General features: G+C 33.0%; 2 protein-coding genes and 1 long non-coding RNA gene across 5 annotated transcripts in view; 1 reads left to right on the plus strand and 2 right to left on the minus strand.

Annotated features, from left to right (window-relative positions):
* The window catches only part of LOC140010802 (filament-like plant protein 3), an 8,100-nt gene extending 2,453 nt beyond the window's left edge, over positions 1 to 5,647 (minus strand). The window contains exons 1-4 of the mRNA XM_072058354.1: positions 5,061 to 5,647; positions 4,431 to 4,571; positions 2,191 to 2,374; positions 1 to 1,297 (exon numbers count right to left, since the gene is read on the minus strand). The exon at positions 1 to 1,297 is cut by the window's left edge and continues 253 nt beyond it. Of these exons, the coding sequence (XP_071914455.1) occupies positions 1 to 1,297; positions 2,191 to 2,374; positions 4,431 to 4,544 (1,595 nt within the window). The 5' untranslated portion in view covers positions 4,545 to 4,571; positions 5,061 to 5,647. The remainder of the gene's footprint in view (positions 1,298 to 2,190; positions 2,375 to 4,430; positions 4,572 to 5,060) is intronic.
* A 12,797-nt stretch (positions 5,648 to 18,444) lies between these two features.
* On the plus strand, positions 18,445 to 24,439 carry LOC140010150 (uncharacterized). Its single transcript, XR_011817414.1, has 2 exons — positions 18,445 to 19,038; positions 19,185 to 24,439. It is a non-coding gene; the product is annotated as an uncharacterized lncRNA (long non-coding RNA).
* Positions 24,440 to 27,887: 3,448 nt separating this feature from the next.
* LOC113699273 (CBS domain-containing protein CBSCBSPB3) lies at positions 27,888 to 43,686 on the minus strand. 3 transcript variants are annotated; one of them, XM_027219517.2, is made up of 14 exons: positions 43,152 to 43,686; positions 42,104 to 42,272; positions 41,646 to 41,778; positions 40,782 to 40,952; positions 38,868 to 38,946; positions 38,654 to 38,767; positions 38,467 to 38,533; positions 35,246 to 35,351; positions 35,119 to 35,177; positions 34,171 to 34,277; positions 33,954 to 34,090; positions 33,022 to 33,104; positions 32,845 to 32,934; positions 27,888 to 28,372 (listed from the first exon to the last, which is right to left on the minus strand). In XM_027219517.2, the coding sequence occupies exons 1-14, from the start codon at positions 43,325 to 43,327 to the stop codon at positions 28,196 to 28,198; spliced, it is 1,668 nt and encodes a 555-aa protein (XP_027075318.1). In that variant the 5' UTR covers positions 43,328 to 43,686; the 3' UTR covers positions 27,888 to 28,195. The 3 variants fall into 3 exon arrangements, with proteins under 3 accessions (XP_027075318.1, XP_027075319.1, XP_027075320.1); XM_027219518.2 differs by having other exon boundaries at positions 28,333 to 28,727; XM_027219519.2 differs by lacking the exon at positions 27,888 to 28,372 and adding an exon at positions 28,768 to 30,681.
* Between the last annotated feature and the right edge of the window lie 28,403 nt (positions 43,687 to 72,089).

Consider the following 72,089-nt stretch of genomic DNA (forward strand, 5'->3'; position numbering starts at 1 on the left):
TTGTTTGATTTATTTGCATTAGCTAGCTGAGCAGAAACCTCAGACAAATTGATCTCTGTTTCCTCCAAAAGTTTAGTTGATTTCATAAGTTTTTCACTGGTAGCCTTGACGTCCATCTCAGCAGCACTTTTTGCTTCATTTGCCATGCTTAACTCAGATTTGAGGTCTAGTATAGTAACTTCTGCTTTTGCTATCTCCTCCATGAATTTCTCAAGCTGTTTGTTGGTAGACTCAACTTCAGCCTCAACTGTTCTCCTACCTTCATTTGCCATAACTAGTTGAATTCTTAACTCTGTCAACTTTGTCTCTGTTTCCTCTAATTGATATCTTGATGCCTCAAGTTGATGTTGACACTCAGTTAGAGACATTTTTAATTGAACTTTCTCCTCTTCCATCTTCTCCAACTTTTCCTCCAGCTCCGCAGTTCGATTAATCATGGCTTCAAGTTCAGTTTTTAAAATGTTCACCCTATTGTCACTTCCAGAGTCAGGGCAGCTTTCCTCCTCTGCTTCTGGTAGAGCAGCAAGCCTCTCCATTTCAAGAAAATCATTCATGAGATGCAGCTCGTCAGAAGGGACCATGAAGTTTCTTCCAAGAGGTTTCTCATTCTTAAACTGATCTAGTTCTGATATTGAAATAGATGCACTCAAATCAGACAGGCCTGGCTCATAATCATTCAGCTCCAAACCACTCATTTTGCAGCTCTCATTGTCAACTGCTGATAGCCTCTCCCCACAATCTGATAGACTATCAGTGAAGGATGCTAAAGATCTGTGATCATTAACAGTTGCACCTTTGCGGTTCAGCATCTTTAACCTACGGCATTCTGCTTCAAGCCTAACTACCTTCTTGATGCTCTCCAGATGTTGCTTACTAGCTGTTTCAGCAGCATGGACGATGAGATCCCTCTCAGATGTCCTCAGTTTCAATTCCTTGTCTTTGGAAAGAAGCTCAAGTTTGAGAACTGCATTTTTGTTTTCTGCAGCTTCAAGTTTAATGCAAAGATCAGGAAACGTAGAGGTAACAGCCTCTGTTTCGGCATTTTGAAGTTTAGTCTGAAGGTTGACAAGCTGATTCTCAAGTTCAGCTTTTGCTGATTCCCATTCAACAATTTTATGCGCAACAGCCTCATTAATCTTCTGTTCTTGTTCTTCTTTTGCTTGTCGAAGCTGTCTCAAACACTCTTTTAGTGCGCTGTCAAGATTTCCAACCCGTTCTTCAAGCGCCAAGTTTTCTTGGGTTAGTGCCTCAGCACGTCTTTTTAGTACTAGTACTTCAGCTTCAGCGTTCTCCCATCCTAAAGGATTACAGGAAATAGGTTCAATTGTTGTTCATCAGGCTACAATCTAGGAATGGCTCTGACAGCATGCTTCAAACTAGATGGCAAATACTACAAAGTTACATCACAAGATGTCATGACTGGTTGAAATTTCATTTAACAGTTGCTCAACCATTATGTATAAAAGGTCACACCAAGTCCCTGATGCAGCAAAAGCTTTATCCAGAAACCGATCTGAAAACAAAAGTTCCAGAAACATCCAAACAAAATGCCTAGTACCACATTACCACATAATCAGATGCAATGGACAAAAGAATCAAACATCACCAAGCCTGTTGATATTTCCCATCACAATATATACTCAAGAAGATTGATACAATTTATTCTTAAGAGACTGAGAATCAGCCTAACTCAAAATAAGATGGTGCAACTATTTTCAGCTTGGTAAAATATAAAGTTCCAAGCAATACAGCAAGAAGTCAATAAATGTCCGTTGACCCATGGATGCTAATGTGATCTAAAATGTGAAGAGTTATAGAATTCAGAAGAGTAATTTATTACTCAGTATCACCATCAGTCATCTTTTTTATATAATGTGAATATTTGTTCCCTGTCTCGCTATCTGTCATCTTTTTACTATACTGTTTTTCGCCCATGGATGCTAACAGGATATAAAAAGCCAAGAGTTATAGAATTCAGAAGAATAATTTATTACTCAGTATCACCATCAGACATATTTTTATATAATGAAAATATTTGTTCCCTGTCTCGCTATCCTACATCATTTTACTACATTGGAACCGTATTAAGTACCACCATTTTCAGACCATCAACTGAGCTTATAAATGACGTCCAGAACCCACTGAAAGATAAGTAACTAGTTCAGGTTTAACGTAGAGTAGTAGCCATACCTGAGACAGCTTCCTCAGCCACTTTAGCATGCTGCTTCACCAAGTCCTCCTTTGCACGGAGGTTAACAAGAGCCTCTGAGAGTTTATCTGATAGAGCCTTCATGTTATCATGGAGTTCTTCAATGCTAGGAGTAGTAGCTTTAGATGTGACTTCTGGTGACTGAATATTATTATTCAAAAGTGCCTTTGAGGACAAAACTACATCTATCAGAAATCATAAAGAAAGGCCTTAAAAAATAACAGTCAGTCTAATTCTTTAAAAAAATATTTGTGTTTTGCTTTGTCCATCTGGGGGAGGAGCAACTTGATCAAATAAGGAATGAATGTTAAGAATTTTAGACCGCCTTTATATTCAATGAATCAAAATACTCTTGTGCCAGAGAGAAAAAGAAGAATGCATATATATGCATAAATAAAAGTGGATAACTAGAGCTACAGGAAATAAACTGCAAGGCACTAAGATGTTCTAAAGATTTCAATATTTGCATTAGTTTCAAGCAATAGAAAGGTAGCAGAAATGTAGGAGCTTAGTGTTAGCTTTTGCTACACTGTAAATAAAGAAACAAACTAGCAAACTACATATGAAGACTAAACTACCAAAACTGCACCAGTGCCATCTACAATGGTAAGTTTCATATGAGTCCAGACATATAACCCATGACTTTTATCTCATACTTCACTGCCAAGGAATATAGAATTCATTCCATTGCTAAACCTCTAACAAGCTTTGTACACAAACGTAGATCGTAGACTGGCTTCAACTAACACGGTCTTTCCCTGACCCACAAAAATGAATTACTCTTCATTTCTTCTATGAGCCAAATGAGTTTCGTTTTGGCAAGAGACCAATCGGAAATTATACAAATTTTGTTTATATTTCCTTTATTTAAAAGGTATTTCCATAAAATTTTAAAATATGAGTGTGACATGAATATTTGAAGGGTATAACTATTATGACCGGAGATAAATTTATTTTATCTTAATTGACTACAAACCATAGACAAATTCAAGAATTATAATATGACATCTAACGGAGAAAAGAAACTTCTAATCAGGGTACACACAACTTGTTTTGCATCCAAGAACCTGAAACCTCTCAGGTTCAATGAAAAGCATAATGTGGGATTGGAAACAATAGAATTGCCTCTATTTTCTAGTCTAACAAACTATTCACGACAATGGATGATTTGAGATAACAAAAAGATAAACTAGGGAAATGTCCTTATGCTTTAATTGGGCTAATTGTTTGTACTCTACAGTTGATGGAACTTTAGAGACAAGTAGCATAGCGTTTTGGTGGCAAAATTTTGAACATCATGATAAAAGGTGAGGGCAACCAATGTGGTTCAGTTCTGACATATATCCACACAAGGTGGTCCATAGAGATACAAAAAGCTACCACACATGCAACGAGATAGCCAGATACAGTATATTGACTCTGTCAGAGGCTGAGTAGAAAGTATTTTGTAATATAGTCATCAAACATGAGTTTGTGCAAAAGATTGGTTTAGAAATTTTCTCTTTGAGGATTTCATCGGTCCAAAATCTTGGAATTCCGATATAGATAAGCTAAACATCATGTAATCTTGATTCCACCTTTGCTATTGTCAGTAAATCATTTCTAGCTTGACATGCTACACTTTGTAAACCCAACTGAAGCAAGACTAATTCTAATGTCTAGCAATCAAATGCTCACATGTATTCCTCTGTCATTTATGCTCTTAAGTAACAAAATAACTTTCTAAACTGAGCATCAAGAAATGTCCAACAAGGGTAAAACCCCTTCAATTCTACCAAAAAAGCAGGGGCATATCCTATAAAAGAAACAGACACTAGCTATCATTTACATTAAACATCTCTATATCCCAACCCCATTGTACAGCCAATTTCCCCTGTTCCTCCTAACTCATCTCCGGCTAGATTTGACACACTGTCCATCAGAGAAAATTTACAAGAAAAATCAGCAGCCACTAGTTCTAAACTGGTAATTTTCTGATTTATATACAATTTTTTTTTCACAAACAAACTCTGATAAAAGCAAGCTTGTTCATGAAATGAGTCTTTAATTAAACTGTGCAATAAGGCATGGAAATTCAATTAAGTTGAAGTTCCACATTTGTTACCAAAACAAACACCCAGAATATATATATATATATATATTCGCTTAAAATCTGCAAATTTGACTGCAATGAGATGATAGACAATGGGTTTAGTTTAGAATGCCAAGTGAAGCAACCAACCTGATCATCAGAGAATCTTTCGGAATACGATGATATGGATCCAGAGCTGTCTGTTTCCCCAGTGGGACTCTTCTCTGATGATTTCCTCCTCCAAAGCCAACTTCTCCGGTCCATCCTCAATCAGTTCATCCACAATAGAACCTTAAACAAACACCAAAAATCTCAATTTCCGTAGCCCCCCTACAACCATCCAACATTTCCAGCTAAATGCTGGCAATTGATTTCAATCCATGACAAAAAAAAAAAAATTCAATTTCAAATCAATCAAGTTCCAGAATCCCAGTTCACTAATCTTGTCAATGAATCATAATCATCATCACAATCAGCGGGAAAATGAAAATCTACACCACCCCATAACTAACTGAAAATCAGAGAAAAGCCATGCTCTTCTATCCCTGCAAGCTTAAAGGTTGGTAAGGAGGAAAGTGAAAGAAGTTGAAAGAGGTTAAAAATGTTCAGAAACTTAGCTTAGAATTCACTCTCCAACTAACATTTTCAACACCACCCACCTTCCTTCTCCCCCCAAAATATAAAACAAAAACAAGAATCCAAATTTCAAAAATTTCTAACTGGAACCCATTTCAAATTGGCAACAGAAAATGCTAAAAACACAACTAATTTGATTGGTACCTTTCATTTGCCCTCATAATCCTCGAAGACATAGAGTGAGATAAAGACATAGAGTGAGAAAACAAGTGCAAAATTTTGCCCCTATATAAAGATTGTTTCTTGACTTTTGGTGTCAAAAAGATTTTGTCACTGTCGATTTTGTCATTTTCATTCCGATATAATCAGCAATAATCACTATCTAACCATTAAAGCCGTGACACCTAAATGATTAAAGTAATTCATCACAATAACTAGTCATTAAAACACACATGTTATGATAATTAATTACAATTAGTGATTACGACATACTCGACGTGTGTAAACAATTAAATAAAAAATATTATTATAACTTTTTTTGCTAATATTTTTTTAGTCAAAATTAAAGTGCGAGTGGACAAAAAGATTTGTGACTAATATTTTGTTCACATCTCAATAATATCTTTACATTAAATTTGATTTAATGTGAAATTTAAAAGCGTGTCACAAATAGTGAATTCAAGAAGTAACAATTGATTTTTTTTTTCTTCTTAATAGAATTGGACCATTTTATCTTCTTACTTACTCACGCTGAAAATAACAAGATACAAAATGACGTAGCGTTGCAAAGAAAGGATCTCGCGCTTTATGCTTTATATATCGTATGTATGAAAAATATATATTCAACATAAAATTGACGATTTTATCTCTAAAATATTCTTTTGTCGAAAACAGATATGTAAATTTTAACTCTTTGAAATTTGTTTTAGAAATAAAACTTATTCTCATAAGTTTGCTTTAATGAATAATTTAATTTTCAATAAATTGCAAACACATGGGTGCAACGGATCCAAAGAGGTAAAGCTCAAAATTGAATATGTGAAAAGTTGATAGCTAAGGAAAAAAAAAAATCATATGTGCACATAAAAAAAAAATGAAATGCACACATTTTATGTTTAGGGTTTTGGTTTTGGCTAAAACAAATTAATATTGGGCTTGTGTCGTTTTTTGGAAAAGTGAATTTTTTTTTTTTTTTGTCTGGAAGTGTTTGGTAATTTACTAATTTCAGAATTTCTATAGTGGGCCAACACTCTTTTTTTTCTATGCTTTGCCTACGCCATTGAGACACTAAAAGTTGTAATGCAATTATATATCTCAAGAACATGTACTTAGAAAATTCCAAAACACATTTTCTAAGGAACTTTTGATATGACATGTACATTTTGTTTAATAAGCTGCTGCACTAAAATTGTTTTTAAAAATACAAGCAACCAAAGAATAGAGAATAAGTGTATGCACAAATTTTTAAGTGATTCTGCACTTTCCAAAAGTTAACATGCACATGACTACTAAAGAGAAAGGAGTTCCCATAAAAGATAGCATAAAGAAGTTCCCTTTTTGCAATTGTATCTTCTATCAAAAAAAAAAAAAAAAAGCCTTTAGTCCAAATAGATAAAGAAGTTGCTTTTTTTGCAATTAATTCCACAATCCAGTCAACTTCCATGCATGAAAATGTATAAATAGGAAGGAAAGAAAGAAATAGAAAGAATAGTTTCAAGAGAATTTTTGAGGCGAAACGGTGGAAAGAAGAAAGGGACAGAAGAAGATGACTCATAAAAACGGAACAAAGCCTCTACAATTGTCACTAGCAGAATAAATATAGACACTAAAATAGTGAATATAAATACTAACACAATAACACGCAAAAATATAAATATTTTTTCTTACTTTTGAAATTTGTACCCAAAAATTGTATTAGTGTCTATGTTTATTCTATGACATTCTATGCTATACAGGACAATTGTCACTCACGACTAGGGGTGCAAACGAGTTGAATTTTGATCTAATCAAACAGAGCCTTTAGTTAATTTTATGAAACTCAAACTAGAGGTCGACGAGCTCAAAATGTTAAGTTTGAACTCGAGCTCGACTCAAAAAATAATAATAATTATTATTATTATTTTTATTTTTAAAAATAAAAAATAATTATTTTATTTTTAAAAATAAATAAAATAATAATAAATATTAGGAATATATATAATTTTATTTTTAAAATAATAAATAAAAAATATATAATCGAGCTTGCGAGCCAACGAGTTTAATGTTTTTGAACTCGAGTTCGATTTGACTGAACTCGAGCTCGACATTGACTGATCGCGAGCGGTTCGATTCGTTTGCAACCTACTCACGACGACGATAAAGGATTATAATCCAATAAAACCCATCAGAATTAAGCACTCATTTATTTCAAAACCAGAATGTGTAATTTAATCACTAGGTTGCATATGATTCTGGTACCAGTCGCTCATATGCCATACAGTGAAATTGTCACTGACAACCAGAATTTTCGACTTTTATGAATCAAGTGCTGCTACTTCAATTATTGGATGAGAAAAGTGACGAGGATGATAATGAATAATAGCTAAAAAGAAAGAAAATGGGGGGGGGGGGGTGGGAGAATCAGATGAATATTGTGCTGGAAATGAAAGGCTAGGGGAGAGTGACGGGTGAGTAATTGATGAATGATTAGTTTATTGAAGACAATGACATATTTGGATTATTATTAGCGTACTATTACTACAACTATTTGTTTTTGCTTTTTTCAAATGGAGATTGCCGCACCCCGCGAGCAGGGAATCGCGAACAAATTTCGGAAATGATTGTGGGGAGTGGGAGCCACGTTGATTGATCAAAAACATTTGATTTGAGCCCGGAAAGTCAGCCTGATTTTCTGTACCTTGTTGGATTGGGGAATATCGGTCATTCACAATTAATAAAAGAAGGGTTATTATCAATTTATTCCCTTAACTATTATTAATTTACTTTATAACGTTATCTTTTAGTCACTTCACTCCTATTCCTATAAGTAATTCAACTCAACATGTTAAAAATTTTAGACAAAAATACCCCTTTATTCTATAGCTTTACAACATTGTTATTATCACTTGATCCCTTGAATTTATAGTGATACAATCACTTTAATTCCTAACATTATTTTCTAGACATTTTATCTCATCATTAATCTAACCAGTATGGTCAAAAAATTTTAAATATTTTACCCCTTTTTTAAATATATAATTAAAAATAAAAAAATTGGATGGTTATTCTTCCTTTTTTCACTTCAAGAGATGCAAAAACATAAAAATAAAAGGATTTTCTCAAATTTCTTTTTTTCACGCTTATTAATGCTAGAAAAAGAAAACGAGATAGAAAAGAAGGAGATAGAAAATTAGATTTTACAAAGAAAATAAAAAAGAGTATAACATTATCGTATTACTTTAAGGTTGTCAGAATTAAGATTAGAATTTGGTGATATATCGAAAAGTGAATTAATTTTAAAATAATAAAAGTATTTAATTCTTTCTTATTTGTATTTAAAAAAGAAAAAAGAATTGAGCTCTTTCTCTCTCTCTCTCTCTCTCTCTCTCCTCCTTTTTCTATTTTTTTCAATATTAATAAAATTGCCAAAAAGAAAGAGATTAACACTTTGACTTTTTTTCTTGATACTAAAAAGGAGAAATGCTACTCTAAATTATTTATTGTTTTATTGTACAAAGAGGAGGGTACTTTTTTTTTAAAGTTTTTTAACTTACTAAGTTGGTTTAATGGTGGGATAAATTGTCTAAAAAATAATTCTTTGGGGTAAATTGATAATGAGGGTATAGTTTATAGGGATAAAGTGATAATAATTTTAAGAGCTAAACACATCTTTTCACTTTAATTAACAAACGCCGTTAAATTTGACCGTTAGTTTTGGGAGTAAAGTGACTAAATGGTAACGTTAAAGGGAAGATTAATAGTGACACTGAACTTTAAGGGAGTAAAGTGATAAAAACTCATAAAAGAATTAATTTTCTATACACTGATAGTTTCTACACTCTCATTATTGAATGTATGACACATAATTCGAATTTGGATTTGAAACCCAAATTTTACATATGTGTCGTGCATTCAAGTATCCAACCATAATAGTGCATCTACCATCAGTGTATATAAAATTTACTTTTAATATAAATCTTGAGAATATTTTTTACAAAACAAAAAAATAAAAGTCTTGAGAACAAAAAAGGTCCAGTATGCAGCAATAACAAAAATAAATAAATAAATTGGACTGATTTTCTATACACCAATTGTGTATATATTATCACTATTGGATTCATGATAACTAATCTGAATTTCAATGTGAATTCAAATACTGTATATATGTCATGCATTCAAACATGATACATACATTATCAGTATATATAAAGATTAACTCCAATAAATATAGATACATGAAGCCTTCTCCTATGGGATATATTATGAATGTCGTGTTACTTTATTTTGTTTTGTTTCACTATTAATCTTTCTTACACTATCAATATATACATTGATGGATTTGGATGTATGTCACATCATCTCATTTTGAATTTGAACATCAAATTTTATTTACATTTCATGCATCCAAAATTGCTAGTGCATATACTATCAGTACATAAAAAATTAGGATAATTTCAGAAACCTCTCCCGAGGTTTTTGACAATTGTGGCTACCTCCCCTAAGGTTTGAAAAATTACACGTATCTCCCTTGATGCTATGAAAAGATGATGATAGCGTTCACAAACTTTACAAATTTTAAATGAAAATGAGCTTAAAAGAGAAAAATAGAAATTCTTTTTTGGTAACACTTCTTTATTCTAGAGCTCTAACGTCATCTAATCGAGAATATTATACTTCATTCCTAATTTTCTGACTAGATTTATTAATCAATTTACAAAAGTTCGACCAACCTAATAAGAGGACATTTGTTAAAATAAGTATCTTCAAAAGTTACTTAACCAAAAAATATGTCCAAATTACTAAAAAAGAATCCTTTCAAAACATGGTCTAAATTTTCCTGCAATAAACTAACTTGAAATTTTCACCTAATGGATAATGGTGATAGTTGATTTTTAGCATTTAATTTGTTTTACATATGAAAAAGGGGATGGTGTTGGATATTTATTGGATTTTTTTGGCTTACACCAGTAATTATTACTAAGACATACTTTCTAGGGGAGATTTCCGTAATTTTTCAAGCATCAGAGAGGTGATTGCAATTGTCACAAACCTCAGGAAAGGTTTCTGAAATGATTCCTAAAGATTTACCCTTTATTTTAATTCCAAATTGAAAATTCAATTTTCATATCAAAACTATGTAGTTTTAAATTCTGTATGCACACACATTTATGAGCAAGGGTGCCACGAGAATTGTTATTTGGGAAAGGAGACTTATATGGAGGGGCCAATTAATATTTTTATTAGAATTTAGGGGGAAAGGGAAAATTTTAATTGGGTGTAAGTGAAAGTTTAATTTTTTTAAGCACGCAGATAGGATCTCTAAAACCTGGAAGGGCAGGCTCCCCATGATTTATTTATGCATGTTTTTAGAGGTGTGCATGGACCAATTAACCCAAGATTTAACTGTTGTTAGTTAAATAAATATACTTCAAAATTTTTCAAAAATAAAGAGAAAGAAAGATGAGTATGTAATTTTCATCTTAAGGTCATTCAAATTAACACCCTACACTAACAGGAAAAAAAAATTAACACCCTACATTAAACACAAATGTTTCTTACTTAAATAGTGAATGTCACCCATCTAAAGAAGCTCAGTTATTATTTAAGCATCTTAGATGAGTTGGTGAGGTCATTTACCTATTTTTTGAAAGAAATTTTATGGTTTGTATATTTTATTTTGATTTTTTGATTTTTTTTCCAATAGGGAAGAGTTGGACCTATGAAACGGGAATGCTGGGAAGGGCATAAGAACTCTAATTTATAGAATCTCAATTTTAACCACTAAATGAAAGCCTCCTTGATGGTTTCTCAATGTTTGAAAGTCTCATAGATCTTTAATCTCTTTTCACTTAAATACTAATAGAGCAATAGCACTCACAATAGGATTAATGCTTTGTATCTTTCCATATATAAAGCTTAAGGCGTAAGTTTGGTGTTCAATTTTTTTTTTGTTAATCTTTTATTTTTCTAGTTTTACATTCGCAAAAGTAGAGATTTACTAAGATAATACTAAAATTTCAATGATTTCCAATAACTTTCACTGTTTTTACTTCCAATAACTTCTTTTTTTTTGTTTGCAAAAAGAAATTTCATAATATCTTTTTTTTTTTGGCAACAAAAAATAGTACTTCTAAACTTCCATTGGTTTTAATAAAATAACTTAAGTGTTTTTCTTAATTTGCACATCTATACGGTATGCTTTTACCTCCAATATGACAAAATGTATTTCATACAAGTTTGATGCATTCATCCATTTAGCAGTATGTTTTTTTCATACAAATAGTACATTTATATACATTCCTTTCTTTTTCGTATTTTGATATATAGAAGATTAGATGATTGTTTAATAGTACCAAAGTTTGATTCTATTACATTATTGACTATTTTGTGGACCTATATGGAAAAGTAACAAATATATTAATCAAAAATATATTCTATTTTGGATAATTTCTTAAAATATTGACCAAAAAAAATAAAAAATTGGTACAATATTGCTGAAACCAAAGTTAGATGATTGTTTAATATATTCTATTTTGGATAATTTCTTAAAATATTGACCAAAAAAAATCAAAAATTGGAACAATATTGCTGAAAAACCGAGCATATTCTATTTATACACGTAACCTATGTTTTCAGAACCGGACCGGATATCGACTCGGTCGAGATCAGGGGTCAGGGGTCAATGGGTTCGACCGGGGGTCGATAGGGGTCGAACCGGATGACGTCATAAATAAAAATTATTTAAAAATTAAATTATTGTATATAAAATATCCAATAACATATTGATATTAATAAAGGTATATTCATATATATTTGATGTTTCAAATATATTTAACAAGAAAATACAAAGAAATTAGAACAATCAAATAACAATTTATATTATTTAATAAACATTAACAAGTTTAGAATTAAAATTATGGATTTAATTGAAAAATAACATCAAATTTTAGGACAATATTTATAAAGTATGAAATATTTGAGGTATATTAATAAGTTTTCACAATTTAGGGGGCCAAAACATAATATTAAAAAAGTTTGAACTTTTTTTACAAAAACTCCTGTTGGACCGGTTTTTCCGGTTTTGTACCGGTCAAACCCGGTCAAACCCGGTTTTTGACCGGAGTTGACCGGGTCTTGAATCTCCCGGTTCTGATGACCAACTCGGACCGGATACTTGACCGGTTCCCGGTTCAACCGGTCGGACCGGCCGGTCCGGTCCGAGTTTGAAAACACAGCACGTAACCCCTGAACACTCTCTCTTGGCCAGACTCTTGAGGATCGCATAAACTAGGCCAGTTTATCTCGATTCATATCGCCAATAGCCTCTTGGTCATCACCAAGACTTTAAAGTTTTGATGATATAGGTGGGAGGTCAACCCTTGCCTCCCATCTTGTCACTTAATCGTGGTTGTCACTTTCAAGTGATTTCCTCCGATAAGGTTTTCTATCGGTTAGACTCCCTCCCCGCTAGACCAGACTAGAATAGGTCATACAAATATATCGTTACGAAACAAAGATTCACATCAAATAGGCTCGCGGCGTCTATGAGTAACGACGAGCAGCAATTTCTAAGTAAGTAACCTCTAGGCCACTATAGTTAAGTATTGAAATTATGTCATTAATTTATAACTTATATGTTAAGGTAGCATTCAAATTATTAAGTATTGAAATTATGTCATTAATTTATAAATTTTATGTTAAGATAGCATTTAAATTACGCTATTAATTTACATGTACTCTATTTTGTTTTGTTATGTAGTCATATTATTTTCAATAAGTAATTAAATTGTATAATATGTTATATTAAATTAATGTAATCCTAACATGTGATCTGATTTGTTTAATAGTAATTAAAGTTAAATTAATCATATGGTAACATATAATTTTTTAGTTCAAGCTTTTAAAAGTAAATGAATGTAATATTAACCTTTTTATGGGTACTTTCTAGAAATAGGTTGAATTAAATATAGCTTGTGATTTAATTTATACTGTCCAATATAAAATTAAGGGAAAATCGTTCAAAACGTCCCCCACATTTTGTAAAATGACTTTTTTCGTCCCTTACTTTTAAAAGTGTACTTTTACGTCCCTTACAAATTTATGTTGGTCAAATTTGGTCCCTATCTAGGTTTCCGACGAGTTTTTGGCTGGAATTCATCACATGACTTGCATGTGATCATTTTTTAGGGGCTAAATTATCAAATCAAAATTTACATAATCCATCTATAGTCCCTTACATTTCACAAAATGAATCGTTTCGTCCCTTACATTTCACAAAATAAATTTTTTCGTCCCTCAGATTTCTCAAAATGAATTTTTTTATCTCTCATTGACCACGTGTACGTATAGTTTTTATTTTTTTTAAATTCATGAATATATCTATTTGATTTTATCTAAACAGTACAAATAATATATAATATATCTCTATTTGATTTCACCTAAACATATCAATATGTACATGGGTTTAAATCAAATAATTTTGTTTTAAACCTATATATATATATATATATATATATATATATATATATATATATATAAATGTGATTTCACCATGTGAATCTATTCAATATTTGTAATCTTTTCTATTTTAGTAATAATTCATTTATTGAGTTGTTTAATAAGAGTATCTAATTAATCGGTGTTAATTCGAATTCTATAGTCATGCTAACAAATTACAATTTAAATATGAAATTTTTACTCGCTACCTTTAAGTCCAACAATTGAATTTCTCACCTTATGATTATTTTAAAATTTGAAAGTGTCAATTACTTATTTCTTTTTGTGATACTTTTCCTTTGTTTATTTTTTCTGTCTAAATTTAATTCGATATAAATACTTGATAATGTTTAGAATTAAATGTCTTCTTTGTTTTCAATTTTCGAGTAAAAGGAATGAACATGAGTGAAAAACTAACAATTTTGTTAAACCCCTATATATATATATATCTATTTTAATTTCACATAAACAGTATGTTTAAGCGAAAATTAAATAGAGATATATTACATGCTATTTGTATTATCCATGTGAGATCAAATAGATATATAAATTAGTTTAAAAAAAAGTTATTCATACACATGAACAATGATAAATGAAAAAATTTATTTTGTAAAATATGAGGGATGAAAAAATTCATTTTTGTGAAATGTGAGGGACGAAACAATTCATTTTGTGAAATGTGAGAGACTATGGATTGAATTATGTAAATTTTGATTTGACAATTTTGTCCTTAAAAAATGATCACGTGCAAGACACGTGGTGGATTCCGACAAAAAACTAGTCGGAAACCTAGATAGGGACCAAATTTAATCAATTTGAATTTGTAAGAGATGTAAAAGTACATTTTTAAAAGTAAGGGATGAAAAAAGTTATTTTGTAAAATGTGAGGGACTTTTTGAACGATTTTCCCTAAAATTAATCTAGGATTAGCTTGTTATACGTTTCAAAATTTATGATATTAAATTAGTAAATATATGCCATGCCATGTGTTTAATTTGTTATACCTTTTTAAGTTATAATTAATGTAATTCTTTTTATTTGTAATGTGATGCACTCATGTGATTAGTTAGTGCATAAGTTATTTGGCAAAAATATAGGCAATCATTTTAATTATTATGACTAATTAAGTACATTAATGGATGGGTTTTTTTTGTATTATATGCAATTTAATTGGATGGTATTTATTACATTAGGTGGAAAGTATCAAGCTAAAATTTCTTGGTGATTCAATTATATCGAAGACAACATAATCATCATGGTTATCACATAATTTGTCACACTATATATCCTCTTATTCATTTATTGACTTCGTAACACCAATTCTTTTTTACTTGTAATAGCTATGGGCATGGGGAGAGTTTCCTACTATTTGACTAGGAATAATGGCTCCTCTAGAGCCCAATGACTACCCTAGAGGAGGGGGATGGGCGACCTAACGTAAACGTATGCATGAAAACGCTCCTCAACATTAATGCCTTTCCTATTATTGAGATCAGCTATCAAAACTGCGAATGGATCAAGCATTATTTCAGTTTCATCCGCCCGAATGTTGACAACTTTAAATTATGCAATTCATCTATGCATGGCTAACTCGTTTGTTGTTAACATAGTTCATCTGGGAGCCACACACCGAGTACGTAATATCATCTCTACCATATATAGTATTCCAAGCGAGGCCAGCATATATGCAGGGTTAGGGTCCCGCTGATATTCTGGCTCATTGTTGAGTTCCATCTGCCTGATCAAATCATGCGTCAGTTAAAGCTACAGCAGCCTATTTCATAGGATGCTGGCACGGATACAGGGGGTCTGCATCAACTTGGCCTAGCTGGTTATCCTGGACAAGATTGGGGTGAGTTTCATGCGGATGGGTAGATTGCTGGAATGATCGCATTAGAGTTGTAGTTCTTGAAGATCCTATAGATACATTCAAGCTTTTCGACTTGTATCTGAGCTGGTATCATAATCGTAACGTTATATACATTACACCTCTGATTCCTCGTGATCCGCCCTGTAACAGGTACCAAGGGGATGTAGTCCAGTTTCAATATTTGGTTCGTTTTCCTGTTAACTTTTGCATTAGTTTCACTGCTATCATAATTGTTATTATTATTACGGGAATTAATTTTATATACACTGTCAGTATTTATACTATTACCGTTAGATATATATCACGCTCCTGACTAAGCACCCAATGCCCCTCATAGGCGTAGACGTCACAAGCAGGGCACATACCCACGTGATGATGACGGAGGCACACCGGTTTAGTAGGACACTTAGGCTTACCTCAAATGGATTAGACACAGCTAGCACACAGAGTATGCCATGACCCAACCCAACCTATGGGTACACTTTATATCTATATATATAATCTATTCTAACAACTTAATATAAGGGAAGGAGGAGCCTAACTGACGGAAAACCTTGTCGAAAGAAATCACTTGAAAGTGACGGCCACAATTAAGTGGCAAATATATATGGTAGGAGGTTAAGGGTTCAACCCTTGACCTCCTGCCAAGTCTTGGTAGTTATTATTATCAATAGGGCTGTCAACGGGTCGGGGTCCGGACCGAAATTAATAAATCTGGACTTGAACCCGTCATACTATACCAATTTCAGATCCGGCCCGAATATCCGACGGGTCTTCTACTTTTTTTCTCGGAATCGGATTAGGGTTGGACCTATCCAAAAAAAGAGCCTGTCAAAAGCCTGTTTTTGCAACACCACCTGTCTTTGGTGTGTTTGACTATTTGGATAATAGTCAGATAAGTAAATTTGAGATATTATATTAATAAATATATATATTTTAAATTATTAATCAATTTATATCCGAATTCGGGTCAGATACGGATCAGAATACCACATTCAGTATCCAACCCATTTTTTGTTTGATAAAACGGATCTGGATCCGATCCGGGTCCAAACACGGACCGTTGACAGGCCTAGTTACCTGGACTCGGACCATTGACCGGCCTAGTTACCAATAGCCCAAGAGGCTGTTGGGTTATAGGTACATTATATATGTCAAGTCCCATTTCAGCATTTGCGTACACTGTCACTTCCTCCTCTTCCGGTGTAACTTATGCCAGTTTTTCCTCAGGAGATGATAACCTACACTCCATATTTGGCAGTGGTTCGCAGAGTGGGTCACCTGCACTAGATTGTCCAAACTACTCTATTCCCAATTATCCTCCATCTGTTCCCATTCTACAATTGCCTTTATCTACTTGGGGCCAATACTATACAGCAGTGAGACTGCAATATCGACTGATGAAGATGATATGCCAAACAATGATGCAAGCGACGATGATTCGGCTCCAGTCTAGATTCCTGGAGTGTCGGAAAGGTTTGAGGGGCAACAGCTTCAACTACCATGCCTTTCATGCCAACAAAGGAAGACTAAGAGATTTGCTATTCCATAACACCTCACGATAAGGGCAAAGGACATAGACATTGATAATTACTTCATTAGATACTTAATTTAGTAAATTAGGTTGTTATCTTTATGGCATATCTAATTTAATAAGCTATATACTCATTTTTTACTACCACTTTTTTTATTTAGTATAATTACATCTACAATGCTTACAACAAAAATTTATTTTACAATTAAACTACTATTTTATTTCTTATACACAACTCTAATTTAAATAAGATACTCATCATATTTACTTAAATTTGATAATTAAAGTTGTAGAACTAAAACAATTTAAAATTAAGTTATAAAACAAATAACAAAATTAGTTGCATAATTTAAACTACACATTTTCCATAACTTTAGATAGTTAAATTTGTTAAATAATTAATTGCAATAGGTCTTCAAAAATATAAAATAAAAGTAACAAAAAATAAATATATTCAGCTGCAAGACACGACAAATGAAAAAAAAATTAAAAGAGCCTGCTATGCATAGGACACTTTTTTTTTTATATTAGTAACGATACATTTGTATAACCTACTCTATCCTAATCTAGGGGGGAGGAGGAGTCTAAGGAGACTGTGATAGGAGCTAGTGGATATACAGATCTAACTAAATCAAGGGAGTGTTATGACATAACCCTTAGATTTGTTTCACTGCAGGTGAGATTTCACCTAGAGCCTAAGGAGGGACTTAAGTCTCTCCCTGGTAGCCACTGAACCATTGGCCCAATGGTTGTGCTAGGGACACGGCAGGCTGTATTTATTGGTTGGTCCCTACCAATTTGCATATAAAGCCCGTAGTTTGTCTGACACAAGGCGGCCCCCTTTTTTTAAAAGAAAATTTAAAACTAATAAATTAGCTGCATAGATAAAGAAATGCTCGGCTTTTCAGCAATATTTTTCAGACTTTTTTGGCAATATTTCAAGAAATTTGTCGCACAATTACATAAGATTTGAAAACATGTTATATGTGTGTGTGGGCGCATATTATATCCTTATACTATATAAGATTGAGTTTTGGTTAGATTTCAACCGCATAGGTGGGGGCCTTTTGGGAATGTGAAATATTGTTCATTAGCTTAAAAGTTTTAGGTGCAACTTAACGAGCATGTATTTGGATATGTTTACTGAAATCACCCCGTTTTAATACATTTAAAGCCCTCATTGATGAGCCATTTGGGTATTGATGGAATGTGTTCTGAGTGTGCAATCATTTTTGTATTCTGTACAACTCGTATATGCTTGTATATTGGTGTAATTACCGGAATATTCCTTAACTACTAATAATCCCCCATTTAATACATTTTCGGTTGTCATTTATGAGCCATCTGGGTATTGATGGAATGTATAATGAGTGTGCAACCATTTTTGCACTTTGTACAACCCATATGTGCTTGTGTGTTGGTGTAATTACCAGAATACCCCTTAGCACCCAAATATTCCTCTAAACGGACAAGTAACTGTTGCTTCTCTGTGGGAGGGGGCGCCGTTGAAATTGGCCGCTGTCTGAAACATTTCACTGGTAACCGAGCTGTTATTGAGTGTTAATGGTTATGGCTGTTATGAGTGTTAATGGTTGCCGAACTGTTACCCCATTTATGAGTCACAATCGTAGGTCCGTTTACCTCCGTTCACCTTCAGCATCCCGCCGAGACCCTTTACAGTTACCTGCCGCATCGTTTCCTCTTCCAGGTTTCAATTGCTTAGGCTCGACTTCTGTTAGCTAGATGCGTTAATGCTGACTCCCAAATTACCTACCCTTTGGCCGCGTTTTACGCCCCAAATGCCTTATTTGCTTGTTAGGGCTGCTAATGATTGGATAGGGGAGGCTCGAGAGTTCAAATGGGGCTTACTCATTTCTTATGCTCTCCAATCCTACTGTAATTATATTGATCACCCTATTTTTCCCTTATTAATTACACCCCAATTTAATTTCCGAACCGCCCAGATGGTTGATTATCAGGTTCCCTCTGTTTGCATTCCGGAATTGTGTTACTTCTTCGTGGCTCCATAGTAAGCAACTCATAATGCTCTTCAGCCGCAGCTACACCTGGTAATTCAGCCTGAGGTTAGATTCCACAACCCCCTCCCTCAAATTTTCCAGTTCTTCCCTTAATTTTGTCTGTGTGTTCTTACAACCTGCATTAGTGACTTTTATTCCGTTGCCTAACTGCTGCCCTCTGTAATTTGACTGGGTTGGTTATGATCTTATAGGTTTGGAGCAACAGCAAGAACGAGCTCTCGGTGGGGCTTCTGGAATAAGGTTAGCTTTCTGCGTAGCTCTACCTTTTAGTATTATCAATGACTTGAATTTGATACCGTTCTATTGTTGATCTGCCTTGCTGGTGTGAAAAAGGTAGCTTTCTTGCTTCAATGATTATATCGTTTATTGTTGATTTGGGTGTGCGGTGTTGACTTTACTTATTGCTAAATATGTTCTTCATATTTTATACTGTATGAGAGCCAATTTGTTATGTTGTAGCTAGATAATGACAGGAGGCTAGAATCTCTTGAAAGCTGAGCAATGTAGTATTGTTGGGGCCGGTAGAAAGCATTCTGTTCTAAAAACTGAATGTTGTACCCAGCACATATTCAACATTCCAATCAAGTCAAAATGATGGGATCTAAATATGCTTTAAAAATTGAATTCTTAGCTTAATTCGAACCATGTTTCCTGATCTGGCAGTGGTCTTAAGAGCATATTAGTTTCCTTTTTCTTAATAGCTTGTCTTTTGGGCAAAGTGTCATGGCTCGTGATTTGTGAAGATAGCACAAAGCTACTCTTCCAGAAGCCCGGAAAGGAAGAAATGAATGAAAGGTTGGAACTGACCTGAATACGTGCCCTTAAAAGCGGAGCATCAGGTTCTTATCTACATCAAATCATTTCGCGTCCTCTCCCAATCTTAATGAAGAATTGAAGCCTTCAAATTGGCCTCAAGGTTGCCTTTTCTTGGCCTCTGCATAAATAATATGAACCTTTTTACCAGGTTTATACAATTAAGTCAGCAACCAATATGAACTTTTGTGAACAAATTCAGACAGTCCTTTACGAGCTCCGATCATCATTCAACATTCACACTGCAAAGATCAGAGATTTATTAGGTCTCATCTAGGTTTCGGCCCTTTAACTCAAGCTCCACAATATTAGAGCCTATGCTTTCTGGAAACTTTATAGAAGAAAGCAGACTTAATAAGTAGACAGGTAGATAGGAATTTAGACAATGAGGTGCCTGTATAGTTTGAGATTATACATAGGTCAGGGGATATAGAAGTTTCAGTTTATAACAGCCACTGGTCTAGCTTCTTCAACGGCCACGGGTCTGATTTCACCACCTATTTCCCTGTCATCCATGGATGCGCTGAAGTAACAGATCAGAGGATCAAAATTCCAGTTAATTTATACCGAAAGTTAATAATATATAGAATTTTTAGACCATAAATTAATCCTTTCATTTTGGAGATATCAAGACAAGGAGTAGGAATTGACACAGTAATTTAAGTTGATCTGACAGGTCTGTTAAGTTCATTTTTGGAACTCAGAAATCCACTCTCTGAATGTTTACACTCATACTAACACTCCATAATGTTATACGTCTCTCTTTTCCTCTGCTAAAAAGGACAACAAATTATACATAGATTTTTGTAGAAAAATAGTAACTGTTATTAATAGAAAAGGTCAGGGTCAAGATCCTTATTCAAGGAACAGAAGAGATGATCACCATTGTGTGTATAGACTACAGCATCAACCTTTCATCTGCCCTTCCCTCCTCCCCCCCTTCCATCCATCCCACAATTAAGAAACAAAACTAGGATACAGTGTTGCCTCAGTGTGATACGTTTCCTTCTGATATACTATTCCTTCAGGCACCTAACCCTTCATTCAACCACAGAGCCAAAGTATCGAATGCAATGACCAAATAATTTCCAGTTCCGCTCATTCTAAACCAAGTCATCACAATTGGTGACCGGAAAAAAATTCAGCTGCAATAGCATCATATGCTGCCTCATTCAACCTCTAATTTCTGAGTTGCGCCAATTCGTAATTAAGCCAAACTGTGTATTGTAGTGTAAAGGAAACACGATAGAGCACAAGAGAACTGACCATCCGGACATAAACTTTTTAAAATCCCAGCTGCGAATGACTTTGCTAAATCCCTGTGACACCAGGAAAATGAAAATGAGAGGTATCGTAAGACATGAGCAGCTGAATCAGGCTTAAAAAAGCCTTGTTTCTTACATATAACCCTGCTCTTTTCTCAACAACACATAATATAAGAAAAGTCTTTTTTTTTGTTTTTTTTTTTACTTTAGTTTCTCCTTATTCTAAATTCATTGTCTTATTCTCTTTGAATTAATTTTGTAACCACAAGTGATACATTTGTCTAGAAAGCACCAAAACTGGAAGCAAAAAGAATTAAAATGTATCCCGAAGTAATTGGGACCAAAGCTGGAATTAGAACTAGAGGCTCTAAAACCATAACTGTAATTGTTCTTAAAGGTTTGATTCTAATTCCACCTTTCAAAGAAAATGAAAGCCAGCATTTCTAAAATCATGACCACCCCTATTCCTTCCTTTTCTCCTTGCAATATGCAATGGTCCAGCCCAATCTTTACCAGTTTGGCCATTTACTTGAAAATTTCAAGATGCAATGAGGGAATCTAAAAAAGGGGGAATCTAAAAAGGATTTTGAAGTAAATCCTTTTTCTGAATACACAATTTCTCGTCAGTTTGGATGACTAACTTTGCCAAAGATTTATTTCTTTTTGGAAGAGAGATCGCAAACCCTTCAACTTACTTCAATTGCAACAATTTAATGTGAATTTTAAATAAAATGGAATGTTTCAGACAATGAATCACAAATTAAGAATTTGAATTTGACTACTTTCAAATCCTTCCATAAAGATGCATCATTTCGAAAGTCTAAGCTTATTCTTTTTGACAACCAATATTAAGCTCAAAAAATTTCAAGCTTCTTCTATGGATTGAAACCCAAAAAGGGAAAAACAAAAACTTTTTATGTAATAAAAAAAGGAAAATTGAGTTTTGTTGGCTTATAGTGACAAGAATGCAAAATTTTTTTTTTTGGGGTTACAAATAGGAAGGCTATTTCAAACCAAATATATTTCATCTATTCTACCCGTTAAAGCTATACCATTCAAGGGCTCATTACGTCCCAATTCTTTATTTTTTCCACTTCCAGTTCTCTCTTAGAATAGTTGTGTTATAGTTTTGGAAAGTGGACCACAATGATCCTTTTGTTTTGCCCAAAACCAATTTGATCGATTTTACCTCGAAAACGATACAATTTGGCTCCTTCATAATTTCAACAAAACTTATAAATAGCACTTTACAATTTTTCACCATTTATGACAAACAATACTTCCCTTATAATCTTTTTTTTTAGTTGACTGTCGACTATCAAGTAGACTCTTGAGGTGCTAAAACTTTCATATTTTTGTGCATTATAACACCGTTTATAAATTTAATTCTATTGTGGAAACTCACTATTTGACAAAAGAAAAAAACAAGTATATATGATGCTTAGGCACTATTTTGAAAGGAAATCATGCTTCTTATATTGTATACAGTAATTTAGTCATAGTTCATTTATTTAGTGCTGCACTTAAATTTAAATTTTTTCATGCATCATGGTTAAAATATTGGAATTTTCTTTTACAATAAAAGAAAATAATATTAGGATGCTTGTAAATGCCTCTAAAGCCTATTTTAATATTCATAAGTAGACAGGTAGATAGGAATTTAGACAACGAGGTGCCTGTACAGTTTGAGATTATACATGGGTCAGGGGATATAGAAGTTTCAGTTTATAAGAGCCACTGGTCTAGCCCATCACAGTGAAGAAGCCAGCGATGCAGCACCTGCACAACAAAAGGACGGAACCGCCAAGAAACAACGCAACTGAGTACTTAAGGCTGCCTATTAGGGACACCATAACTATAATAAAGGCTGAAATCTAATAGGCTTGCTATTAGGGCCACCATCACAGTTTCGTTTAATGGCTGTCTACTACTATTACTATCACTAAATAAGGGACTCCATGGAACCAGAACTACAGCAATTACTCTCTTTCTTCACTCCAATCTTTCCTTTATGGACTATTATTGCTGTTCAGATTCGCCTACTTTATGGACTATTTTTGGTTTGCAATAGTAACTGTTTTTTATTATTTGATGGCTATTTCTTCTCACAATATACTATTGTTCATTCCACACAACAACCTCCTTCCCCACAAGCACCAAACACCCGCGCGATGCGTGGGCATTCCCCCCTAGTATATATATAAAAAGGAGTTGTTGTATGACTCTTGGGTGATTTTCATCTAACATTTGTAGGGGCATTTTGGTAATGGTAAAAATATAACAGTATTGATTAAGCAAAATGCACAAGTTTCTGTTGCCTAATTTTGCATGGTTTATCTACTGTACTCTTTGGTGGCTAATGGTTTGGCTACTTTGCCATTGATTTAGCAAAGTGGGTAGAAAAGCGAAATTAACTCCCCTCAAGTATGTTTAGCTGAATTGATTATGCAAATTAAATGCATTTAAGATAATATTGGTGCAGTAAGGCTAAAAATGAATGCTTGAATTGTAACGGCAGAAAGTTTCGTCTTCTTCATCATTCAAGCTCAAGAACCATTAATTCAACTCTTGCAACAAATGGCACTTATTTGAATTAGTAATTGTAGCACATTGATGAGGCCATTAAAGTGTGAGAGGTAAAGAATCATTTGGAATAAATGTTACAAGAGTAACACAGGACCTCCAATTTTCTTCAACATTTGCTCATCAATTTGTAACGTAGGTTACAATAATGGCTATTGTTAAGGTACAAAATTGTGGATTAAGAAGGTTTGCATATTACCAAAGTTGGGTTTGTAGAGGTATGCTCAATTTTGCTCTTGCTTTCTGGTCTATGAGTTGCATAGCTTCCATTCTACAAAATCCTGAATAAGCCTTTGTGCTTGCTATTGCAAGTGGACGAAGTATGGAGAGATTTTGCTCTTAGATTGCACTTTACTACTGAAGGTACAAGGTAACTTTACATTCCCACTTGATGCATGTCATTTATTGATTAAATATGATTACAATTATACTTGATCCATTTGAATCATGTGCTTAAATGAACAAGTGTGTGAATGATTATTCCACTTTGAAAATTATCTTGTAGTTGATGCAATTTATTGGTTCAATAGTTAAGTGACTGAGTTGTTGTGTGTGGATAGAAATTGCCATTCGAATAGATAAATAGCTATATTTACATGCTTTGTTATTTTTGTATTGAATTTCATAGACCTGATAATTGTTTGATACAAGTTAGTGTTTGTAATGAGGAAAATTAATTTCCTCTCTAATTATTTGTAGATGCATGTATTGATCGAGATAATGGTTCTTAGTTGTAGTAGTCAAACAAACAAATGCTATGTATAAATTTTCTATGTTTAAGTTTAGGGCTTGTGGGTTGAAATTTATGATGGATCAAACAAACAATATTGAAAAACTTAATGCTAAAAAGTAATTTGGGAATCAAAAGGCAAGAAAAAGATATGTATTGTTATCAGTAGAAGAAAAAGATAAAGTACGATTGGAACAACAGAAAATACGCATAAAGCATTAAAAATTCATGTTCATTTTGTTAAAACTACTACATAAAACAATGGTGAGTGTTCCTGATTGAACAACCTAATTTTGTTTGAAAGATTAAACTTAGAGGAAAATGATACATATGATAACACCATGAGTTTCCATTTGTATTAGACATTGAAAAGGAAAATAGGGAACCGTGCCGTTATTGCTCAATAAAAGAATCTAGCCAAGCACCAGAAAAATGTAATGCTAATTATGACAATAGAAAGCTTAAGGAATATATAAGTGTGTTCCACTTGATATCAAGTTATCAAACACTGTTAAGTTATTTGACCACACCACAGGTATCAATCCCCACGCTTCGCGTGGGACTTCCCTCTAGTATATATATATATATATACTCCTTCTATCCTATAAAATTTATCATTTTTGGGAGAATATGCAATTATATATAGTGATATTAATAGGAAAAAGAATTTTTACTATTTTTTTATACCCGTAGTGATGGTCCATCTTTTATTTGTTATATTGGAAATTGTGGGAAATAAGTGGTGGGCCATATAAAGGGTAAAGATAAAAAATTTTATTCAAAAAAATGAGTTAACTTTTCTCTAAGATGATAATTAATTTAAGACAAGAAAAAATCTATATTTTTAAATTTGAACTGGATCAATCGTCTGACCGGTGAAATTGAGAACCAGCCAAGCGTCCGGTCTGAACCTTTCAAAAAACCTGCCTAACAAAAATTCGGTCAAAACTCGAGTTCAACCAGAAACTTATTAAACCGATCAGAACTGGGTTTTCCATTTTTTCCTTTTTTGAGTTGAACTTTTTTTTTTGCTGGCTTTTTGTTTTTTACTTTTGTATTTTCCTGAATTATATTGAAGAAAAAATATAAATCAAGCTTAATTGATCTATCAAGCAAGATCTACTACAGATCTAACATCAAAATTCAAAAATCAAAAGAAAAAGTAAGAAAGAGAGAGGGAGAATAGAAAGGAAAAAAAATGTTGATTTAAACTTTGAATCAAAAACTTGAAAAACATGAGAGAAAAGAACGCAAATAATAAGATGATATGATATTTTCTTCTAGTAATGGAAGAAAAAAAGAAAAAGATTAAAAGCAAAAAATAGATTGATAAAAAAGAGACCCAGAAGAGAAATGAAAAGACAGAGAAAGATGAAATTCATTGGAAAAACAGCAACTCTTTAATGTTTTTAGAGCAAAGTGTGATCCTAATCTTATGAACCTACTCCAAAGGCTCATCCAAACCAACCTTTGCCAGTTTCACTATTTGGTATGCCATTTCCTCAATAATGCTTTTGCTGCTGCTCACCCGAGGACGAAGAGGCCGAGAGATGGTATTGCAGTGGCCTGGAGCTCTATTTCTTTCTTTTGTGGAAAACAATGCTAGGGTTAATGAAGTGAATGTTTAATAAACTTTTCCATTATTTTGTTTTGACCCCTAAATAAACAACTATAATGGCTTCTATAAGTTTTTCTAGATTTTCAATTGAAGCTTTAGTTTCTTTACTTCTTCAAATAGGTCTTACAAATTTAGTTCTTAGCTTATCAATTTATATTTACAGCTTCTAAACACTAAATTTGAGTTAGGTTCAAAGGGTATTGAATTGTAGAATGTTTGGAAATAAAGTTTAGTATATATTATATAAAATTATTATATATTTATGACATCATGATGACATCATCCAGTTTTTAGATGGATTCAATCTCGATAGAATCCAATGATCCTTAATCCCTAGGTTCGGCCGAGTTGTTGTCCAGTTTGAGTTTTAAAACATCGGAAAATGTGACAAATATGACAAATTTTTTATGGGATGAAGGGAGTATGTGTGTGTGTGTGTGTGTGTTTAGTAGAAAAGACAGAGAATTTGGTGAATAAGTGGTAGGCCACATGAAGGGTGAAGATAAAATTTCATTAAAAAAAGTGGGTTGACTTCTCTAAGATGACAATTAATTTGGAACAAGAAGATGCGACAAACATGACAATTTTTATGAGATGGAGGGAGTATATATATATATATCACATATTTGTGTATGTGTGTGTATATATATCTCTATGTGTGTATGTTTAGTGGCAAGGACAAAGAATTCGGTGTTAGTAAATGTTAACATCCACTTTTACCTTCTTTTTAATATTTTAAGTTCATTCATTTGATCTTGATTATTCATAGTATAGGATAATGTAAAATATTCTTTTAATCTTATACAGTTATCCATTGTAAAAGCTGTAAATTAAAGGTTTCATAGAAAACAACAAAGTCTCACGGCATAATTGAAAAAAGCATTTAGTAAGAACTAAGTTGGGTTTTTCTGTTTTATTCATCTTTATTAAGGAAAAGTCTGGTTAAGTAGGGAGTTATCAAGCAGTGAGAAGTCAGGCACCAAAAAGTCGATTGCTACAACAATTAGAATTTTGAATAGATTGTTACATGGAGAAGGAGTGTAAATGAAAGCTTCTGAGTTTGACCCTTTCCATTTACTCTATTTAAAAAAAAAAAAATGGGGACTTGGAGCATTGTGAAGGCTATTGCCGCCAGGTTTTGCAATCATATTCTTGAAAAGAAGTTGGAGGAAAGGTTGTAGTTTTGGTGCTCTCTGTGAGACAGTACTATCATGAAAGGAAAAAGAGACAATCAATTTAACCTAAGTTGACTCAATTGGTAAATACGATAACTTTTTCAAAAAAAGTCATGTGTTTGAATTCTGCTTCTGCTACTAATATAAGAACTATATTAGTGAATGATATATAAAAATCATGTAAGTGATATATGATTCTAAAAACGTGTCTTGACTCGTGATAATGACCAAAACCTAACCCACTTTTTAACTTTTTCTAAAAAAAAAAAATGAAAAGAACATGGGCTAAATTAGTCTTTCAAATGACCACGTAGACGACACAATCGCGCAGTTCCTTGTTCGAATGGGATGAGATTAGGGGTTAGAGGATGTTTCATCACCCACGTTAATTATTCCAATTGCCCCATTCACCAGGCGTCCTATGCATTTTCAGAATTTTTTCAACCAATGTTCACACAAAATTCAAATAAGAAGATCTGAGCCCTGAATTATTCCCAACAATTGTCAAACTCATAGCAGAGGTGGTGTTGTCAGTGAGGTCGGGAGAAGTGGCCCATTTTTTCTTTCTTTTTTTTTTTCAGTTGTTTCTTAATACATAATCCCCAAATCAAATGAATCAAGAGAATGGAAGTACTGTAACCTTTCCTGTAAAATTGTGAAATAAGATCAAAGGAGAAAAACAGAAGCGGAAAATCGGTGCTTGATGCAAATGCTCCAACAAAGTGAACTGGGGAACAGATCCCATCACCTGCAAACTCGTTTCTTTGGGAGTTTTACAAAACTTTTTATTACAACAAGATCAAAACAGCCTCCATTGGGCCATACCACTGTCATTCCTTTGTTGCTCTTTTTGCTGAATAACTACTACCTATACACACGATTTGTTCACCCATACATTCGGTTTGACATTTAAAAACTACAGTGACTAGACAAGGGTTAATTTTCCATTAACAGTTCTAAAGGTACGTTTTGTTAATAGACGGATTAATCTAAAATATTTGGCTCCTTTTCATATCAATCACGTGTTTGCACGCTTTAGGTAGACCACCACACCTACACTGGTCAGAACAACTGCTCCTGCAAAAATCCCCATCCCAAGAGAGAAAAATCCAGATTTTTCAGCAGTGGCCATAATAATCTCTGGTTCAGACTTACTTTGGCATGTATCTGAGTCGTCTAGGTGTAGTCTCAAGACCTGAAAATGAAAATCCAGTGAGGATTTGGACAAAGTACTTAAATGTTAGACAATAAGAGACAAGTACGATGACTTTTCTTCCCTAGCCATGATATTTGTCAAAACATAATCATCAGCTACCAGTGGTGCAGAAATAACAGAGTATCCGCATGTTTGTGTAAAATATTAAACTTCATTGCACCATGCTGATGAGGAAAATTGATCATCCATGTTCCCCCAGCTCGAATATAGCAATGGGTTCCAATCAGAAATATTTCCAGTATCATGTCTTCAGATGAATCTTTTTCCATGGTTGGTTAATTTAAAGAACAAACTGATAATATAAGTGGTGATAACCAGATGTTTCACAAGAAACCTGCAAAAATTTTAACAGTCCTGCGATGTTATCTGGAGTATTTTCAGAGTAATTCCTGTTTTCCATGTAAATGAACGTCCATCTCAAAGTATGACTAGCTCAGTGACCTATAAACATGCAAGTACATCTGCATGCATAAATGCAAAGTTCCAGGATTCAAGTCAATGTTGGTAATGTGTCCAAGAAAGATTAGGTTGTTTTCGTTGTATGTTCATGATCAACATCAGATTTTTGTGATAATAGTGAAGAAAGGATAAGATGATACGGGATATTGGTTTAAAAATATTAACTATGTGGCTTTAAAAACATTTGTCTGAGAGACTTGGGAAATAATAGAGCCTGAAAAGGTCCCAAAACTGTACATTCCATTTCTTTTTTCAATTTTTTTTACCCCCACTGTGTTTCAGCTGGGAATGCTCGTGATAATGGCGGATATGAAATACTAGCACTTTCTTGGGGATAATAACAAAATGGCTAAATTAGACAGTATCATACAGTGAGCACTTCAAAAGCTAACTTTCTCAATTGGAGCCCTCCATCCATGAACTCACTCCATTCGGAATTTGAATATACATGAGTTTTCTCGATCCATACCCACAAAACAAATCAAGAAAGACATACGTGTATTATTGTCTTTTGACTTTATCACTCATACCCTTCTGTTTCTTGTAGATCATGACAATCTTCTGATTCTATTCTTCCCTCTTCCACAGAGAGAGAGAGAGAGAGAGAGAGAGAGAGAGAGAGCCATAACAAATCCCGCCCATCTCTTCCTCCCAGAAAAATTAGAAGCGAGGGAAGCACTCACTTAAGCACAAAGCGAGGGGAAGCACAAGCCCATTGCTTTTTTTTTCCCCTCCTTTATCTGTTAGAAGAACACGAGCAGAATAAAACACAGGCAAAGTGCAAAACGAGGTACAGTTTTTGGTTTTTTGGGCTTTTCATGTTTGATATCTCATAATTTTTTTGACTGTTGGATCTCTTTAGTTTTATTTTTTGATCTCACATGAATAGGTCTATTAATATGTACTAGAAATCTGGTAATTAGGGTCTCAAACAAAGTACATGATTATCCTAATCAAGCACATAATTACCCTTACTTTCTGTTTGCTCAATAAACACTCCAACTCAAGCTCAACAAAGTTGATGGTTATTTTCAGAACATCTCTCTTCCACATGGGATCTCTCTTAAAGCTATAGTTTCCCTAAACTCTTGTACTTCCTTGGAATAACTAACAATTATCCAGTGTATATAATACTGCTGTAGAATAAGAACCATATGCCAGTACATAACACTGCGCTTGACCTTTCAAAAGCATGCACTTCAATTTGCACAGCATCTAATCAAAGGTGTAAAGCCCACTAGAGTGCAAGCAGCCTTCCAGAGCTTAAGCATAAAGCGCAAAAAACAAAGGACATACTTTTCAAGCAAAGCGAACTCCTATAGAAATCACATATTACTCTTGATTGTTCTACAATTAGAGATATATCATTCTTAACATTTTCAAAAGATAATAAAAGCGTATATACTATCCTCTCACCTGTGGCCAATTATAGCTTTCATTGAATGGCAGGTTCCTTGATTTAAAAAAAAAATAATATATTCACCAGATTCAAAATCACAACAATTTCATCTACTGCCATCAATTTTCCCTCCACATGCAGTTGACCACTGATTACTTTTTGTAAGAATGGGCAATTATTCCTTTATTTCAGCCAGAGAAGTCTTCACAAGTGTTTCTAGCTTGATTTTATGTTTCCTGGGGTCTCATCGAACCAAAGTGTGAGAGAAATGTCCAGGGATGAAAAGTCCCACATCGATATCCCCAAACATTGGTCCACTAATTGCTAATTTAAGATAGTTATCCAGAGTGTCTTGCACTTCTGTCTGCCCTTCAATTCGTCATACATCTTTCCCTTTTGCCCATCAGTTTGTCTTTATCTCTCTCAACCCCTTGAGTAAATAACATAAATGATGTGGGAGCACGTTAGAACTTGGATTTTGTTGTTGTTTAGCATATTGTTAGTTATGCTTTGTTGCCAAATGGCTGCATAAAGCCAAAGAAAGCTTTATAGAAGCTTTAGGTAACAGTTGATATTAAAAACTACTAAATACAGTACCTAAAATGGGTCCTTATAAGGGCTTCAAAAACATTATTGCCCTGAAGTAAGAAAAGACCAAAAAGCCCTTAACGAGGCACATGGGTAGCACATTTGCAACATCTACACAAATAGGTCCATCTAAGGTTCTGAAAAAATTAGTTCCATGCCCACCACAAGAATTGCAAATCAGCCCCGCCTTTAAGGTGTCTAACTTGTATGCATTTTAAGGATTTGATGAAGACTCTTAGAATAGGTAATTTTTGGATAAGTAGATCCTTGTATTCATTTCAAAGATTTGATGAAGACTCTTCAACCAGAATTGGTTGTGCATCTCCAGAAAGGGCCAAGAGAGGAGATCGAGGATAATTAGACGTGAAAGAAGTACAAACCAAAACAAAGGACAGCTCTATGAAACGTTCTTGGTTAAGTGGTGGTCAACAAGCTAATTGCTGAAAGCACAGAGATTGAAGGAGGTCAATTGAAGACCATCAATCCTAACATGCATGCCAAGTTCATTGAGGCTTTCTCATGGGACTCAGAACCCTTCCCCACCAAAGGAAATGATGCAGGAGTATATTAGAACTTAGAATTTGTTGCTGTGTAGCATGTTGGTAGTTATGCTTTGTTGCCAACTGTGATAATAGTTTTATAAATTGTTTTTATAGCTCGTACAATGTGCTAGGCATGTCCCTCATTAAGGGTATTTTCGTCTTTGTCACTTTAGGACAAGAATGTGCTTGGAGCCCTAAGCAACTATTTTAGGTACTCAACAACCTTTTTTATGCATCAACTATTACCTAAAGTTTGTTGGTTTCATACAGCCAGAAGCTTTTCTCACAATTGTGATTTCACATCATCAATTCTAGTGAAGTGCTGCTAGCAAAATTTCTCTTACTTTTCCGCACCAATTTATTTTGTGCTGTCTAAAGGCATGTCATGGCTACAGTCTTAGAGACTATAAACTGAATAGTTAAAAGGCGTAAAGCGGAGTATAACACTCGGGATCTTCTGGACTTAAGCAGAAATGACAAAGCAACGCACACACTCTTTTAGGGCAAAGCTCGTGATACACTAGCATATAATTCTTAGTTGTTCTACAAAATTACAAGAAAGTAAGCAAGAAAGTAGATAAAATTAAGCTTCAGGAGGGGGCAAGAAATAGATGCAAGAAGAAGAATGCAGTAATCCTAGACACGAGAAGGGAAAAAAAGTAAGAGGAACATAATTGGGATGTCAAAAGAGCAAGAGATAGAAAGTACGAGAGAAGTGGACCTGTTGTTGAAAATAACCATCAAGCTTCTCAGCTTGAGCTGGAGTTCTGACTGAGGGAACAGGAGATAAAATGAAACGCATCTCTTTGGGCACTTTGCATGTGTTTTTTTTTAGGTTTTTTTTTTTTAGTTCACTTGCTTTGAACAGAAAAAAGCAACAGGCTTGTTCTTCTCGTACTCTTAAGAGACCTCTCCACTGGTTTTTAACTAATATGATAGCCGAAACATATCAACAGCTATACACCTTTATAACTATCAACAGTAACTATTCAGTTTAAGTATGTTTCACTCATTATCCGTATCATGTGGTTTTCCAGATTTGAGTGGGCAAAGGAAGCTTTTGTCCTATTCTCTTGCCTCTTGATCTTTAGCTTTATTTTCTCTTTCTTCATGCAAATAAATTTCCCATTTTAGAATATGCTTTACATTGCATCTTATTCTAATATAAATCAGGAAAAAGGGATTTCTCTCTTTTTTTTGGGTAAGCAGGATATCCAATCTCCCTGCACAGACCATTTTTATGATCATTATTAGGGAGATAAAGTATGAACCACAGCAAGGTATGACTCACAAAAGGTGAGCTGCCTCAGCTTAGATTAGTAGGTTTATAGCCATGCTTCCTAGTTCTCCTAAAAGGGGATGGTTGAATATCTCTACACCCTACTTCAGGTAGAAGTCAGAACTAATCCATAAATTTTCAACAATGGTATCAACGTACGTGCAACAAAAGAGCAGTCACACACCTTTAGTCCCGCTGATCTGGCATGGCTAACAGCAGCAATAAGATCAGTATCAGCTGTTAGGAGAACTTTGTCACCCTCATCATCCTCGTACTGTTATCAGCATAAGGAACTTTAAGATTATAAATATTCTACATCAAAAGAAAAATCCAATCAAATATGTTCTCTCTTCCAACTGACCAAGAGTTGAGGTCGATTTTGATCATCAGCTGCTCCAATCCTCTGCATAACTGCAGAAACAAGCTCACCCAAATTCTCTGTGCCTGAAAGAAAGGATATAGGACCCACCCAAAAGAAAAAAGAAAAACCACTCCAATTCAGTCCCTGAAAAGGATGGACATATAAAAAAGGCATGTAAAGCATTTCTAGTTTCTAACACAGTTTAAAAAATAGATTTTCACCCAAAAAAACAAAAAAAACTCTACAACTGAGTTGCTTTGCAACACGAATACAATCTGACATTTCAGATGGCTCAGCAAAAGCAAAATCATAACCATTAGAACCACAAACAAACAGTGGAAGTCTGCTGAGCTTACTAAAAGCAACCCCTCTCAAGCATTCAAGAACAGGAACATAAACAGCAAGAGGCTGGCAATTCCATTTCGTAGAAGCACTAACCCCAATCTCCCCAAATTTTTCTCCAAGTACAGATAGTTGGAAGCTGATCTAATCCACCAGACACCAGATGGCCTTCACAAGATTCTATCTTTTGCAAAACTGCCTCATCTATAAATCATAGAAAACTTCACCAGGTACCAACTAAAAGTACTCTCATGAATGGAGGGAAAGTTCAGCTGAACTAGATATCACTTGACAAAATAGTGTTTCCAGCTGAATGTGTAATTTCTCATAACTTTTTCTTCAATTTATCCTGTCATTAACTAAAATTTATCTCAAGAGTATGTTTATTAATACACTTGAAAAGGAAAAACGAAAAAAAGGACGATTCCTAGCAAAATAATGACATAAATAAAATGTACATTATAATTATGCAAGTCAAGTGAATATTTCACATGGAAACTATATAACTTTCACCAAGATAAATTCTCATAAACAGAGGAAAGAAACATACAATGGCAGCCAAATAGTCTCGTTATCAGAAGAACACTAACCAAAATTGAATCTGTGTACACGACCCTTTAAGTCCTCAAATTTGAAGGCAAATGAATTCCCAAGACCAAGACATGGATATGGAGATTTCCCATTTTCTGTCCCATCAGACATATTCAATGCAGACATAGACAGCTCACTGCATCCAAAATTTTAGAGCAATTAGCAAATATAACTTAGAGTACCAAAAAGGAGATATTTTATAAAACAAAAGTATACCTTTGAGTGTCATAATCATCCGGCGGCTCCATATTTAGTGCTGAATCCCAAAACTTTTGCATCACAGTGGTCGCTACATCATTGACAGATTCAGAACCACTTTCAACCTTGAAAACCAGAAAAACCTACAATCTCAGTACCCTTTGCCAGTCCAACAGAATCCAGACAAAATGACGTATTTACATATTCCAAATAGATCTATTTTATTTTAATTTGCATTTAGATGCTTCTCTTCAAAATCAGAATGAACACAAGGGACAAGGGTTTACACTTCTTAATATGGAAGAAACACTGTTCCTCCATAGATCTAAACACATTACCCAGCAGATATATATGTTTGTTTGATGATCTTTTCTTCTTCATTTCGAAGATGTTCATTAGCTTGAATCAATGCTTCTTACATGAAGTGCAGTCCACACGTCAAGCACTCACATTTGATGGGATCCTTCAAAGAGCTTTTGGATGAAAATAAATAGCCACAACACTCAAAAGATCAATGCGTTTCAGAAGAGAAAATCCAGGAGCATAAGTGACCTTTTTGAGCAGTAGAAGAATGATAGGGACAAACCAACTTTTGTGTGACTACAATATACAGTGAAGCCATCTTGAACCTCTGTTTGACACTAAAAACAATCTAAAATTTAGGGCATTTTATTTGAAATGGAGAGCATAAAAATGATATGATCTTGAACATGCTGTCTCTGGCCCAGCCCACCAAAGTTGCATTCCTCTCTTTGCTCATCACAGCCGTATTTGGACCCCTTGTTATATTTTATTATTCATCCGAATATAACATAGAAACAAAACATTAGAATACCTAACATTCATGTAAAAACCAAGTTGAAGTACAGAAAAAATATTTCAAATAAGAAACAAAACCAAGCCTCCTATATTGCAACACAAGCAGCAAGCTTAAAGAAACAAGCTCAGAATTGAACATGACTTTACCATGGATATAGCCGCATGAGTTATCTGTAAAACATCTACACAGGCAATAACATGTCCATCTGCCAAAAGGTCACCATTGAGCATAAAATTCTAAAGTTCAATAGCCAATAAATAAATCAAAGCTCACCTCTGTCTACTACAGGAAGATGTAAAAACTTTCCATCGTGCATTATATGCAAAGCTTCAAGAATGGTTGTATCTAGTGTAGCACACTCAGGATTTGGTGTCATCACCTTCAGAGGAAAAGTTTAGATGAAGTAAATCTTATGTCACTGCAAAATACTCATTTTGTCTGAAAAAAGACATAAAAATAACACTCAAACAGGTGAGAAATCAGAATTTTAGCATAATATCCACTCATATAAAACCAGTAAATGAAATAACAAAAGTCAGTGCCAACTAGCAAATCAAAGATGACATAATCGCAAGTCAATAGTCACAACCAAAAGGTCGAGTTTCATTGCTACCCAACTTCCCAATTTCCATTACTTATCCCTCTTAAATAGTCTCTCCAAGACAATCTAGACTTTTAGATCCTATAAGCTGGTAACGGCGCAAACAATGATCTTTATGCATTTGGCGTTCCCATTGTAGCTACTTTACCCCGTAAACAAAGCTCAGATATGGAATAAAATGGTACTAATTGCAAGTCAATGGTGACAAGATCAAGTATGCACCAGCTATAATGCTTACAGAAAACACAAAAACCTGTTTCGACTAGGCATCAGAATGCAACATGGAAGAAATGTTTGGGAATACTTATAATGTTTAGAATTAGAATGTTGGGAATACTTTTTACATCTCAGAAAATGCTGAAAAGTTAAGGCTCTAATGGATCCAAGTTCCACTCATAAAGTCCAACTAGACTTCACCATTTTAGGTCCTCTTTGGCTGCAGATTCATTAAGTCTACTTTAGGTGTTCAAGTTAACTTCAGCTTCCTGCTAGTGAATTTTGCTTAGCTATGCAGTTTACTCAAGTCCTTGAGAATCCCATTACCTCAAAGTGTTCCTCCTAATCATATCAGTTGTAACACGGTTAGGTTAGGTTTGAAATGAACTCAAACCAAGTGTTGCTAAGTTGAAACTCATAAAAGAATTGCTATTTCTCCCTTCTTTATTCACTCTCCTAAATTCCTAGTGCTGTCATCTTTAAATTGTCATATTCTCAGAGTTTCTACAACTAAGAACCCTGAAATCCTTCCCATCTTATCCAAAATGGCTTCTGGTGCTGCATCACCAGTAGTCCAATAAATTAGTTTCTAAAGCTAATAAAAACCCAATCAAAGACCTTCATGTATTTGTGGTTCCCATGTTTCTGTTTTTTTCCTTACCAATTGAATTTATCCAGAGCAATCCACAAATTAGTAGATCTAAAAGCAGGTAACATTGCCATAGATATCTACTGTTCTCTATTCCTCCCACACCCAAAGAAAAACAAAGACACATTTCTCCACGACAATCCCTTTCTTGATCGTTCCTATAATCTCCAAATAAAAAGGCACCCACAACACTTGATGCTGAAAGCCAACTAAAATAAGCAATAAATACTTCTCAAACAGAACAGCTAAATAATTGTTAGGGCATTCATTACTTTGCCACTATGATGTTTGGCAATTGGTAAGTTTGACTAGTGTTTTAAAAGGTGGGAGGCACTGAGACATACTCAAGGTTGAGTTCAAGATACACCCACTCTTTCTGTGAAAATGTGATGAAGAGGTGGAGGTGGGGAACATACAGAATTCAAAATCACACTGCATGAAAAAGCTATTCTTTTAATGAATACTGCATTATCCATAACTATGAAACAATTAAAACTAGTTTTAAGATCAAAAAAGGTGTAGTCAGGTTTATTTTTGCATTACTAAAGATGAAGCCAATTCAATGTGGAACATCCCTTTTCCAGTGTTTGGTAAGTTGAGCAGGAATGTAAACCATCTAGTTCCATCCACTCCCCTCACACCGAAAAAAAAAGGTAAAAATAAGAAGAAAAAAAAAAGAAGTAATATCATTCAATAGAAGCCATGTCAATTTTCATCTACTATGTTAGGTTCCATCTTAAATGTAATTCCTCAGGAGTTAGGTCATTAATAATATATTATGCCCCCTCCTCCCACTTCTTTTTTTTTTGGTTAAATCAATAAAATAACAAGGCTGGCATCGCACCCTCGTGTACGGGATTTGCCATTCAAAAAAAGGTCATTAACAATAATATATTATGGATGAAGGAGGTCAGTTCAAGGAGATGCAAGTCAGCTAAACTAGCAAGTGAACCCTATCTAGTAATAGAGAGCATGTCAATCTCAAAGGAGTTATAGGTCTTGAAGCACAAGGCTTAGAAGATTATCTAGTTACACTCTTGTCAAAGCTACGCTCTGTACACAACAAGGAGAAGTAAGTAGAATTATACACCTTCAATTCCAGTTTCAGTCATTCAAACTGTTTGTTTTTGTCTTATTTCCAACATAAATTACTATTACAATGTGCAGCTTGTTATTTGCTTCCCCAGGGTAGCCTTTAACAAAATTAAAAAGAATAAAAGAGAAGTACAAGGAAAAAAAAGTTACTTTTCTCGTATACATGTTCCATTAACATATTATATGTCCAATAATCTAACCCTCAAGAAGCAATAATTTATACCCATCTTGTGCCATGCGAAATTTGCATGATTTTGCAAGAAAATGCAATCACTTGGAACTACCAACTATTTAAGTTAACTACCCAACTTCTTTAACACACTTCCAAATATCTTGGTTATACAAAGGGGGGGAAAAAGGAGAGAAAGCAATTTCATTTCTGATTACTTGATGTGTAAAATGCTTTCTCAAAAGACTTGCTCATGTTCAAATGAAGCATAAGATTAATGTCATTTAGAGATGAGGGACTCCAAGATTTTCCTGCAGTCTTCCTTTATCTAATATTAGTTTTTAAATTTTAATTAAAATCTTCCTGTGAAGTAGGCAGAGAAGATTCTAATCTCCACTCCAGGCTAAACACATAACTGCAGCAATACTTCACATGTCTCTTGTGGAAGCTATTGCTGTTTGACTATCCTCAGGAGTGAAATTACTAGGAGTTCTTCAGGTTTCTAAATTCATGAATATTACTATACAAGAGAAACACTGACCACACAAACAATGAAGGAAAAGAGATACAACTGTAAAAAACAATGCAACAAATTCTGAATATAACAGAAGGTAAAGATGAGTCATTTTGAAGCAACAGTTTCACACCAGGTAATTTATAGGGATTAGATTAGTGATCAATTAGGCACCACATGGCCTATGCTTATCTGAAAATGAACTGAGATATAGAATAAAATGAAATATTTGAGTGATAATTGTAAGAACCTTTTCCACCAGAGTCAGCTCAGGAGACAGATTTTGGGCTACAACACGCATAAGCATATCTCTTGAACTGCAGTGCAGTAGTCAAACAAAAATGTAATTGAATGAGCATCAAAGACAGTACTACGAAATAGATATGCCCATCACACAAGTAGAGATACTCAAAATCCTGATAAAGAGAACATCTTACGTTAATATCCCCTGAATTTTGTTGGATGTCATAATAATTATGGAATTTACACGCAATTCTCGCATCCTTTTTGCAGCAACATAAACAGGATCTGATGGTGCTGCTATTGCAACCCTGACATCGTTATAAAACTACACTTAGTTGGCCACAAAATCAGCCTCAAGAAAGCCATATTGCACAACAGACAAAGGTCAGAGAGGAAACTTGACTATACTTGGAATTCTCGGACATGATACTTGACAAAGCAGGCTTGAACATGCGCTCCCTAAGCGTTTCTATGAAAGCAGATGGAGCTGGAATAAAAGATACAAGGAAAATGGTGTATGAAGTTACATAATGTGGTGCAAAAGCTGGAAATTGAGTACACAAACGTAAAGCATATCATACGATAAGGATTTACAGTGCACCTCTAGCATAATTATCTGAGTTTAACATTTTTAACCATCTTTAATTTGCTACATTCACTTAACATTTTAACATTCTTTAAGATGATAATTACTTTAAAGAACAAAATCTCTTTTTTCAATCTTATTAGAAAACTATTTCACATCAATACTGACTGCCATGTCCTTCTATATTTGTAGATATCGGTTTTTTATTTTTTATTTTTTTTGGGGGGGGGGGGGGGGGGTTTGGTTGGGGGACAAATCTAATTTATGACAACATATATTTTCAAATAGATGTCTACCAAAGAGTAGGGAAGATAAATAAGATCGCTGCATGGTTTCTAGATAAAAAACAAAAAGATGCAGTCCACAAAGCTGCAAGAAGAGGGTGGCTTCAAAAATAAAAGAAACATTTTTCTTTCCTCTCTTGCTCTTCCACTACCAAAAGCCAAAAGGGTCATAAGGGTAATAACTATGAACTTCAGTTTTAGAAAATAAGGTGCAGTGTAGCAGTGAGTTAGAAGTATGAGCATTTGTAGTACCATCTATCAGCCTCTGAGACAAAGCTCGCAAGTATGCCAGACATCATGTAGCACCAAACTATTAATACCTAGGCAAACTCACTTTCACAACTCTAAAGGTAATACGGCGGGAACAGGAATTGAATTTTGACAGCAGTTAAAAGCTGAAGGAAGTGGGGTTTACTGCTCTGAGTTGGATCATAAAGAGAAAGAGAACAATAAGGAAATCTTAGGGCATGACTCCTAAAACCTTAAGAAATCACACCTAAGGCTAATTTGCTTCATACAATTTCAAGAAAGTTTTAATCTGTCCAATTATATTTGTTAATAGCTTCAGAAGAAATACAATACTTAATAGACCCTAAAACAATTTTTCTATCCTTTCAGCCATCAAAGTGTACTGCAAAAAAAAAAAGACTAATATCATGGTAATGCACTTCAATGAAAAGGGTTTCTACTGGAAGTCTAAGAAAAGACAAAAAATTAAAAAAAGAAAAAAGAAAACCCACTAAATGACCTAAACACATCCAGAAAAGACCAAAAAGCCATAGGGTTTAGCTTTTCCTTGGAACACTTGTTTGTTGCATCACAACTAAAGTTGCACTAACAGAAGTAGTTTTATTCTTCAATATATTTGAAATGCACTGGATATACAATTAGAAATACCAAAGACATTCAAGACTCATCTTCCCAATAAATGGTATTTCAAGAAATGTAAATAGGAAACAACATAAAACTTCAATTAGGATAAATGGCAAACACAAAAGAAGATACGCAGTAGCATGGACTATTTTACCATATCATATAAACACAGATAGAATACACATCAATAGGACTTTTAAATCAAACTCCAGCAGTCGAGCAACTTCAATTAATTTTCAGAATATTCAGACTAAGTCGCTTCAGAATGTTTACTTCTATCCATATACTATGCACATTCTAAATGTATTTGGAAAACCTTATTCACAACGTTGTCATATGCAAGTTTGGAAGGATAACTATTAATAAATACAAAAGAATACTCTTTGTTTCTCTCAACTAACATGTTAAATATTGTCTGACATGGTATTGAAACTCTATCCCTAATCCATTAAAATAAAATCTGAACTGCTGAAAAAGACGGTGTTATATTATTCATAAGCCAGATGTTAAGAAGTGTAGAAATGATCCTTTTTGCTGTGTAGTAATTGCATGATGGGTAATCATTAACTTTCAACTAACCAGAAAAATTGTTTCCAAATTGTCGTTCCACCCCTTCTACAGCTGCTGCAATTGCACTTCCCTGCTCTGCCGCCTTTTCCATTCTGGATATAGCATCATATAGGCATTTTGTGATGTCCAACAAAGCTATAACTTCCCCATTTTCAACAACAGGAAGGTGTCGAAACTTTCCTGTCAAGGAATTAGAACATAAATGTGGTTTTGAGCTTGAAGCCAGAAACCAAGTTAACCTCTGGAAAAAAAAAGTTAAGAAAGGATAAAAGCCATGTACATGGGTCAAACAAAACATTATTGACTGAGCACACAATGAAAGTTCGAGAACTGTTTCTCCAAATCGTTCAGTAGACAAAGAAGAACTGTTTTATAAACAAATAAAGGAAAGTACTGAACAGCTGATAATTTCACACATAAATTACTAAAGTAGTCATGTTCTGGTAACAAAGCATAAATCACCAAAAACACACACAACGCAGGAAAAAAGTCCAGACGAGATAAAAGATTGCATCAATACCCTCCAAGAAGTAACGAAGCCTAGAATGTCAAACATAATGATGACATTAGCCCGAGTGGAAGTTCCCATCCCTAAGAGTCATCCACGTAGATTTCTCACGACTGTGGCCATTTATAGGATTACACTGTCAAACTCAGAACCATCTTAGTGGCATAATTATCCTGGGACTATTGTCTCCTTCATGCATATTACACACTGTACTTTATCACATCATCATTCATTTACTCCCTACAACTAACAATATTAACTCCTCCAGAAATCTTCATGCAAGAGTAGAGGTGCATAAGAACTCCTCATGCACTCGAACACAGCATTAAGAACAAGCAAGACAACCAAAAGCATGAAAATATAACCTTGGACCATCTTCTGAAGAGCATCAATTGCCAACGTATCTGAAGTTACAAAAATTGGGTTCCTCGTCATGACTTTTGAAACTATTGTCTGCTCTGGTCGCAGCTCCTCAGCTACAACTCTAGTCGTAATATCCTAAAAGCAAAAGACAAAAGTTCAAAATTACTTTTAGAGTATAAGTTCTAGATCACTGCCCCTCCCAAAAATTTGCTAACTGGTATGAACGTAGTGACTGTAGTATGACAGTTGCAACTCTTGCTAACATTATGAAATCAAAATTACCAACAAAGTTCTCTCCTTATCCAACCTAAATCTCATTCTTATGCTTCATAAACTAATTTTCTTTATTCAATCTACCACAGATTCACCAAGCCTATATCTAAAATAGCATACATTAAAACAAAGACCACTTGCATTCATGAACATAATTCAGTGGCAACTGCAACTTAACATCAGATACCTTATCAGTGACAATGCCAGAGAGCAGCGCATTAGCATCAGTCAGCAACACAGCATCAACACGCCTAGCAGCCATTCTCCTACATGCATCAGATACAGTTGTCCCCTCAGGAATTGTAAGTGCTTTTGACAACCTCAGCTTTTTCACCGTCCTTTCCCCTCCTCCAGATCTACATCCATCCACAGATACATGCACATTCAATATGGGCATAGCCATTTGGACAACCCACAGACAGAGACATACAGATAACCAAACACTAACCATTTCATGATATTCACATAGTATGTAAGACAAAAATATGCGCGCCCACCAATAATTCAACAGTAAAAAAAATTATATCAGGCAAAATTACTAAAAACAGACATGTTTAATACCTAATACATTAGAAGGGCATAACTATTACCTATTTATTACTGATTAGAGGGGTAAAATTTCTACTGATTATGTCCTAACTGAACACTATTTCATCCACGTCTCACTACATTTATTGCATAATAAGGCACTATACAAGAAGTAGCTCAACGCTATGCCTCCTTTATCAATTACGACCCAAATTTACACACTTTCCTGCACACCATAATGGTACATTCTGTACTATTTTGTACACTTTTGTGCCATCTTTATCAATTAAGACAACAAGCACGTATTCCTACTAATTGTGTCCTAAGCTTACACTTTTTCATGGACGATATCACTACATCAGTGCACAATAAGGCAGCATACAATAAGGAGCTCAATTGCACCTTCTTTTATCAATGAAGACTCCAAGCTCCCCATTTAGCTATTTTTCCCTCTCAAACAACTGCTGAAACTACTTCTTCTACACTTAACACTTCAAACTCTGCAACTTGTCTACCACAAAAAAGACAAGAAACTGCTTTCAAAAACCAAAACAACAGAACACAAGTAACAACGAACAGACTTGCCTTGTACTATATAACTCCCATTTTGATTATCCAAACAAGACAGTAAACAAAGATTAAACAGGAAAAAAAAAAGAAATAACAAACAAAAAACAATATTATAGAGAATATAATTGTTGACATACGAGTGCGCAGGGGAAGTAGGTTTTGTAAGCGACCCACTGTTGCTATTAGAATTAACGTTGACGGAACCATTTTCCGACGAATTCGAGGATTTCCGAAGAGTAGAAGGATTGTTCCGTTTCTGAGCCGAACTATTCCGGCGAGGAACTGGAGGAGGTGGAGCCATTTGACCACTCATTTTGCTCTTTTTCCTTTTTCCTCTTCAATTTAATCTATTCCTCTAATTTTTGTATGGCAATCTTTTCATGGATGAGAACAACTATGCCCTAATTTGAAAAAGATATTGAAAGGGGGAAGGGGTTAGGGCTACTCGATCTCCGAAGGAAATTTTCGTGGAAGCCCTAACCCTCTTTTGCTTCTGTGATTTTTTTTTTTTTTAATCTTTTCTATCGTTCTTTCTCTGTTTATTGTGTTCTCTGGTCGGGGGAATTTCTGGCTGCGGAAATGGGAAGCAGAATCTCAGAAAGTCAAAGAGAGGCGGAGAGAATTTTGAGATTTTTTGAAGATTATTTGAAACTTTTTTTTTTTTTTTTTTGGCTTTAATTCCAAAATTCCCCCATAGAAATGCCTTTTCCTTACTTTGCCCCCTTGAATGTTGAATTGCTTCGGTTGTTGAAAAAAATAATAATAATTTGAATAGGATCCAGTGGCGTTGCACGGTACTAGGCTTTGCGCCCGCGGCTTCCGCGGATGTCCATTATTGATTGTAGGGATAATTTCAGAAACCTCCTTGAGGTTTCATGAAATATCACTTAATTCTTTTAAACTTTTCAAAATTTCACTTAACACCCTTAAAATAATAGTAGGGCTATATGCTAATATCAAAGGTGATGAATTGTTAATAATGCCCTCCTATTTAAACTTTCTAAACTTGTTTTTCTTTCTATAAATGTCAATGAAATATAAGATTTAATCAATGAAATATTCAGCGTATTTAGAGAAAAATAACTGCAAGTTCTTTTTTTCCCTTTTTTTTTTGTGTTTCACAACTTTATTTATTTATTTATTTGTTCCTATTCATGTAGAATGCAAGAGAGATAAAGTAACCGAAACTTCGAACTACGATTTTTCAACTTCTGAGTTTTTCATAATAAAATTTTCATATTTCAAACTCATAAAAAAGTCGGTCTATTTTGAATAAATTCTCTGTATGATATTGAAATTGAATTTCATCTATTACTGAGTTTTTTTGGTTCAAACGTATGATTTTTACATGTTAATTGTCTTCAATGCTATGGAGGATTTTATTTGTAGAATTGGTTTAAAAAATAGTATTTGCTTTTACTGCCTCTCTCTTGTGTACTCTTCCTCCTTTGCTCTTTTTAGATATGTTTGAAATCCCATTAGAACATTTGGAGGTAGAATTTCTGGTTGGGGTCCAAACCATTTCCACCAGTGATTGAACCAAATTGGGAATTCTTTACTGCAACTGTCTTTGAATGTGAAAAACCAGGAATGGTTGAATGGTCTAAAAAGGAAAGCACGATACCATGCCATTTTGTAATCTTGATATGTAAATCCATCTGGAATAAAGTTTACTGAAAAGGATTTTTTGGAATAAAGAGAAATCCATTCATTAGGAGAACAAACTTTCTTTATAATACACTTAGAATGGCTAATAATGTTGGGATTCTTTTTATCTGGAATTGGGTAAATCTCTACAGATTGAGTATCTGTAAGGATCAATTCATAATAATCTAGATTTTTTGAAGGGTCATCTGGTTGTAGGCCTGTCAACGGGTCGGGTCTAGACCCGGATCCGGACCGGATCCGTGAAATTATTGCGGGTATGGGTAGGGATTTAATTCCGTTTTCCGGATCCGGATCCGGATCCGTTTTGTCAAACAAAAAAACGGGTCGGATACGGAATATAGTATTCCGGCCCGTATTAGACCCGGATCCGGATATAAATGAATTAATAATTTTAAATATATATATTTATCAATATAATTTGATTAGAGTGATGTATTTTAATAAAGTTAATTTGATTTCTTTTCTTATTTGGTTTTTTCTTTGCATTAGTTAAAAATTAGTTTACAAATATATTTTTTTTCATTTTTATTAGAAATTATAAATTTTGCTAAATTTGTTCGGGTAGACCCGGATCCGGATCCGGGACCCGCCGGACCCGCCGGATCCGGATCCGGAACATAGAATAAAAGACCCGTCGGGTAAACGGGTCGGGTCCGGGTCCGGCATAGTAATTCGGGTCCGGGTCCAGAATAATGAATTCCGGCCCGGACCCGGCCCGTTGACAGCCCTATCTGGTTGCCAATAGCATTTTGGTGGAAAGATCCTTTGAGTAACTTGATGAAGAGTAGAGTATATGGGTATTTCTTGGAATCTGGTTAAAGTAATATGTTGAGTAAATGGCTTTGTGAAATAAGTATTTCCTTGAGATTTTTCTGGGAATTTTGCTAGTTGTTGAATGGGTCTAACTGGAGAAGTAATTGGAGTAGCAGCCTGACTATAAGTCAATGCTGGGAAATCTGATAAAAGTTGAAATCTATTTTGAGTTACAGAGGTAAGACTCATCTCATAATCCTGAGGAGTGTTTGGCCTGGAACTTCCTGCTTTTGAATCCATTTGCCTGCAAAATTAATAAACAACATCTTTAAGTTGGTCAGCTAATTGTCTGTTTTGTTCTTGATAATGTTGAATAAATTCGTTGTGAAGAAAATCTCCACTTCTGCTTAATCTCTGATGAGTAAGAAGTCGAATGGTGTTTTTCTGAATTTGTCTTTGTAGAATAAAGGCTCTTTCTTTTGGAGTAATGGTTGCATAGGGACTTTTGTGAACATAAATTTCATCATATTTAGGAATTTGGTAGGCTGAAATAAATTGTCTTCCATTCGGAGTCTGAATGGAATAGACATATCCTCTGGATAGAATCGATTTTTCTTTATTTTGAAGGCTGGGAGAATCTCGTTGAGTTCTCAAATAATTTGTATATTCACGATCATTTCTTTGAGCCATCATTGCTGGATCCATGTCCTTGTAGGAATTCTCTGGTTAGAAAATCTGGTAAAGAATTATTTTCTCCTTTGATAAATTCAATCTCAAAATCAAATACAGATAAAATAGCTTGCCATCTTGCAAATATTTGTTTTGAAACTATATTTTGAACATCCTTTTGTAAAATTTCTTTTGCAGATTTACAGTCTATCCTAATTAAAAATTTCTTATTATATAAATCATCTTGAAACTTTGATATGCACAAAACTATGGATAAAATTTCTTTTTTAATAGTTGAATAATTCTTTTGAGGGTCAGACCATGTTCCTGAATGAAATCTAACTAATTCTTCTTTTGAATTATCTAATCTTTGTTTTAGTATTCCACCATATCCTAATTCTGATGCATCTGTTTCAACTATCATGAATGCTTTAGGATGAGGTAAACATAAACATGGTAATGACTCTATTTTTTCTTTTAAATATTTTATTTTTTGTGTATGTTCATCTGTCCAAGGTTTTGGATTCTTCTTTAATCTATTAAATAATATAGAACATTCTTTTCTTAGATTTGGGAAGAAATCTGCTATATAATTTAAGCATCCTAAAAATCTTTGCAATTGATTTTTATCTTTTATCTCATTTGGAAATTTAGTAGCAAATTCTAAAGCTCTATTAATTGGTTTTATTGTTCCTTGATATATATTATGTCCTAAAAATCTTACTTTAGTTTGAAATAACTTCATTTTTGGAGCAGAAACAACTAATCCATTTTTCTTGACTACTTTTAGAAATATACTTAAATGTTTAAAATGTTGTTCTATTGATTCTGAAAATATTAATACATCATTTATATAGACTATACTGAATGAACTGTAAGGATTGAAAATATCATTCATTATATTTTGAAATTCTGATGGTGCATTTTTTAATCCAAATGGCATAACTTTCCATTCATAATGTCCAAAGGGTGTTGTGAATGCTGTTTTATATCTATCTTTTGGATTTATTATTATTTGCCAATATCCTGATTTCATATCAAACTTTGAAAAGATTTTTGCATTAAATAATCTATTGAGCAAATCTTTCTTATTAGGAATAGGATATCTAATCCATTGTAGAACTTTGTTTAAAGGTTTATAATTTATTACTAATCTTGGAACTCCTCTTTCTTTTTCAGCTTGATTCATAACATAAAATGCAGCACAACTCCAAGGTGATTTTGAAGGTGTTATTAATCCTTTATCTATTAATATTTTTATTTCTTTCTTACAAAACTCTAGTAACTCAGAATTCATTTGTATTGGTCTAGCTTTTGTTGGAATATTTTTCTCATTAAAGTCTTTTTCATAAGGTAATTCTATCATATGTTGTTTTCTATCCCAAAAAGCATTAGGAATGTCTGCACAAATTTCTTTTTGAAATAAGTCTTCTAATTCTAATATTCTTTTTTGTATTTTAATATCATTTAATTGTTCTTCAATTTTTAAATAAGATTTTTCTTCTTTAATATAGTTTATTTGTTGTTGTACTCTAGTAATAGTGTTTATGGTTTTATATATTGAAGATGTTTGTAATATTTGTAATTCCTTTTGTCTTATAGGAGTTAAGAATTTAAAGGTAATAATTTTTCCCATTATATTTACTGAAATTCCTTCATGACTTACTAAAAATGGGTATATTTGAATTAAAAAGGGTGTTCCCAATATAACATCATGATTTATATTGTTTACAATTATGAAATTATGTCTAATACAATATTCATTATTACATATTGATCCTTTTGTAAATTTATACTTCACTTCTAAATCTTCTCCATTTGCTGCCATTAGTTTTTCTTTTGTTCTTTCGCAATATTTAGTGGGGATTATTCCTTCTTTAATACAACTTGTGTCAGCTCCACTGTCTATTAGAGCTACAAATGTTTCTTTGAAGTCTTCTACTGTGATTGTTATTAAGGCAAACCATTTTTGAAAAGTCATTTTTTCTATGGTATTTATATATTGATCTTCTTTTACTGGACTTTCTGATATTGAAATTTCGTCTGTTTTAATATTAGAAGTTGAAGGTTGGTTGTTGTCTATTAATGTTAATTTTGATTCTATTTCTAAATCTTTTAATTTTAATTCTATTATCTCTTGTTGTAATTGTTTCACTTGAATTTTAAGTTTATTAATTTCTGTTTGAAGATCTTTAGTAGTTTCTTTTTTCATTATATTTATATTTGGATATTTATCTATTAATTTCGAAATGCTAAAAGGTTCTATTATCTTTGGCATTTTATCTTCTTGAATAATTAAGCTTTTTAATCTTTCTAAATATTCTTTTTTAGCTATTGGATCTTCTATTTTCTCTATTATATCTAATAAAAATTCTTTATCTTCTTTTTTAGTAATAACATTTATATATTTTGGATTACAATTACAATCTTCGTCACTTTCTGAACTAGAAATATCATCATAATAATCTTCTTCAGAATTTTGATCTTTTCCATTTATTAATAAATTTATTAGTTTATTTTTAATTTCTTCTTGGTTTACACAGATTTCTGAAATTTTTTCTTTTAATTTACATTTGTTTGCTTTATGACCTATTTTTTCACATTTATAACAAACAATTTTCTTTTTAATAAATTTTCTCTTTTTAGTTGGTTCATTTTCCTTAGGGTTTTTGTATCTTATTTTCTTATTATATTTTTTAATTTTCTTCTTATATGCTGATGGTGATTTAATTCTTTTAATTCCAAAAGCATCACAAAATGATCCTACTTCTTTTGTTTTAGATCCATATTTTATTTGTAATCTTAATTCTGAACATAATATTAATCTTTCTTTTTTCACAAAAGCAAATAATTGTCCAAAAGTAATGTTTTCAAATGAAATTACATCTGTTCCCATTTCCTTTTGTAAATTATCCATTATTCTTTGTGAAAATAAACTTGGTAATCCAGTTATGAATCTTTCTTTCCAGAATGAAGTATTACAATCTGGTCTTCTTAATACATTTGTTAAAAACATATCTTTATACCATCTAAAATCTGATAAAGTTGGACATCTTAAATTTGTTAAAAATGTTTTATTAGAATTTAATTCTTCTTTTGGATTTCCTATCAAATACATTACTATTGTTACTATTAGAAATTCTGCAGCATCTGATTGTATTTGAATATTTCCTTGATCATCTTCTATTTCTTGAGTATGATCTAGTATTGATAATTTATCTTGTAATGTTAAGGCATTATCCCACCAATTCTTTAATTGTCCAATAAATCCTGAGACTAATAATGTTGCAATATTTCTTTCTTGAATATTTTTAATTTTGTAGGCTAATCTAGCCATTCCCATTTCTTGTAAATTATTTAATACTTCATATTCAGCTTTTCCATCTATATTCCATTCATATATTGAATCTCCATCATATTTAGTAGTTCTAAATTTTGATCTTTCTTCATATTGAATATCCGAAGGGCTTGGTCTAGGATAATAATTTTTTGAACTTACCATTTTCCAATTATTTCTGCTGTTATTATAATTTTTTCTTTTTATTCTATTTATTTGATTTCCTTCTGTTTCTTCAAATTGATCTTCTATAGGTAAAATTATATCTTCTTCTTCTTCTGATTTTATTGATTCTTCTGATAAATCTTCTAATTCTTCAGTAGAATTTTCTTTTATTATTTGGTCTAATGTGTTTATTTTTGGAGTTGAAGGTTTAGAATCTGTAGTTAGATTTTGTAATGCATTAGATATTTTATTTAATAAATTATCTGTATTATTTATTTTTTGACTATTAATATTTTGTACTAAATCTTGCTCTTTTTCTCTTGTCAAACTTCTAGGTTGAAAATGAGGTGCTGATATATCATTTGGGAATTTTAAATCTGGTTTCTTTAGAGTATCAATTTTTGTATTTAATACTTCCATATGTTGAGATATTGTATGTAAAATTTGATTTGTATAATTATTTTGTTGATACATTTTTTTAAGATCTTCTAAATTTATTGAATTATTTGTACTTGATTCTGCTTCTCTTCCTTTCTTAAAGGGTGATGCAATTATTTCTCCTTGTCCTATATTAACTTTTACTTCTTGTAATGGAGGGTGTATTGAGGTTATAATTTGTTCATCTTTTAGTTTCCATTTTTTATATAAATTAGTTTGAACATTTATTTGAGGTGTACCATATACATCAGTTATTCCTAATTTTGATGTGTAAAATGTTAACCATGTGAAAAAGGGAAAGTCAAACTTTTGTTTTTCTATTTCAATTTTCCATTCTATAATTAATTTTTCTTTATATTGTGATTCTAATTGAAAAAACCAAATTCTTTTTTCAGTATTTTCTTCATCATCAAAATCTTCTTGTAAATATTTATGATTTATTTTATATGGTCTATTTATTACATTTATTTCTCCTTTCATTTGTGAATGAGTTGGGGAGTATTCTGATTTATTTTGATTTATAACTTCTGGAACAGGTGTTTTATACTTAAAAGTTGAAGTATTTTCTAAAGGAAAATTTATTTCAGTAGATTCATAATTAGAATGTCTAGCTGGTATCCATGAATAACTTGAACTAGGTCTTTCTCTTAATGAAACAAATCTTATTAAAGTATTTCCATCAGGTTTTTCTATAATATCTTCGACTGTAGTTTGTTCTATATTTCTTGCTATTTGTGGATTTCTAATTTCAAATTCACTTGGTATGGTTATTTCATTCCATTTTAATCTTTTTGGAGTATAAGTTGTAGGTCTATCTGCATCTACTTGTAATAAAGTTGTTTCATCTTTAAGAGTTGGAGTCATAATAAATTTTGGATTTAAATGAGATGATAAAGGTCTGTAATATATTCTATATATTATTGCAAAATTCTTTGTATGTTTTTCGAATTCATTTCCTTGTAGATGAATGTCTAATATTAAAGAATTTAGAATATGAGGGTCTGTTAGATCTATTGAAAAATTTGGAGCACAGTTAAAATATATTGGTCCATTACATACATTTGTTTGAATCATAGATAGTAAAGAAGTTTTATATCTTTTGAGTCTAGTATCTCTTAAAATTAGATATATAGGAGCATCTACTCCTAGATGGAATAAAGGTTTTACAGCAATTTGTATTAAACCTATATGAATGTATCGATATTCTTTACTTAAATATTTTTGAATTGTATTATGATTTAATAATTGTATGGTTTGATATTCTTCTTGAATAGATATTGTTTCTTCATGAGTTTTAACTGATAAAGCAGTTTTGAAATCTAAAGGGCCAATTCTATAAATGTGTTCAATTTTTTCCTCTGGGATTGTCCAATCTGAATTGTTTATAGGCATATGATATTCATGACTTTGTACTACATTATCTTTCCTTGAATTAGATCATATTTTTAATTGTCTAAGAAATGCAGTCATGTTTAATATTTAATTAAATTTTTACTTAGACGGGAACAACCGAGCCTATGCCTGGAACATCCTATCCTGGACTTACCAACGGTCTGACAAAGCATCAAGTCTTACCAACGTTTTCAGTAAAAGTTTAATGAAATATGCAAACATATATGCATGAAATAGCCAAGTCAAAATAGAAGCGTAATTCAAATAAAGTAAATGTAAATGCAAAGTTTAAATATGCGTATGCTTTTTAAACAAGGGTGTGGCTCTGATACCACTTCTACCCACGACTTTGCAACTTGACATATGAGTTAGCAGTTTGCAAATATTATAGGGACTTGTAAAGTAAATAATGAAGCTTCCGCAACTTGACATATGAGTTAGCAGTTTGCCAATATTATAGGGACTTGTAAAGTAAATAATGAAACTTACGAGGATTTGAGTTTGCAAAACAACGGAAGCTTGAATTGAATGCAGTGGAAACTTGCCAAACTTTGACAAAATGATATAAAGGCTTTGAATTTCTGGTACAAGGATTTTGACTAACTATGAAAGAAAATAGGAGTGAGTATGAAAGAGATACAAGGGAATTTTTCTAAGAGTGCTTTGATAGTAATTCGCCGATGCCTGTCTTCTGAATCTTGAATCTATTTATAGAGACTCGGTTCTGCATTTCATCTTCATTTGAATTTCAATTTTGCTTTCATTTGTTGTGGCCGACATTCTTTTTCAAAAGTCGTTTGGATTTTGTCCACCGATGGGATCATCAAAAGGATCAAAAGCAGATTCTGATGATCCTGCTGGCTCCTCTATTTTGTCTTCTTCTTTTGGCTTTTGTAAATAATTCAGATATTCTTTCAGCATCTCGGGATTCTGCATGATTTGCTTTATTAAAAAGTTACTGGCTGTTTCTTCGGATGCCATTTCCGTCACTTTTTCTTTGTCTCTTTTTGGAGTGAGTGGAGTTGGTGTAGTGGTTGGAATAATTGTTGACTGTCTTGTCTCCTTTTGAGTAGTGGTAGTGGCTGTCCACTTTAATTTGTCTCCAGTGGTCAGGAATCTGATCACATTAGTTTGATCGCCAAATTCTTGATTGAATCCAGTCCACCATTTTATTTTGAATTCTCTTACCAATGACATTGGCAGAAGTTTTTCCAGTTCTTGATGAATTTTGAAACTCCAGCAAAATATCCATGGTACTTTGAATTCCATGTGGAATAAAATTGGTCTTGTGTACTCTTCCCCCTTTGCTCTTTTTAGATATGTTTGAAATCCCATTAGAACATTTGGAGGTAGAATTTCTGGTTGGGGTCCAAACCATTTCCACCAGTGATTGAACCAAATTGGGAATTCTTTACTGCAACTGTCTTTGAATGTGAAAAACCAGGAATGGTTGAATGGTCTAAAAAGGAAAGCACGATACCATGCCATTTTGTAATCTTGATATGTAAATCCATCTGGAATAAAGTTTACTGAAAAGGATTTTTTGGAATAAAGAGAAATCCATTCATTATGAGAACAAACTTTCTTTATAATACACTTAGAATGGCTAATAATGTTGGGATTCTTTTTATCTGGAATTGGGTAAATCTCTACAGATTGAGTATCTGTAAGGATCAATTCATAATAATCTAGATTTTTTGAAGGGTCATCTGGTTGCCAATAGCATTTTGGTGGAAAGATCCTTTGAGTAACTTGATGAAGAGTAGAGTATATGGGTATTTCTTGGAATCTGGTTAAAGTAATATGTTGAGTAAATGGCTTTGTGAAATAAGTATTTCCTTGAGATTTTTCTGGGGATTTTGCTAGTTGTTGAATGGGTCTAACTGGAGAAGTAATTGGAGTAGCAGCCTGACTATAAGTCAATGCTGGGAAATCTGATAAAAGTTGAAATCTATTTTGAGTTACAGGGGTAAGACTCATCTCATAATCCTGAGGAGTCTTTGGCCTGGAACTTCCTGCTTTTGAATCCATTTGCCTGCAAAATTAATAAACAACATCTTTAAGTTGGTCAGCTAATTGTCTGTTTTGTTCTTGATAATGTTGAATAAATTCGTTGTGAAGAAAATCTCCACTTCTGCTTAATCTCTGATGAGTAAGAAGTCGAATGGTGTTTTTCTGAATTTGTCTTTGTAGAATAAAGGCTCTTTCTTTTGGAGTAATGGTTGCATAGGGACTTTTGTGAACATAAATTTCATCATATTTAGGAATTTGGTAGGCTGAAATAAATTGTCTTCCATTCGGAGTCTGAATGGAATAGACATATCCTCTGGATAGAATCGATTTTTCTTTATTTTGAAGGCTGGGAGAATCTCGTTGAGTTCTCAAATAATTTGTATATTCACGATCATTTCTTTGAGCCATCATTGCTGGATCCATGTCCTTGTAGGAATTCTCTGGTTAGAAAATCTGGTAAAGAATTATTTTCTCCTTTGATAAATTCAATCTCAAAATCAAATACAGATAAAATAGCTTGCCATCTTGCAAATATTTGTTTTGAAACTATATTTTGAACATCCTTTTGTAAAATTTCTTTTGCAGATTTACAGTCTATCCTAATTAAAAATTTCTTATTATATAAATCATCTTGAAACTTTGATATGCACAAAACTATGGATAAAATTTCTTTTTTAATAGTTGAATAATTCTTTTGAGGGTCAGACCATGTTCCTGAATGAAATCTAACTAATTTTTCTTTTGAATTATCTAATCTTTGTTTTAGTATTCCACCATATCCTAATTCTGATGCATCTGTTTCAACTATCATGAATGCTTTAGGATGAGGTAAACATAAACATGGTAATGACTCTATTTTTTCTTTTAAATATTTTATTTTTTGTGTATGTTCATCTGTCCAAGGTTTTGGATTCTTCTTTAATCTATTAAATAATATAGAACATTCTTTTCTTAGATTTGGGAAGAAATCTGCTATATAATTTAAGCATCCTAAAAATCTTTGCAATTGATTTTTATCTTTTATCTCATTTGAAAATTTAGTAGCAAATTCTAAAGCTCTATTAATTGGTTTTATTGTTCCTTGATATATATTATGTTCTAAAAATCTTACTTTAGTTTGAAATAACTTCATTTTTGGAGCAGAAACAACTAATCCATTTTTCTTGACTACTCTTAGAAAAATTCCCTTGTATCTCTTTCATACTCACTCCTATTTTCTTTCATAGTTAGTCAAAATCCTTGTACCAGAAATTCAAAGCCTTTATATCATTTTGTCAAAGTTTGGCAAGTTGCCACTGCATTCAATTCAAGCTTCCGTTGTTTTGCAAACTCAAATCCTCGTAAGTTTCATTATTTACTTTACAAGTCCCTATAATATTGGCAAACTGCTAACTCATATGTCAAGTTGCAAAGTCCTGGGTAGAAGTGGTATCAGAGCCACACCCTTGTTTAAAAAGCATACGCATATTTAAACTTTGCATTTACATTTACTTTATTTGAATTACGCTTCTATTTTGACTTGGCTATTTCATGCATATATGTTTGCATATTTCATTAAACTTTTACTGAAAACGTTGGTAAGACTTGATGCTTTGTCAGACCGTTGGTAAGTCCAGGATAGGATGTTCCAGGCATAGGCTCGGTTGTTCCCGTCTAAGTAAAAATTTAATTAAATATTAAACATGACTGCATTTCTTAGACAATTAAAAATATGATCTAATTCAAGGAAAGATAATGTAGTACAAAGTCATGAATATCATATGCCTATAAACAATTCAGATTGGACAATCCCAGAGGAAAAAATTGAACACATTTATAGAATTGGCCCTTTAGATTTCAAAACTGCTTTATCAGTTAAAACTCATGAAGAAACAATATCTATTCAAGAAGAATATCAAACCATACAATTATTAAATCATAATACAATTCAAAAATATTTAAGTAAAGAATATCGATACATTCATATAGGTTTAATACAAATTGCTGTAAAACCTTTATTCCATCTAGGAGTAGATGCTCCTATATATCTAATTTTAAGAGATACTAGACTCAAAAGATATAAAACTTCTTTACTATCTATGATTCAAACAAATGTATGTAATGGACCAATATATTTTAACTGTGCTCCAAATTTTTCAATAGATCTAACAGACCCTCATATTCTAAATTCTTTAATATTAGACATTCATCTACAAGGAAATGAATTCGAAAAACATACAAAGAATTTTGCAATAATATATAGAATATATTACAGACCTTTATCATCTCATTTAAATCCAAAATTTATTATGACTCCAACTCTTAAAGATGAAACAACTTTATTACAAGTAGATGCAGATAGACCTACAACTTATACTCCAAAAAGATTAAAATGGAATGAAATAACCATACCAAGTGAATTTGAAATTAGAAATCCACAAATAGCAAGAAATATAGAACAAACTACAGTCGAAGATATTATAGAAAAACCTGATGGAAATACTTTAATAAGATTTGTTTCATTAAGAGAAAGACCTAGTTCAAGTTATTCATGGATACCAGCTAGACATTCTAATTATGAATCTACTGAAATAAATTTTCCTTTAGAAAATACTTCAACTTTTAAGTATAAAACACCTGTTCCAGAAGTTATAAATCAAAATAAATCAGAATACTCCCCAACTCATTCACAAATGAAAGGAGAAATAAATGTAATAAATAGACCATATAAAATAAATCATAAATATTTACAAGAAGATTTTGATGATGAAGAAAATACTGAAAAAAGAATTTGGTTTTTTCAATTAGAATCACAATATAAAGAAAAATTAATTATAGAATGGAAAATTGAAATAGAAAAACAAAAGTTTGACTTTCCCTTTTTCACATGGTTAACATTTTACACATCAAAATTAGGAATAACTGATGTATATGGTACACCTCAAATAAATGTTCAAACTAATTTATATAAAAAATGGAAACTAAAAGATGAACAAATTATAACCTCAATACACCCTCCATTACAAGAAGTAAAAGTTAATATAGGACAAGGAGAAATAATTGCATCACCCTTTAAGAAAGGAAGAGAAGCAGAATCAAGTACAAATAATTCAATAAATTTAGAAGATCTTAAAAAAGTGTATCAACAAAATAATTATACAAATCAAATTTTACATACAATATCTCAACATATGGAAGTATTAAATACAAAAATTGATACTCTAAAGAAACCAGATTTAAAATTCCCAAATGATATATCAGCACCTCATTTTCAACCTAGAAGTTTGACAAGAGAAAAAGAGCAAGATTTAGTACAAAATATTAATAGTCAAAAAATAAATAATACAGATAATTTATTAAATAAAATATCTAATGCATTACAAAATCTAACTACAGATTCTAAACCTTCAACTCCAAAAATAAACACATTAGACCAAATAATAAAAGAAAATTCTACTGAAGAATTAGAAGATTTATCAGAAGAATCAATAAAATCAGAAGAAGAAGAAGATATAATTTTACCTATAGAAGATCAATTTGAAGAAACAGAAGGAAATCAAATAAATAGAATAAAAAGAAAAAATTATAATAACAGCAGAAATAATTGGAAAATGGTAAGTTCAAAAAATTATTATCCTAAACCAAGCCCTCCGGATATTCAATATGAAGAAAGATCAAAATTTAGAACTACTAAATATGATGGAGATTCAATATATGAATGGAATATAGATGGAAAAGCTGAATATGAAATATTAAATAATTTGCAAGAAATGGGAATGGCTAGATTAGCCTACAAAATTAAAAATATTCAAGAAAGAAATATTGCAACATTATTAGTCTCAGGATTTACTGGACAATTAAAGAATTGGTGGGATAATGCCTTAACATTACAAGATAAATTATCAATACTAGATCATACTCAAGAAATAGAAGATGATCAAGGAAATATTCAAATACAATCAGATGCTGCAGAATTTCTAATAGTAACAATAGTAATGTATTTTATAGGAAATCCAAAAGAAGAATTAAATTCTAATAAAACATTTTTAACAAATTTAAGATGTCCAACTTTATCAGATTTTAGATGGTATAAAGATATGTTTTTAACAAATGTATTAAGAAGACCAGATTGTAATGCTTCATTCTGGAAAGAAAGATTCATAACTGGATTACCAAGTTTATTTTCACAAAGAATAATGGATAATTTACAAAAGGAAATGGGAACAGATGTAATTTCATTTGAAAACATTACTTTTGGACAATTATTTGCTTTTGTGAAAAAAGAAGGATTAATATTATGTTCAGAATTAAGATTACAAATAAAATATGGATCTAAAACAAAAGAAGTAGGATCATTTTGTGATGCTTTTGGAATTAAAAGAATTAAATCACCATCAGCATATAAGAAGAAAATTAAAAAATATAATAAGAAAATAAGATACAAAAACCCTAAGGAAAATGAACCAACTAAAAAGAGAAAATTTATTAAAAAGAAAATTGTTTGTTATAAATGTGGAAAAATAGGTCATAAAGCAAACAAATGTAAATTAAAAGAAAAAATTTCAGAAATCTGTGTAAACCAAGAAGAAATTAAAAATAAACTAATAAATTTATTAATAAATGGAAAAGATCAAAATTCTGAAGAAGATTATTATGATGATATTTCTAGTTCAGAAAGTGACGAAGATTGTAATTGTAATCCAAAATATATAAATGTTATTACTAAAAAAGAAGATAAAGAATTTTTATTAGATATAATAGAGAAAATAGAAGATCCAATAGCTAAAAAAGAATATTTAGAAAGATTAAAAAGCTTAATTATTCAAGAAGATAAAATGCCAAAGATAATAGAACCTTTTAGCATTTCGAAATTAATAGATAAATATCCAAATATAAATATAATGAAAAAAGAAACTACTAAAGATCTTCAAACAGAAATTAATAAACTTAAAATTCAAGTGAAACAATTACAACAAGAGATAATAGAATTAAAATTAAAAGATTTAGAAATGGAATCAAAATTAACATTAATAGACAACAACCAACCTTCAACTTCTAATATTAAAACAGACGAAATTTCAATATCAGAAAGTCCAGTAAAAGAAGATCAATATATAAATACCATAGAAAAAATGACTTTTCAAAAATGGTTTGCCTTAATAACAATCACAGTAGAAGACTTCAAAGAAACATTTGTAGCTCTAATAGACAGTGGAGCTGACACAAGTTGTATTAAAGAAGGAATAATTCCCACTAAATATTGCGAAAGAACAAAAGAAAAACTAATGGCAGCAAATGGAGAAGATTTAGAAGTGAAGTATAAATTTACAAAAGGATCAATATGTAATAATGAATATTGTATTAGACATAATTTCATAATTGTAAACAATATAAATCATGATGTTATATTGGGAACACCCTTTTTAATTCAAATATACCCATTTTTAATAAGTCATGAAGGAATTTCAGTAAACATAATGGGAAAAATTATTACCTTTAAATTCTTAACTCCTATAAGACAAAAGGAATTACAAATATTACAAACATCTTCAATATATAAAACCATAAACACTATTACTAGAGTACAACAACAAATAAACTATATTAAAGAAGAAAAATCTTATTTAAAAATTGAAGAACAATTAAATGATATTAAAATACAAAAAAGAATATTAGAATTAGAAGACTTATTTCAAAAAGAAATTTGTGCAGACATTCCTAATGCTTTTTGGGATAGAAAACAACATATGATAGAATTACCTTATGAAAAAGAAAGAGGAGTTCCAAGATTAGTAATAAATTATAAACCTTTAAACAAAGTTCTACAATGGATTAGATATCCTATTCCTAATAAGAAAGATTTGCTCAATAGATTATTTAATGCAAAAATCTTTTCAAAGTTTGATATGAAATCAGGATATTGGCAAATAATAATAAATCCAAAAGATAGATATAAAACAGCATTCACAACACCCTTTGGACATTATGAATGGAAAGTTATGCCATTTGGATTAAAAAATGCACCATCAGAATTTCAAAATATAATCATAAAAAAGTCGGTCTATTTTGAATAAATTCTCTGTATGATATTGAAATTGAATTTCATCTATTACTGAGTTTTTTTGGTTCAAACGTATGATTTTTACATGTTAATTGTCTTCAATGCTATGGAGGATTTTATTTGTAGAATTGGTTTAAAAAATAGTATTTGCTTTTACTGCCTCTCTCTACTTTCAAAGTGATTATTTGCTGTAATATAAAATCTTATCAATTTTCATCCCCTCACTTTTAAGATAGTTCTAATTTAGTACTTTTTTTATTGGTATGTAAAATGTTCATTTTTTATAGCCTAAGGTTATTAAAGGCACTAAAATAATCTCTGTCCTCAAACATGATTTTTTTAATATTAGTTTTGGTTAGAAGGGTGACATTGTTACCAAAATGTCAATTCAAGGCGGGCTAAGTGAGATTTCGAAGACCTCAAGGGAGCTAAGTGATGTTTCATAAAACCTTAGGGAGGTTTCTGAAATTATCCCTTGATTGTATTAGGGTAATGTAAGATTTATTTAATAACATATGGTTTGAATGTTGTGTATGATAATGAAGTTGGAATTATGGATAGAGGAGCGATACATTGGATTGGTTTATTTATAAATATAGTAAAATTGATGTGATCTATATTTTGTTTTTTAAAATTAATATGATTTAAGCATTTGACGGATAATATTAAGTGGTTTTAAAAAAAATTTTATTTTGATTTAGTGATAAGTAAATTTATTTAAATTAATGGAATATATATTATTTTTTAAAGTCGATAGGACAAAGAATTAAGTGGAGAATTACAATGAGAATGTTATAATTTGGGCGTTGTGTGATGAGATAAATTAATAATTTGGAATAACTTGATATTATAGGTTGGTAACATGTGTATTTATTAATTAAGTAGGATTTTTTTCGATGAGTGAAAATGATATTGATTTAATTATGAATGAATGTGATTGACATTGATGGAAGTTATATTTTTTTAATTAATAGTTTGAATAAGTGAGGGATAATATTAATTTTGAGAGTTGAGAGATTTTATATTAATAGTTTATTGATAAATGGATATTATTGAAAGTAAGGTGATGTGTATAAATTTTTTTATAAGAAATAGAAATTATCACATATGAAAATTATAGTGCTTAATTACAGTAATTTGCAATAAAATTTTTAAATATTTATTTTTTGATGTTTATGTTACACAAAGTTGAGGTGAAATTGCATTAATATATAGATATAGGTATATAACATTTTTTTAATATGTATGTGTGTGTGTGTGTGCATATTTAGTATTTTATTTGAGGTGATATAATGGTTTGACTTGTTTTGTGTTTATATTTTTTGTGGTTTAGTCTATTTGTTACATTTTTATTTTTTGTTTATTTATATATGCATATATATATATGGATATTTAATATTTTATTTGAGCTTGTATGATTGTTTAATATTGTTTTGGTCTTTATATCTTTTCTGGTTTTGTTTGTTTGTTATATTTGTGGCGTTCTTATTTGTGTTGTGATTCATGTGGGAATATGATTTTCATTTTGAGTTGCATCATGTATATTTTTGTCTATATATATAGAGGCGTGGTTTGGAATATTTTTACCTAAATTTGTGGTAGTTTGGCTATTTTTGTTATAGTTTTGGAGAAAAGTTTATCTTTTTTATTTTATTTTTTTAGTAGTATATTTTTGAATTTTTAAAATTTTTTAAGAGCATTGTTTTTTGGGTATATTGGAAGGATTTTGGAGAAGGGCATGTCTAGAAATCAATATATGAGTAGGGGAATTGATAATGTTGGACATTTTGTAAAGTTGGATAATGAGAGAAATTTAATAGTTAGTGAAAATATTCTAGTTTTCTTACAGTGAAGATAGACAATTTAGGGAAATATAATTGTTATGTATATATTTTCCTTCAATGTATATATTTTCTAGACAATCAATACTTTTTGTCTATACATATATATATATATATATATATATTGCAAAAAATTAATATATATATATATAAACGCACACAAAGAAAGCGCAAGGGTACATAAATTATCTAAATTTGCATAGCGAATGCCAAAAAAATTCTCATCTGCATCACGAAATTGAGGTTAGTAGCTACTGCAGCGGTACAACAAATAAAAGGACAAAATTGATGGTGAAATTACAAAGAAACCAGAACAAAAGGGCATAATCGAAATAATTGATAAAAGGAAAAATGAGAAAAGAAGCAACATCAGACAAAGCCATCCACAGGAGGGCCATATAATGCTAAAAGACAGGAAAGGCCAAACTTAGGCAAAGAATCACATTGAAACCGAGACAATTCACTCTAGGTGGAGCCTCGACGCTCTATGTAGTTTAAGATTAGATTTTTCGCAATTCAGTACAATCGGCCAATTTTTCACTAAATGGCTAAATAGCGCATGAGTGTGGGCAAAAAAGACAAAAAAAAAGACCACATGTGTGTGTACGTGCGTATAAAAGCACAAAAATAGGACAAATCCAATTTCTAAAGTTTTATTCTTTTAAAAAAATGAAAACAAAAACTACTAGAAATTATGAAAAGATGAAAGAACCATTGATGTATTTAGTATTCTATTTATTTGTTTTATTTTACTCATAAGAGATATATATGTATTGATTTATCAGCTTGGAGCATGTGTTAAGAGCTACAGCCCTGCTTGGCAAATGAGTTTTTAGCCAAAATTTTCTTTTATAAATTTTTTCACAACTTTAGTTACAATAATTTCAAAAAAGTTCTACAAATTTTTAAACTACACATTTCAAAATATCAAAAAATACACAAACTTTTCTTTCCTTTCTTTTTCTTTCTCTCCGACCTCAACCCACCACCATCTCCGTTGTCGCTAAGTGTCGGCTGTCGACTTCTTCACTGACGCCAACGTCTCTTTTCTTCCTTTTCTTCATCTCCTCTCTCCTTCCTCTCTCCTCCACCTCTGCTCCTCCCCTCTCCCTCTCTCTTCCCCACCACCCCATCTCCCTTTCCTCCTTTTGCCATCCTCTCCCCCCCCAACGCGACCTGGTCACCAAGAGATTATAATATATATGTTTTCTCAATAATGTGTTTTTCCTTGAGAGCAGATTATAATTGTGGTTTGAAATTGGAGTAGCAACTTCTCTTCAATTGGCACGGACATAGTACCTGAATCATCATATGAGAAAGCGTCAAAGTTATAGTTTTGGAACAAGTTGTGATCATGTGGATTCCAAAGGGACAAAATCAACCCGATCCTCAACTAATAGGGAAAGACTAAATAATGCAATTAGAAAAATTGGCCGTTTCATCGCTCACTACATGAAATATAAGCATACTAGACATGAGAAGTGTCATGGGCTGTTTAAATTCCTATATGCTAACACGCCGTGCAGTACTAGCGATCATTCAAGACTTAAGTTATGAATAGATTGTTAGTTCATCTTTACGTCTAAGTGCGTGGAAATGTGTGGAAGTTAAAGTAGTAAATAAAGAAGGAAAACTTTTATTACTCTTATAAACATTTGTACAAGATGATTTATAAATAAGGGGATTTAGTCTATATTTAGCTTATTTATAGGCAAGTCAAGAAAACTATATAAGTTTCTAGAGAATTCTACACTAAGTTCTCTTTAGAACTTTCTATATAAAATAACTCTTATGTACATAACTCTAAATCATTTCACAAGAATCTTGAACAATCTAGAACATTCCGAGAACCTTTAGGGTTTGCTACTTACTTCTATTAACGTCTGGTATAGCCTCTATACCCAAGCCTCAAAGATTTGCTACTTATTTAGGGAATTGAGGTGTGCGTCTACTAAAGGAATCGATTTTTCTACTGGAACACTATGTACAGTAGTGTATGGCTGATCGGATAGACACGGATATGCACTATTGCATGCGAACAGAGTGCAATCCGTGTCATTCTCCCTCATTCAAATAAGGTATCGCTCCGATGCCTTAGCTAATTTTTATTTTTGTATGAAGTTCTCGAATTGTCACAACTTCTCAGTCGATTTCCAACTTATCTCCAATTTCAGTAGTTCACGCCATCGCATCAAGTATCCTTTGATGGTGAACAATTCTTGTACCAGACGGTACAGTTAGCCACGATTTCTTTAGCAACCTTGTCATACTCGTTGTTCATGCCCGCAGGTGCTCTTGTTAACAAGTTCTTTGATGGATCGTATGGATTTTGATAGAACGGATTGAGTAAATTGACATGAAAGATTGGGTAAAGTTGGAATAGTGTTTCGAATAACTCCATCTTATATGCTACTTTTTCTACATTCTAGAGTACAGTGAACGGCCTTTCATATAATCGCATTAGACCCTTATACACACCACCAATACGTCTGCGTTGGTAAAGTTAATCAACACTTGGTCCACCTCTTCAAACTCAAAGAATGTGCATTTACAATCGGCCTATTTCTACATCCGCTACTGGACCTTTTTCAGGTACAGTTTGACCATTTCTGCTTGTTCTTGCCAGTCATTAGCAAATCAATACGCGAAAAGACTCGCACCCTTATAGCCACAACAATGTCCTTCCAGATTGTCGGTCAAAATCCAAACACGATCTCAAACGGACTCTTATCAATATTTGCGTTCCTTTACAAATTGAAAGAAAATTATACAACATCAAGCAACTTTGTCCAATCTCTTTGATTTACAGTCACATAGTACCAAAAATAGACCTCTAACACATAGTTCATCCGTTTTGTCTGTCCGTTTATTTATGGGCGCATCGTCATTAATATATTGAACCCCGAACCAAGCAAACGAAATAGTTCCATCCAGAATTTGCCTATGAACCGTGAATTGCGGTCACTCATAATAATTACTGGTAAGTCCCAATACTTAACCATATAACTCATAAAAAGTTTGACTGTCACTTTCGCTATACAATCCTTTAAGATGAGAATGAACATAGCATATTTAAACAATCGGTCCACAACAACGAATATACTCATGCATCTCTATGATTTTGGCAACTGAATGATGAATTCCATAGATACGTTCTCCCAAACACTTTTCGATATTTGCAATAGTTGCAGAAGTTCAGTAGATGATTCGTTCTCTACCTTGTCTTATTGGCACACAAGATAAGTCCACACATATTTATTAACGTCGTTCCTTAAATTCAATAAATAATACTATTTACGTATGAGAAATAATGTGTGATGTGTGTCGAGATAATCAGCATATCGATTGTCATGAAATTTCTTGAAAATGTCTCCTTTCAATTGTTTTCAATCTGTCACGTAGATGCATTGGTCTTTGGCATAAAGGATCCCATTTTAAGCCAAAATCATTTTATTTTTTTCTCATCGGCAAGTTCTTTGAGCGATTGAACTCGTTTATTGTTTGTAACCTTTTCTTGATGTGCTCCAAAAGTAGCCCCTTGATAATATAAACGGGTGCGACGATGTTCTTGTGAGTAAGAGCGTCGATCACGACGTTCGTCTTGTTTGAATTATATTCGAATTCACACTTGAATTTCGTCAAGTAATTTAGCCATTGTACATACTTACTTGAGAATTTTTTCTGCGATTGATGGTAACTCACCGTCCTGTTGTCCATTTTAATTTTAAATGCACGACCACTAACATTTTTTTTCGTAGACCAACCACCATTTCTCAACATCATTAAACTTATGACTTTCATAAGTAATAAGATAATTTTCTTGCATCAAAACCCCTCCAACAATGAAATTGGATATGTCGGTGTACATTTCAAACGGCTTGACAAAATTGGACAGTGTCAATACCGATTTCTTCATTACCGCATCCTTTAAGGTCTCAAATACTGCCTGACATTCGAACATCCAACTCCACGTCTTACCTTTGCGCAGCAGGTAAGTTAACGAAATAGCAATGGCCGAATATCCAGCAATGAACCATCGGTAGTAATCTACCAACCCAATGAACGACCTCAATTTCATGGTGATATTGGTATTTTTGACTCCACAATTGCTTTAGTTTTCTAAGGGTTATACGAATCCTTCTATCTCCCACAATATCCCAAAAAGGAGATTTCACGTAGGTCAAATTCGCATTTCTCCTTCCTTACATGCAGGTTGTTAGTTCTCAAGATAGCAAACATTTGTTTCAAGTACTCAACATGTTCTTTCATGCTGCTGCTATAAATGACGATGTTGTCGAAATAAACTACGATGAATTTGCCTAAGAATTCCTTCAGTACTTCTTACATAAGCATGCAAAATGTGATTTAGAAGTTTGTTAGTTCGAACAACATCGCGTTGAACTCGTACGATCCATACCTCATGGTAATTGCCATTTTGACATATTCTCTCGTCTTAATCCTTACTTGGTAATATCCCTTGCATAGGTCAAATTTAGACAGAATTTTTCAAACAAATTTGCTATGAGAGGTACGAAATATTTGTTTTTCACTGTTATTTTGTTGAGCGTCCGATAATCGTTACACATACGTAAGATAACATCTTCTTGTGTTGAAAAAGAACCGGCGCACCAAAGAGGCTTTTGGAGGGAGTTATGAATTTGAACTATAAAAGTTTCCTAAGTTGCTTTTTTAATTCTTCTAATTTTTCAGACAATATGCGGTACAGCGGTTGGAAGACTGGTTTCATGCCCTCCACCAGCTATATCGTGTAATCCACGACACGCTTTGGAGAAAATTTTTTTAATAAATTTTCAAGCAGTACATCTTTAAATTTCGCTAGAACCTTTTCAATTTCATGCTAAATTGGCACCGATTGTTTAGACTCGCACGTCGGCAGGTTTTTTTTTCTCTTATGATGGTCACAAACATCGACTTATCCTTTTGCAATCCCTTATCAAGTTGACGGAGGTTTAGTATGCATGATTTGTCCCATTGTGTAATAAATATAGTATTTTTATACGATACTATAATCGGCCTCAAATAATTGATGAAGCGCATACAAAAGAATATCTTATAGTTGTCTATCGAAATGACGGAGAAATTGGTCAGACCTGTTCATTGGCCTAAACTCACAGGTACTCTTTGGTCTCTTCCATAAGTTGCCTCTATTCACCATTTACACCATTGAAGTGCTCCGACGCCGATACCCACGTAAGCTCTATTCTACGTGCGATGTCTTGACTTATGTAATTGAGATTCGCTTCTATGTCTAATTGTGATATAACTTGGTGTTCGTTAATATTGGTATTTACATACATGCGATCTCTATCTATTCTAGCCTGCATCAACTCAAGGAATCAGGTACACGTGAGTTTTCATTTTTTTGTCGGGCCTATCACTTGTACGACCGCTGTTAGGTTGCCACGACTCGAACAATCACGAGTGTTATGTTCTTTACTCTTGCAGATATAGCACATTTCAAAATTCTTTTCCGACTTATAATCGCTGGAATTTTTTTCTTCTACTGTTTGTTTTTGTTGGTCTTCCCCGATTTGTTTCGGTTTGTCAGCTCCAATCTTTTCGTTGCCCGACTTCTTGCCTTTGTCTTTTGTTGGTTTCTTCCATTAAAACTTGATAAGTTTTTGGGCAACTTTCATTATTTGTGAAATATTTTGGTGATCCTTGTTGTTCACGCGTTGTGTAACCCACGGTTGAAGGCCGTCAAAAAATGTAAACAACGTGTCTTCGGGTACTATGTTGGGAGTCTCTAACAACAATATACTCCTTTATGTACCCATTTTTGTGCAGAAGATGATGGAACTTAACCTGTACCTCATATTCGGCATTGGTTGGTTCAAATTCGATCTTAATTTTGGCATTGAGCACATTTCACATGGTGATGCGGTCTTTCTTACGATAACTATCATTACACTTCTGTCTCTACCATATCAACACAGAATATTTAAAATACAGCGGAACAGTCCTAAGATTAGCATTGTCTCTTACAATGCCAAAGACCTCGTAATATCATTCGATCTCATAGAGAAAGTTCTCAATTTCTCATGCTTTCTTTGCTCCTCCCCCGGCTTCCAAACGTGGAAGCTCTATTGTTGGTGTAGTCACAGTCACACCTGCTATCCCTTATACCTGCAATCCATCAATCTCGGTCTTCAACCTCGCAAGTTCTACCTGAACAGTTGACGATTCTCCCCCAAACATCCTAACACCTTATGTTAGTTGGGTCGTGCACGTCTCCAACTCTCCCTTGAGTTGAAGGACTTTTTAAGGAGTATATAAAACTAAATTCTCTATAGAACTTTCTATATAAAACAACTTTTATTTACAAACCTCAAAACCATTTCATAAGACTCTTGAACAACTTAGAATGTTCCAAAAAACTCTAGGATTTGCTACATACTTCTTGCAACGTTTGGTATAACCTCCATGCCTTAGACAAGCCTCCAAAGTTTGCCACTTACTTGGAGGATTGAGGTGTGAATTTACTAACGGTCATAATTTTTTTGCTAAGACACTATGTACAATAGTGCATAGCTGATCGGCCAACGATGGACATGCACTATCGCACGTGGATAGAGTGCAATCCATGTCAGAATGATGCTAAGTATGATATAATTACCGGACATATTGAAGTTGAAAGCAACTATGTACTTGTTGCAAGACAGAAACAAGGGGCAGCGTATTGCATTTGCTCGATATAATGTATCTCAAAGATATACCTACATTGAATTGATAATGGAGAAACTTGAACGTAGCGCACCACCACAGTGATTGTTCTAGGATAACTCCGAGGAATTTTTCAAATGGTCTAAGTACTATATTCGTGCCGATTGAAGGGAGGTTGCAACTCTAGTTTCGGACCACAATTATAATCTACTCTTAAGGGGCACATAATGAATTGGCCTACTAGTAAAGGAATTGTCAATGTTAGATATCTCTATTGTTTCACGTAATTGATAGACTATGAACGATATATAATAACCCTCAAAATATGTTTTATTTTTCCTTCATGCCTATTGTTTTGTGTTGTCAAACTTGTGCTAGCTATCATTTTCTATTTATTTGTTAGTTAGAGTTTACCAAACAAGTGAACGTATTAATGGAATAGATAGATGGCAGGAATTGGAATTTAGTGTCGAATGATTAATTAGTTACTGCTCACCCATTTTAAATTGATATTATAGGAGACTAGAATAAGCATAGCTTGGGTCTGCTTCGTATATTATAAATTAGATGTCCCAATTAAAGAAGATGAAACATATACCAATACATTTTATCTCTTCAGAGTACATGACTTGTTGACAAAAAAAAAGTCCAAAAAAAGAACATGCGCAGGCTCATAAATTGGACTTATTCAAAAAAAAAAAAAAAGGAGCCCAAAAGAGAACATGCGCAAACTCATAAGTTGGACTTATTGAAAAAAAAGGAGCCCAAAATATGCGCAGGCTCATTAATTGAACCTCTTAAAAAAAAAAAAGAGCCCAAAAAGAGAACATGTGCAGGCTCTTAAATTAGAAGACCGTATAAGAGTTTGAATACAATTTGATGTCTTTTTGTATTTTTTTAGTATCTTGACATGATTACTGCTCCTCAACTCATGTATGGACTGTTCTATGAATTGGACACATTGCCCATTACATACTAATGTTAATCGGCAACTTCAAATGGTGGGGGAACATGCCAAAGTATCAGAGTGCCTAATGCACTATAGATTCGAAAATCTGTTCAAGTGTTTCACAACCTTGTTAAAATTGAAGTGACCACTCCTATCAATTATTGGAGTCACTGTTGTTATAGCTTTATACGAGGCAGTGTCCTCAGAGACTTGCATCTCCATTTATTGACAGCCTATTTTCTCAGCAAATCACGTGGAAAGGGCTTATTCGATGCACCGTATCCAATTTCCCTATGTGACCATTGTAGTATTATTGGTTTGCTAGTAGCACTATGCGTTTGGTTTTTTTTTTAAACATATATAATTGATCAAAATATATAGTTGTTGACTATATTCACCCGGCCTTTATATGTGGTTTCAATTCCATTATTTTGTAAGTCCATGAAATCGTTATCTAGTCCATCTTTTGATCAAGTATAGTCCATTTGTTTGGCACTCTTTGGGGGATGTTCGACTAAGGCCAAGCAAAGTAGGAGAAAGCCCTACAATTGTAATTTATAACTGAACAACACTTTACTTGCTACTCACAATTTCCTTGTAGAATGTAGGGGATATGGATTGAAATGACAGTAGCAGTGACATAGGGAGTTAGACCAGGACATGAACATCTGATGATGATGAAGACGACTTGATCGTTGCATTGGGAGCGGAGATGATACTGTGCCATCTAGATGTAGAAAGATATGGAGGGCCAAAGTTGAAAATTCCTCGCCATGATGGATCATTAACAGCCTGCCAATGGGTAGAGGAATTGATAAATGATCACTATAAATGTATAATAGAGAATTGTCGTCCTCCTATGTGACATACTTAACCAAAATAACTACATATTTCAGAACTACCAAAAATGTGTTGAAATTGAGGATGCACCGGCCATGGCTTTGGTAATGATTAGTCACAGTACATGACAGCGAGTATTGATAGAATAGTTCAACAGATCAATTCAGATAATTAACTGAAATAGCAGGGAAGTTCTAAGGGGACTTTGTATATTTGCATCAAGAATAATTTACCCGTGTGACTATGATAAAGTGTATCCACGAATTGAGAACTCCACACAATGCCTCCCATGGTTCAAGGTGAGTCCATGCAATAATAGAAAATATCAAAATAGACCAATGGCATGTATGTAAAGATTAACGATCATTTTTAAGCACTGCAAGATGCTATAGACGCAATTGATGGCATCTATATCCCTATGTATCCCCTAGTGGGACAACAAATGGCCTATACCAATCACCACAATAATCAGTTGCAAAATCATTTGGCTATCGTGATTTCGACATGTGCTTCATATATATATATATATATATATATATATATGTTGGGAAGGAAGGAAGTGTATATGATGCATGAGTATTGGAGGATGCTCTATTGCACTCGTCAGATTTTCCAATGCCACCGGAAAGTGAAATGTTACATTTACATCGTTACTTTCAGCTACTTCTACTTTAGTTGATGCTAAGGGCATAAAGTGTTATCACTAACGTAGCCGAATTATTTTTTGGCAAGTATCACCTGGTCGATGCTGCATACAAGAATGTTCCCAAGTTTCTACCTTCGCACAAGAACTTTGGCCAACGGGGGCTCGAGAAGAAATTGTTTAATATGCATCGCTCAGAGTTTAGAAATATTATTGAGCGAACCTTTGGAGTATTGAAGAAGAGATTTTCATTCTTTAGGGGACTGATTCCCAATTTTCACATGACTATTCAAGTGTTGTTATTACTTGTTGTGCACTGCATAACTTTCTTAGGATGAACCAATCAGGCGACTCTCGTTTTCAATTTTATGAGCAAAAGAATGTTGGGTTGGAGCATGAAGATAGAGGCGCCACAATGGCAACATTTAGCCATTAAATGCTTCTTGAGCTGAGATTGCGGCATGAAAAGCAAGGTAAGATGCAATTGCGAGTGAAATGTATGAAACATAGCATAGGAGTAGGCGTTAACAAGTCATGACTTTTTTTTCACGCAGAAACACCAATGTGTAGTCTACTCCCTTTCATAGCAGTTTGCGGTTCCTAAATGGGGTGCAATATATACTATGAAGAGCTTCTTCTTAGTAGGAATTATAGCCAATCACAAGTGTACTGTGCCTAGAATTTGCACTATGTCAATTTTCGTTTAGTGGTGGTGTACTAATTTCCCCAAAATTTTTGTAAGTTGGCTGTTTGAACCCATATGCATGGCATTTCCACCTAACATGCATGTGCTAGTCAACTTAATTGTCTTGCTGACTAGGTCCCAAGGGTCAACACGTAATTGAATAAGTATTTATGCTGTAGACACCAAATTTTTGTCAATTTTAATATTTTTTCAAGATTTTTCTATTTAATGAATTATTTATTTTCTAGCATTTTAATGTGTAATTTTCTCATTTTTACAGGTTTATTTTAGGGAAAGAAAAAAAAAAGAAAAAAAAACAAACAAAAGAAAAAAAAAGCAAAATAGGAAAAAAAAAAAGGAAAAAAGGAGAAAATCAAGAAATCAAATCATCCTAATCATTTTTTTTCCCCATCAAATACATTTAACCCATTTCACACTCAATTGCCAGGGACCTTTCTTTTCATCTGCAGAAGCCATCATTTGAAAGAAAAAAAATCCTACACACAAGCTCCATTTTTTGCTACAAGACTCTCTTGGCTCTCTCTTGAAAAAAAAGGAGGAGGAGGAAAAAAAAACATAAAAAAAATAAAAGGGAGGCTCTCGGCTCTCTCTCTCTGGCTGGACCGAAAAGAAGAAGAAAAACTACTCTCTCCCTCTCGGCTCTCCTATCTCCCAAATTTTTTCCAACACATAACTTGAAACATCAAAAGAGAGGCAGCAACCAGTTGGATAATTGGAGCTTTGCATCAGGAACTTCAATCAAGTAATTGGCATCTACATTGAGGTAATTTTTTTAGTTTTGTTTAGCACATTAAATCCATCCTTCATTGTCTAGTTTTCTTTTGCTTTTGCTGGTTTCCTTGGTTGTTGGGTTGCTGAAATTTGGGAATGGCATAACTAGATTAGGGAGAAAGGAAATACGGTTGGTGTATGCATTACTTGTGTTTGATAAAATGCC

This window comes from Coffea arabica, chromosome 7c, assembly GCF_036785885.1.
Source record: "Coffea arabica cultivar ET-39 chromosome 7c, Coffea Arabica ET-39 HiFi, whole genome shotgun sequence".
In the NCBI taxonomy this organism is placed as follows: domain Eukaryota; kingdom Viridiplantae; phylum Streptophyta; class Magnoliopsida; order Gentianales; family Rubiaceae; genus Coffea; species Coffea arabica.

What these genes read in the sequence shown, in the direction of transcription:
- LOC113699273 (XM_027219517.2), bottom strand. Translation starts at nt 43,327, where the DNA reads ATGAGTGGTCAAATGGCTCCACCTCCTCCAGTTCCTCGCCGGAATAGT. An exon ending in AGCTGACTCTGGTGGAAAAG is followed by an intron (nt 35,352 to 38,466) that starts GTTCTTACAATT and finishes TTTCCTCTGAAG; the next exon opens with GTGATGACACCAAATCCTGA. An exon ending in CCAGATCAGCGGGACTAAAG is followed by an intron (nt 28,373 to 32,844) that starts GTGTGTGACTGC and finishes TTTCATTTTCAG; the next exon opens with GTCTTGAGACTACACCTAGA.